Raw genomic sequence first — 72,089 nt, 5'->3', positions numbered from 1 at the left:
CTCCTACTCTGATTGACGTGGATGAAGCCTACTGCATCATCGACATAGCCGGGTGACATCTCACGCCTGTGCAGAAATATCCGGTTCGTGCTTGCGCTCTTCGCTCAGCCCTACTGAGGGCAGAGCCTAAAACATAAGTGCGCATGCACCCTCATATTTTAGGCTACGACCACAGTCTGGCAGAGTGAAGATATCGCGTGGCTAGGTGGATGATGCAGGAGGCGTCATCCATGTCAATCAGATCAGCAATCGGGATGAAGGATTGAGACCGCAGAAAGGACGCATATTGTACCAGACCAGCAAGAGAATTTCAAAAGGTTTTTGGGGGCTATACAAGGGGAGTCAGGGAGTTATGTACCCCTTTATGGAATGCAGCACAGGTGCTTATTACGGTGCTAGCCTTACTTCAGACATAAAAACAATGGTGACAGGTTCCCTTTAACCCATGCTTGTCAGATAATCTTTACTGATGAGCTTCCATGTCTCTAGGAAAATTTGATGGATTTAACAGCCACAGTTGTATTTTGACTTAATTTAGCCTAGAGTTCTATTTCTTCAGATGAGAATATACATTTAAAAAAAGCAAAACAAAAACGGAATTCATGATGCATGGATGCGGCATCTTTACTAACTGATCTACAGTGCCATCTACTGTCCGTGACCATTTACATCACCAAAATTTCAAATTTCCTAATTATTTTCCTATCTTATGTACAATGAATTTTATGCATGTCATTTTTATATTTTTTTTTTTACTAAATTCTGATATATACAGAACTTTTCAAAATTTTTAGGCAGGTGTCTATAGATGAAGTAAGTTTGTTGGCCAAAGGGCTGGAGAGTGGCGCAATACTGAGTGTTTGCAGGCAACAGTGAAGGATGGTCGAGGGTCCTTGGAAGTTTGGGACTCCATTTCAGCAAATGCAGTTGTGGATTTCCTGAGAATAAATGGTGTTTTCAATGCTAGGAAATAAAGGAATATACAAGTTTTACTTATCCATCATGCAATACCATTGGCGTACCATTTGCTCCAAATTTATAAATATATATACACATTTGAAACCAGAAGTTTACATACACTATATAAAGAGACACATATGCATATTTCTCAATATCTGACATGAAATCAGAATAAACCTTTTCCGTTTTAGGTGAATTAGGACTACCATAATTATTAATATTTGCCAGATGCCAGAATACTGAGAGAGAGAGAGAGAGAGAGAGAGAGAGAGAATGTTTTAACCCCTTTACCCCAAAGGGTGGTTTCCACGTTAATGGCCGGGCCAATTTTCACATTTCTGACCACTGTCCCTTTATGAGGTTATAACTCTGGAATGCTTCAACGGATCCCGCTGATTCTGACATTGTTTTCTCGTGACATATTGTACTTTATGATAGTGGTAAAATTTCTTTGATATTGCCTGCATTTATTTGTGAAAAAAAAGGAAATTTGGCGAAAATTTTGAAAATTTTGCAGTTTTCCAAATTTGAATTTTTATGCCCTTAAATCACAGAGATATGTCACACAAAATACTTAATAAGTAACATTTCCCACATGTCTACTTTACATCAGCACAATTTTGGAACCAATTTTTTTTGTTGTTAGGGAGTTATAAGGGTTAAAAGTTGACCAGCAATTTCTCATTTTTACAACACCATTTGTTTTTTAGGGACCACATCACATTTGAAGTCATTTTGAGGGGTCTATATGATAGAAAATAACCAAGTGTGACACCATTCTAAAAACTGAACCCCTGAAGGTGCTCAAAACCACATTCAAGAAGTTTATTAACCCTTCAGGTATTTCACAGGAATTTTTGGAATGTTTAAAAAAAAAATGAACATTTAACTTTTTTCCAAATTTTTTTTACTTCAGCTCCAATTTGTTTATTTTACCAAGGGTAACAGGAGAAATTGGACCTCAAAAGTTGTTTACAATTTGTCCTGAGTACGCCTATACCCCATATGTGGGGTTAAACCACTGTTTGGGCGCATGGCAGAGCTCGGAAGGGAAGGAGCACCATTTGACTTTTTCAATGTAAAATTGACTGGCATTGAGATGGGATGCCATGTTGCGTTTGGAGAGCCCCTGATGTACCTAAACATTGAAACCGCCCACAAGTGACACCATTTTGGAAACTAGACCCCCTAAGGAACTTATCTAGATGTGTGGTGAGCACTTTGACCCACCAAGCGCTTCACAGAAGTTTATACTGCAGAGCCGCAAAAATAAAAAATCATATTTTTTCACAAAAATGATCTTTTCGCCCCCTAATTTTTTATTTTCCCAAGGGTAAGGTAAGAAATTGGAACCCAAAATTTGTTGTGCAATTTGTCCTGAGTACACTGATACCCCATATTTGGGGGTAAACCACTGTTTGGGCGCATGGCAGAGCTCGGAAGGGAAGGAGCACCGTTTGACTTTTCAATGCAAAATTGACTGGAATTGAGATGGGACACCATGTTGCATTTGGAGAGCCCCTGATGTGCCTAAACAGTGGAAACCCCCAATTCTAACTGAAACCCTAACCCAAACACTCCCCTAACCCTAATCCCAACCACACCCCTAACCCCAACACACCCCTAACCCTAATCCCAACCCTAACCACACCCCTAACCCTAATCCCAACCATAACCCTAACAACACCCCTAACCCTGACACACCCCTAACCCTAATCCCATCCTAATCACATAGAACAACTCAGCACAGACGGCGACAACCATGGCACACGCTGCAAACACGTTTCCTGCAGCGGTGCTCCAGGTGCGCCGAACGTCTGTGGAGAAAATATAATCTACCCGAAGATTTCATCCATTATAAGTTCATGCTAAAAACATACAACTCTGCCCTTCACCTCTCCAAACAAACCTATTTCAACACCCTGATCACCTCACTGTCAAATAACCCTAAACGTCTCTTTGACACTTTCCAGTCCCTACTCAACCCAAGAGTGCAGGCCCCAACCACGGATCTCTGCGCTGACGATCTGGCCTATTACTTCAAAGAAAAAATTGACCACATTCGACAGGAAATCATTCCCAATCTCTTCATACCATGCACTGTCCTCCCTCCCCCACTGCATCCAGTTCACTCTCTGACTTTGAACCAGTTACAGAAGAAGACGTAGTCGGGCTCCTTGCATCTTCTCGCCCGACCACTTGCACCAGTGACCCCATTCCGTCACATGTCCTCCAGTCCCTTTCCCTGGCTGTCACCTCTCACCTAACAAAAATATTCAACCTTTCTCTCACTTCCGGTATTTTTCCCTCCTCATTTAAGCATGCCATCATACATCCATTACTTAAAAAACCATCCCTCGACCAAAACTGTGCCGCTAACTATAGACCTGTCTCTAATCTTCCCTTCATCTCTAAACTCCTCGAACGCCTGGTCCACTCCCGACTTACCCGCTATCTCTCAGATAACTCTCTTCTCGACCCTCTTCAGTCTGGCTTCCGCTCTTTACACTCTACTGAAACTGCCCTCACTAAAGTCTCTAATGACCTACTAACAGCTAAATCTAATGGTCACTACTCCATGCTAATTCGCTTGGATCTCTCCGCAGCATTCAACACTGTGGATCATCAGCTCCTCCTCACTATGCTCTGCTCCATCGGTCACAAGGACACCGTTCTCTCCTGGTTCTCCTCCTATCTCTCTGACCGCTCCTTCACTGTATCTTTTGCTGGTTCCTCCTCCTCTCACCTTCCCCTTACTGTTGGGGTTCCTCAAGGATCAGTCCTAGGCCCCCTCCTCTTCTCTTTGTATACTGCCCCTATTGGACAAAAAATCAGTAGATTTGGTTTCCAGTACCATCTCTATGCTGACGACACCCAATTATACACCTCTTCTCCTGTTATCACGCCGACCTTTTTAGAAAACACCAGTGATTGTCTTACCGCTGTCTCTAACATCATGTCCTCCCTCTATCTGAAACTGAACCTGTCAAAAACTGAACTCCTCGTGCTCACTCCCTCTACTAACCTACCTTTGCCTGACATTGCCATCTCCGTGTGCGGTTCCACCATTACTCCAAAGCAACATGCCCGCTGCCTTGGGGTCATCCTTGATTCCGAGCTTTCATTCACCCCCAACATCCGATCACTGGCTCGCTCTTCTTATTTGCACCTCAAAAACATTTCTAGAATTCGCCCTTTTCTTACTTTCGACTCTGCAAAAACTCTTACTGTTTCACTTATTCATTCTCGTCTGGACTATAGTAACTCTCTACTAATCGGCCTCCCTCTTACCAAACTCTCCCCGCTCCAATCTGTGCTGAATGCTGCAGCCAGGATCATATTCCTCACCAACCGTTACACCGATCCCTCTACCTTGTGCCAGTCATTACACTGGTTACCCATCCACTCCAGAATCCAGTACAAAACTACTACCCTCATCCACAAAGCACTCCATGGCTCAGCACCACCCTACATCTCCTCTTTGGTCTCAGTCTACCACCCTACCCATGCCCTCCGCTCCGCTAATGACCTCAGGTTAGCATCCTCAATAATCAGAACCTCCCACTCCCGTCTCCAAGACTTTACACGTGCTGCGCCGATTCTTTGGAATGCACTACCTAGGTTAATATGATTAATCCCCAATCCCCACAGTTTTAAGTTAATTGGTTCATGCAGCTTTACATGAACACCCGAGCCTTACACTATGGCTGGTCCGAATAACTAAAGCAATTGTTACCATCCACCTCTCGTGTCTCCCCTTTTCCTCATAGTTTGTAAGCTGGCGAGCAGGGCCCTCACTCCTCTTGGTATCTATTTTGAGCTGTGATTTCTGTTATGCTGTAATGTCTATTGTCTGTACAAGCCCCTTCTATAATTTGTAAAGCGCTGCAGAATATGTTGGCGCTATATAAATAAAATTATTATTATTATCCCAACCGTAAATGTAATCCAAACCCTAGCTCCAACCCTATCCCTAGCGCCAACCCTAACCCTAACCCTAGCCCTAACCCTAGCTCTAAACCTAACCCTAGCCCTAACCCTAATGGGAAAATGGAAATAAATACATTTTTTTTATTTTTTTTATTTTTCCCTAACTAAGGGGGTGATGAAGGGGGTTTGATTTATTTTTATAGCAGGTTTTCTAGTGGATTTTCATGATTGGCAGCATTCACACACTAAAAGACGCTTTTTATTGCAAAAAATATTTTTTGCGTTACCACATTTCGAGAGTTATAATTTTTCCATATTTTGGTCCACAGAGTCATGTGAGGTCTTGTTTTTTGCAGGATGAGTTGACATTTTTATTTGTAACATTTTCGGTCATGTGACATTTTTTGATCGCTTTTTATTCCGATTTTTGTGAGGCAGAATGACTAAAAACCAGCTATTCATGAATTTCTTTTGGGAGAGGGGGGCTTTTATACCGTTTCGTCTTTGGTAAAATGGATAGAGCAGTTTTATTCTTCGGGTCAGTACGATTACAGCGATACCTCATTTATATTTTTTTATGTTTTGGTGCTTTTATACAATAAAAACAAATTTATAGAAAAAATAATTATTTTTGCATCACTTTATTTGAGGACTATCACTTTTTTATTGTTTTGCTGATGATGCTGTATGGTGGCTCGTTTTTTTGCGGGACAAGATGATGTTTTCAGTGGTACCATGGTTATTTATATCCGTCTTTTTAATCGCGTGTTATTCCACTTTTTGTTCGGTGGTATGATAATAAAGCGTTGTTTTTTGCCTCTTTTTTTTTCTTTTTTTTAACGGTGTTCACTGAAGGGGTTAACTAGTGGGACAGTTTTATAGGCCAGGTCGTTACAGATGCGACGATACTAAATATGTGTACTTTTATTGTTTTGTTTTTTTTCTAGATAAAGAAATGTAGTTATAGTAACAATATATTTTTTTTTCTTTATTTAGGATTTTTTTTTTTTTTTACTTATGTAAATATTTTTTTTTACTTTAGAACATTGGGACATCACAGTATAGTGATAGATCGCTGAGCTGACACTTTGCAGTGCACTGTGTCAGATCAGCAATCTGACAGGCACTACCTGGAGGATTTCCGGCACCTGTTCTAAGCAGGCCACCGCCCTGCAGGACCCGGAAGGCCCCCCGCAGCTATTTTGGATCCAGGGCCTGCAGGAAGGAGGAGGTAGGAGACCCTCGGAGCAACACGTTCACATCGCGTTGCTCCGAGGGTCTCAGGGAAGCACGCTGGGAGTCCCTTCCCTGGGTGATGATTCCCTATGCTGCCGGAACGCTGCGATCATGTTTGATTGCAGTGTTCCGGGGGTTAATGTGCCAGGAGCGGTCCGTGACCACTCCTGGCACATAGTGCCAGATGTCAGCTGCGATAGTCAGCTGACACCCGGCCCCGATCGGCCGCACTCCCCCCGTGAGCGCGGCTGATCGGTGATGACGTACTATCTTGTCGGTGGTCATACGGGCCCATCCCACCTCGACAGGATAGTAAGTCATATGTCAGAAAGGGGTTAATAGCTGTCTACAAATATCTGAAGTGATGTCACAGTGTAGAGAGATCATCCTTATTCTCATTTGCACATGGAAACACGAGAAGCAATGGAACAAAACTGAAATAGAGAAGATACAGATTAGATATCAGAAAAAACATTTTGACAGTGAGTGTGAAAGATGAGTGGAAGAGGCTGCCATGAGAGGAGGTGAGTTCTCCTTCAATGGAAGTCTTCAGAGGCTGGAAAGACAACTGTCTGAAGTGGTTAAGTGAATCCTGCATTGAGCAGGGGGTTGGACACAATGACCCTGGAGGTTCATTCCAACTCTAACATTTTATGATTTTATTATTCCTTCAGGATTACCTTAAGGCAGGCCTCTGGAATCCTGTAGGGTTTCAAATTGATCTAAACATGGGATTCAGTGAGAACCTCATGCTCAATGACCTAAGTGAAACCTGGTAATTCCACATGTTTCCATTCTGTTGCAACAACTCTCATCACTGTTGCATTTGGGAGGGCAACAATGTTTCTGCTACCTTGATATCTTCAACATTGGCTCCGATTTAGCAACCAAACACCGAGTTTCGAGAAGTTCCCTATCCTGCCAGGGTTTGATAAAAATTGACATGATATACTCGGAAGGATTTCCTTTTCTCTGGCTGGTGTACTTTGTAGTTGACCTTTTCCAGCTTTTCTACCACTTCATAGGGCCCCTGCTACTTGCTCTCTACTGTGGGCACTAACACAAGTACCTGATCCACAGGCTTGAACTCTCTCACTCTATCCGACTTACTGTATACCCTAGACTGATTCCTGTGTCTTAAGATGTTCTTTCATAATCGGCATAACTTGGGCGACCCTTTCCTGCATCTGGACCACATGTTCTATCACGCTTTTATATGGTGAGATTTCAGTTTCCCATGTCTCCTTTGCTACATCCAGGAGTCCACAGCAACTCAAACGGGGAGTACCCTGGGTAATCTTGTGGAACTTCTCTGATGGAAAAAAAGAAACAGGGTAGAAGACAATCCCAATTCCGACAGTCCTTTTCTACCACCTTCTTTAACATGACTTTAAGGTTTTGGTAAACCTTTCCACCATCCGTCAGAGCGTTTGTAGATCTTTGCACCATTGCCTTTCACATGAACGGTGTCCCTTGATCTATTATTATCTCCTTAGGAAGGCCCATTCGAGAGAATATACAGACCAGCTCTTGAGCAATAAAGAAAATGCATTTCTCAAAGGAACCGCCTCTGGGTACTTGTGGCATAATCTAACACTATTAAGATGTATTGATGTCTTTTGGCAGACTTTATGAGAGAACCCACTAAATCCATGGCTATCAGTTCCTCTATAATTGGTAATGGTACCAATGTACTGTGGAAGAGACCCCGGGGATGTCAACTGGCATGTGGGACAAGACTGACAATACTTCAATATTTGCATAAATAACCTGACCAATAGAACCTAGTATTTGCTGCTGGGTCTTGTCTACCCCCAGATGACCACCTAGCAATTGAGAATAGGCCAGATCCAAAACCATGCGCCTATAGAGACCAGGCACAAGTAGTTGCTCTATTACCTCGCCCCTCACTTTGTTGACTCTATACAACAGGTCACCAATCATAGCAAAATACAGGAAACGTACACCACTGTTATATTTTCCTGTGCACCTTTCAGAGTTAAATCCCTCAGTTAGTCAGTTCCAAAGTTTTCCCTGGATATCCCCCCAGATCAGGGATATTGGCATCAGTGGAAGCTTCATCATCCTCATTGTTAGCCAGCACGCAAAATGGAAATTTCTCAGTTGGAACCTGGTTTGCAATCGACCTACCCGGCACTAACTCTTTTCCCCACAAGTCCCAGAATAACGGAAAGTCACGTCTGACAATTACAGAGTGTTATGTCTTTGATCACTACTACTTCGTGGGACACAATACTAGTCTGTTCGTATCTCAACCCGAGCCAAGAAATAGGTTGCTGTGTCACCATGGATACGCCTTACCACTTTCCCAGAGATTGGGGCATGTGGAAGTGTGACCTCTATCCTTTGTTCCGGGGGGGGGGGGAGGGGGCAATATCTCCATTTGCCACTTTCTCTAAGACCATCAGGAAAGACTCAATGTCATCCTCCACAGTCATTTTCTGCAGGTACCTCTTGAACTGTTCGCCTAAACCGGCTATCCTCACTTTGGCCTGCAGGTGGTGCTTGGCCCAGTCTCTGCCAAGAAATTCATCTGCTGCTTGAACTGTTGCATCAGCAGTTTACTGATTTTCTGTTGGGCCTGCTGCCATTCCTGCTGCTGAATATTGGCATGGACCAGTTGTTTAACGAGCTCCTTCATGCCTTCACACTGTGTTTGCATTGCTGCAGCTGCCTTCACCCAGGAAATTTAGTTTTTATGCTTCTCTCATCTGTGATTTTTGGGACTTACTGTGCACTTTTCATCCACAAATTGTACTGATTCAAGCTTCCTAGCAGCGATAATGGGTACACATAAGCTCTTGCTTCTGGTGCAAAACAGTCTTTTGTTCATTATAACTTGAAAGAAGCCCTCCCATCAAAGTTTTTATCCTCTTAATATATTGCAGTAATTATATTTTATAGCACTGGGTACTTACAATTGCTCATTTTGCCTTTCTACCCAGCTAATTTGTCTCTTTTCTCTGCTCTATGTAGAAAGAGGAAGTTTCTTGTCCCCACAGAAATCATTCCCCTCTTCATCTCCTGACCCAGCTGCTCCATCCCTCCCCCTGCCAGGGACTTTCGCAGGGAGTAGTGATTCATACAGGGAAAATTGACCTCATGTTTCTACATAGAGCATAGAAGGATTCAGCTGGTCAGTTATTAATCACGTGATGTCATAGACCTAACGAAAACAGAAGAGTCAAGTGGGTAGAAAGGCAAAATGAGCAATTGTAAGTACACAGTGCTATATATGATGACATTGACTGCAATATATTAGGAAAAAAATGTTGATGGGAGAGCTCCTTTAAACACAGAGTTAAAGAAGACTTGCACATCTGAGATTGCTTGGGTGAGCCAGGATTAACAGCAACTTGCAGGCCAAAATGGACACTTAGAGGGAAATTATGATGCCACCATATCTCAGGTGGCCAAGCTCTAGCAAGTTATAATGTCCAACAAGAGGGCAGTGCGGGTCTTGCATACTCATATCGAGGAACTGAATAAAAGGGGCAGGAGATGCAATATTAGGGTACAAGGACTACCTGAATCAAATGACCAGGAGAACCCACAAAGAAACTCTCCAAGCTATCTCAGATTCCATTCTGGGTAAACCACCGTTCTCACCTATCAAATTTGACAGAGCTCATTGGGCCATGAAACCCAAAGGCTCCACAGTGCACTCTCGGGACATCATTTGTTGCTTGCATGGCTATCAGACCAATGAGAGAATAATGATGTAGGAAAGATTTCAGAAGGCTATAAGCTACATTTGTTCTGAACTGCAGCTGTTCCCAACTTGTCTCATGTTACTCCCCAGAAGTGAAGTCACCTTAAACCATTGATGAACATATTACTGGAACAGGGGATTAATTACCAGTGGGGATTTTCATTTGACTTGACTGCACGTTGGGATGGCATATTGTCAACACTACGTACTATGGAAGACCTGCTCTCTTTTTGTGCCATACTGAGACTTTCCAACACTTCCAGAGGCTCCCACTCCCCTGTGGCGTCAAGGAGGAAGGAGAGGAAGAAGCTGTCTCATGGAGCGAGGAGACTCTATGCTTGACACCTTCAGTACCAGAATTACTGTAAACCTGGTTGATGTTCTGGGCCAAATAAAGTTCCTTTGTTTCTTATAAGAGTTGTTTGCACAGTACGGGCCGCTACTTATTTCACTGCTGTTCCTCCTCTGGGTGAAGTATCCACAGTCCATAATTACTGTGTGCTCGGACAGGCTGTAACAACTCTGCTGGCATCACAGCATGGCCTCACATCTCTCACACAATCTTACCCACTGCTCCAGGCCATGATGTGCTTTCTCTTTAATGCCAGCTCCATGTTCTGTGTCTCTGCTCTCTGCATGCCTCATGGCTATGTGTGTAGGGGGCCGGTGCCTGAACTCTCTGGTTCTTATAGGAATCAGGTGCATCTGTCTAATCAGTTTCTGACCAATTACCAAGATGCCTCCTGTATATAGTGCAGCTCCACCCTGTGGTCTGGGCCTGTGCAATGTGTTAGCTCAGTTAGTGTTTAGCTGCTGAGTTTGCCTGGCCTTGCTCTGAGTTACTCCCTCTGAGCTTTTCTCTGTGCTATTGCCTTGATCTTGTAGTCCGCCCTCCAGGAGGCAGAATATCCTGGTCCCTGTGTCTTTGTCCCTGTGTCTTGTTCTATTGCCTTGTCTGTACTTTGTCTTTTCTCGGTCTCCTTGTCTGTGGCTTCCTTCCCTGCTTTCTTTCCTTGTGTTTTCTGTCTGCTTACACTCCGCACTCTTGCGGCTCTGCAGTCAGACCTTGCTTCGCACTCTCTGGCTTTGCTCTGTGGCTCCGCTCTTTGCGGTTCTATCTGGCTCTGCTCTTTGCGGTACTATCTGGCTCCGCCTCCTGTGTTTCTGCACTTGGCTCCGTCTCTGCTCTTGGCTCCGCCTCCAGCGTCTCCGCTCTTGGCTCCGCCTCCAGCGTCTCCTCTCTTGGCTCCGCCTCCAGCGTCTCTGCTCTTGGCTCCGCCTCCAGCATCTCCGCTCTTGGCTCCGCCTCCAGCGTCTCCGCTCTTGGCTCCGCCTCCAGCGTCTCCGCTCTTGGCTCCGCCTCCAGCGTCTCCGCCCTTGGCTCCGCCTCTTGCGGCTCCGCCCTTGGCTCTGCTTTCTCCTTCTCTACTCTTAGTTCCACCTTCTACTTGTTACTTGGTCCTCCTGTCTGAACAGGTTCCAACCTGTTTCTCATACCTGCCTGCAGACCGGTCCCTACCGGTTCTTCCTATGTTCCAGCCGTACCCGCCTGCCTACCAGAGAGCCAGCCGTGTCCGCCTGCCCGCCAGTGTCTCTGTTGTACCCGTCCGCCTGCCTGTGTCCCAGCCGTGCCCGTCTGTCAGCCAGAGTGCCAGCCGTGCGCGCTCCGTTCCTTAGTGGGATCAGCAGCCACAGCCAGACATCACCCTGGAGTGGCACCTGGTAGCTTCCTATTGCACAAGTCTGACCTCACCATCAGAGGCTCCAGCGAACACCTAGGAAGCTACTTAGTTACGCCCCTTCCAGGGAAGTTTGTTCTGTGGTCCAGTGGGGCCACACCCCCGTATGCCCGCGCCAACCAGTCTGGGCGCGTGCGTGACAGTTTGCACAGGCCATGGCCTCCGCTGTATCCCATGTCCTACCGCTCTCTGAGCATGATGAACTTTCTCTCTACCAGTATGAGCAAGCTGAAGAATTTGTTCCGCCCTGTGTCGTTCCAATTGAGGAGACCTCGGGCCCAATCATAATTTCAAACGCTCTCTACAATCAATTTCGGGCCTATGAGGAAGAGCACAACCCAGCAGACCCACCTAGGTTCTATGGGAATCCAGAGGAATGCCAAAGCTTCCTGGAACAGTGCTTGCGCTACATCCTGCAGAATGCAGCTTGTTTTCCCTCTGACCAGATTAAGGTGGGCTATATCATGTCCTACCTAGCAGGAGATGCTTTATTATGGATTCGTCCCCTCTGGGAAGCAGGGGATCCTATCGTCATGAGTCTTGGGGCCTTCCTGGTGGCCTTCCGTAAAGTCTTTGACAAGCCTCGTCCTGCTGCTCCTGTGAAGTCTTCCCCATCTAGATCTGAGAGGCGGTCCAGATGGGCGAAACCCGTGAAGAAATCGTCACATCTGACCAAGTCCGTCCAAGACCCACCTGTTCCTCTACCTGTCCCAGCAGCTACCCAAGCAAAACCCCAGAAGGCTGATAAAAGTGGGCTGGCAAAGCAGCAGCCCAAATCCAGCCACAAGAAGGGAACGCGGTATCGCTGCGGTTGCAAGGAACATCCTGACGGTCTCTGCCCTGTAGATGTAAAACTCCAAAACCCTGGGCCAGCAGAAGAGGCTGCCCTAGGTGAGAGTTCTTCCTCTCCATTAAAATCAAAGACTGTGTCTCTGTTTTCCGGGAGCTTTGGTGTGGTAAAGTCGCCAACCATTCGGAGTCGGTGTGTGGTCTCTGTCATACAGCTCCAGAACCCGGTAAGGGCGTTGTCTGAAGTTGGTCAAGCCCTACTCAAGAGCAGTCTAGTCCTGCAAGGACAACTACAGCTCCAAGTTGGAGCCTTATACATGAAGAAGTTTGTCTACCGTATGCTCTCTGTTATGCCCATGGGTCATTCTGAGCCAAGGACTCTACCACCCGCTCTGGTCAAGAGTTCCAGTAAAGTGCTTCGTTTGAACTTTCCCAGTCTTGAGAAGTGTCTGGTTCCCATGCGTCAAAGACACTCAGCAGTGTCATCTTCTTCAGCTGGTCTGCTAGTCGTCGAGTCAAGGTGTGCTGACGTCACCGAAGATGGGGAAACGGTGACGATGTCTCCACACATCTCCAGCGACTATACCAGAAAACAGTTAGTCGTCGAGTCAAGGTGTGCTGATGTCACTGAAAATGGGGAAGCGGTGACTATCTCTCCACACATCTCCAGCGACTATACCAGTAAACAGTTAGTCGTCGAGTCAAGGTGTGCTAACGTCACTGAAGATGGGGAAGCGGTGACTATCTCTCCACACATCTCCCACGACTATTCCTGTAATCCATTCCTAGGAACATCCCCGCCATTTGGACGATTTCTTCTGGATAACGGGCAGAAGCTGGTTCCTATGTGGATACCTTCAGCGTCCTTGTCACCGGCTGGTGAAGATTTCAAAACAGAAGTTTGTTCACCTCAATTTTTCTCTGACCCGGTGGAGCTGTTGTTCTCCACTCTCATCTCTAATGACTTTTCTTGTGTTCCGTACCTAAGAATATCTCTGCTACCTGTCGGGCAAAAGTTGAATCCTTTGAGAGGGCTTCCAGTTTCCATGTGTCCGGCTGGTGAAGATGTCAAGACAGCAGCATTCAATTCCCTGTTACCTGTCTATCTGAAGGAGGTGGTCCAGCTCATTGTGGAAGCTAACCCTGTTGAGCACCAAGAGACTTTGTTTTATGAGATTCCTGGTGACCCGCCTGCCTTATTCTACCCTGAAGATGTTATGTTGGCCTGGTCTATGTGTGCTCCTATCCTTCTTCTACAAGTTATTCTGGCGGGCTTGAAGAAGAGGGGCCGTAAAGGGTGTGGGGGGGGGGGGGGGTACTGTAACAACTCTGCTGGCATCACAGCATGGCCTCACATCTCTCACACAATCTTACCCACTGCTCCAGGCCATGATGTGCTTTCTCTTTAATGCCAGCTCCATGTTCTGTGTCTCTGCTCTCTGCATGCCTCATGGCTATGTGCATAGGGGGCCGGCGCCTGAACTCTCTGGTTCTTATAGGAATCAGGTGCATCTGTCTAATCAGTTTCTGACCAATTACCAAGAGGCCTCCTGTATATAGTGCAGCTCCACCCTGTGGTCTGGGCCTGTGCAATGTGTTAGCTCAGTTAGTGTTTAGCTGCTGAGTTTGCCTGGCCTTGCTCTGAGTTACTCCCTCTGAGCTTTTCTCTGTGCTATTGCCTTGATCCTGTAGTCCGCCCTCCAGGAGGCAGAATATCCTGGGCCCTGTGTCTTTGTCCCTGTGTCTTGTTCTATTGCCTTGTCTGTACTTTGTCTTTTCTCGGTCTCCTTGTCTGTGGCTTCCTTCCCTGCTTTCTTTCCTTGTGTTTTCTGTCTGCTTACACTCCGCACTCTTGCGGCTCTGCACTCAGACCTTGCTTCGCACTCTCTGGCTTTGCTCTGTGGCTCCGCTCTTTGCGGTTCTATCTGGCTCTGCTCTTTGCGGTACTATCTGGCTCCGCCTCCTGTGTTTCTGCACTTGGCTCCATCTCTGCTCTTGGCTCCGCCTCCAGCGTCTCCACTCTTGGCGTTACCTCCAGCGTCTCCGCTTTTGGTTCCGCCTCCAGCGTTTCCGCTCTTGGCTCCGCCTCCAGCATCTCCGCTCTTGGCTCCGCCTCCAGCGTCTCCGCTCTAGGCTCCGCCTCCAGCGTCTCTGCTCTTGGCTCCGCCTCCAGCGTCTCCGCTCTTGGCTCCGCCTCCAGCGTCTCCGCTCTTGGCTCCGCCTCCAGCATCTCCGCCCTTGGCTCCGCCTCTTGCGGCTCCGCCCTTGGCTCTGCCTTCTCCTTCTCTACTCTTAGTTCCACCTTCTACTTGTTACTTGGTCCTCCTGTCTGAACAGGTTCCAACCTGTTTCTCATACCTGCCTGCAGACCGGTCCCTACCGGTTCTTCCTATGTTCCAGCCGTACCCGCCTGCCTACCAGAGAGCCAGCCGTTGCCTTTTATTTTGGTTTGAAGGTTCTTTTAGAAGCATAGTACTTTCTATACAGTAAGTGGACTCACTTTGTGCCACCCTACTCCAGGGATGATTCTCCCTGGGATCTTTGTCAAACATATATCTGAATATTTTCACTTTTTCTTTATTGTAGTCGTTGTCTTCCATACATAGTAACATAGTAACATAGTTAGTAAGGCCGAAAAAAGACATTTGTCCATCCAGTTCAGCCTATATTCCATCATAATAAATCCCCAGATCTACGTCCTTCTACAGAACCTAATAATTGTATGAGGATACGTCCTCTTGTGTTTCCCTCTCCCCTCTGACAAACCCTCACTGATAAAGAAAATTATGGTTCTTATGAAGGCAGAAATGGTATATATCCCCAAGGGAGTTCTGAGGGACAAAACTAGGTGCCACCTAAAGTGAGTAAGTATATACTTCAACATTGTTCACTATTTTGTAATTCCCAATGATTTGTTTAATTTCTCTTAATATGAAGGGGTTTAACTCTCCCAGGAAAAGAAGAATTGCCATACAGAAATTTAGGGCTTGGAAGGGGGATATAGCCTTTTTACAGGAGATCCACTAAGATCAAACTGGGACATTTATAACTTCATCTCTGCCTTTTATGGCTTTCAACAATACAAAATGAGGCTGTGGTGATTTTAGTTTTGACAACCAGCTCTGGAGTATAATACAGAATGTGACTCAGGATCAGTACAGGATAAGTAAAGAAACCACCGGAGACTAGACGGAGGTGGAAATGACTTGTATTGCGGTGTAGATTTTAAACAAGAGAGTTGTTGCTTTAAGAAGAAGTTTAGATGTTTGTGCCTGGTGTATTACTGTGAGGAGGGTGGGGCTTATATAGGGGAGGCAACTCTGGCTCTCCCTCTTTCTCTCACAGGAACAGGAGGAGGAAACATTACCCGCCCTCCCGCCCTGTTTATAATCTCTGTCCTTAAACTTTTTAATTATTGCTTGTATAATGATAAATGCTTTATTGTATTTTTGAATTTGTCATTGTATATCTTGTACCAGGTTCAATTGTATATTGGCTATAAAGACTTATTATTTGCGGTAACCTTCTAAGCCCAAGGGAAGGGCAATCCTTCAGCCATGGTTCCCTGGAGGTTTCCTCCACAGGGGTTTTTTCCTCTCCTGAGAGCTGTAGGACGACTCTTTGTGAGTCGGGGGTTTGCCAAGTTTAGTCCCATTAATGCTTTTGCAGGGACTTCTAGTTTTTAAGTTTACAAAAATGATTTAATTATTTTAAAAAAAAAAAAGGGTCAAATGAGACTTGGAATTTATAACCCGTCACGGCTTTGTGATTTAGGAGTCAGGTGGAAGTTACAGACAAGTTAAGGTGGACTCATTTTAACTAATAGAGGATGTAAAACCTCATGGAGGTGAGCAGGCTCGGCTTTGGTGGCCAGCCTCAAGGATGTTGTAATGGTAACATCAATCAGGGGCGGGCACAGTGGTTATGCACAGGAGTGAGGATAATAGGGTCATTGGTGCCCTGAAAGTTTACTGGCTCTGCTTGAATGGCAAGCCAGTGCGTGCGCCCCTTTATGGCTGTCTGTCCTGGTGCTGTATGTCAGACAGCTGGGGATATCGCAGTATTTGTGAATCCCAATGTACTAGCACTCCACATGACTCCTACTGTGATTATTTATTCCTGTGATTTGAATAAAAGCTGTGGCCATTTTGACAACCAAAATAATGTGTTTTGTGTATTTATTTCAGTACCTAGGTTTACAGTAGTTATGGTGGTTTTAAGGAGTAGGGCCCATCCTATATTCAAAAGTCATGTAATGTATGCACACAGTGACTGCACGAGCAGAATAATGAGTGCAGCTCTGGAGTATAATACAGGATGTAACTCAGGATCAGTACAGGATAAGTAATGTCATGTATGTACACAGTAACTCCACCAGCAGAATAGTGAGTGCAGTTCTGGAGTATAATACAGGATGTAACTCAGGATCAGTACAGGATAAGTAATGTCATGTATATACACAGTGACTCCACCAGCAGAATAGTGAGTGCAGCTCTGGAGTATAATACAGAATGTGACTCAGGATCAGCGCCGGATAAGTAATGTAATGGATGTACACAGTGACTGCACCAGCAGAATAGTGAGTGCAGCTCTGGAGTATAATACAGGATGTAACTCAGGATCAGTACAGGATAAGCAATGTAATGTATGTACACAGTGACTGCATCAGCAGAATAGTGAGGGCAGCTCTGGTGTATAATACAGGATGTGACTCAGAATCAGTACAGGATAAGTAATGTAATGTATGTACACAGTGACTCCACCAGCAGAATAGTGAGTGCAGCTCTGGAGTATAATACAGGATGTAACTCAGGATCAGTACAGGATAAGTAATGTAATGTTTGTAAACAGTGACTCCACCAGCAGAATAGTGAGCGCAGCACTGGAGTACAATACAGAATGTAACTCAGGATCAGTACAGGATAAGTAATGTAATGTATGTACATAGTGACCAACAGCAGAATAGTGAGTGCAGCTCTGGAGTATAATACAGGATGTAACTCAGGATCACTGCAGGATAAGTAATGTAATGTATGTACACAGTGACTCCACCAGCAGAACAGTGAGTGAAGCTCTGGAGTATAATACAGGATGTAACTCAGGATCAGTACAGGATAAGTAATGTAATGTATACAGGGGCGGATTATAAGAGGGTCAATACGGGCGGTAGCCCAGGGCCCAGTGGTGTGGAGGGGCACTGGGCTACCGCACAGATTGCCCGCCGGCAGTTATGAGCCCCCGGACCCGGTGGGCAGAGAGAGGGGGCCCACATCGGGCCCCTTCTCATCTGCTCACCGGGCCCCTTCCGGCGCTGCGGCGCTTTCCTATTGACGTGCGGGCGCGCGCCCGCACGTCAATAGTTAACAACAGCTGCCAGCCAATTGGAGGCTGGCAGCTGAAGTCGGCCGTAGGCGCAGTGCACATGTCGCCGGCGTCTGACGTCATTGTCAGTCGCCGGCGAATGTGCGCTGCTGGAGGGAGCTCGCCGCTGGAGCACACAGGTCAGGTGCAATGCTCCAGCAATGCTGGAGACACTGGGGCAATGCTGGAGACACTGGGGCAGATTGCTGGACACACTGGGGGCAATGCTGGAGGACACACTGGGGCAGATTATTGCTGGACACACTGGGGCAATGCTGGAGACACTGGGGCAATGCTGGAGACACTGGGGCAATGCAGGAGACACTGGGGCAGATTGCTGGACACACTGGGGCAATGCTGGAGGACACACTGGGGCAGATTGCTGGACACACTGGGGCAGATGATTGCTGGACACACTGGGGCAATGCCGGAGGCACTGGGGCAGATTGCTGGACACACTGACGGCAATGCTGGACATACTGGGGCAAATTGCTGGACACACTGGGGGCAGATGATTGCTTGAGACACTGGGGCAATGCTGGAGACACTGGGGCAGATTGCTGGACACACTGACGGCAATGCTGGACATACTGGGGCAGATTGCTCGACACACTGGGGGCAATGCTGGACACACTGGGGCAATGCTGGACACTGGGGCAGATTGCTGGACACACTGGGGGCAATGCTGGATACTCTGGGGCAATATGCTGGACATACTGGGGCAGATTGTTGAACACACTGTCTGGGGGCAATGCTGGACACAATGGGGCAATGCTGGATACACTGGGGCAATGCTGGATACACTGGGGCAATGCTGGGGACACTGGGGCAGATTGCTGGACACACTGGAGGCAATGCTGGATACTCTGGGGCAATATGCTGGACACACTGGGGCAGATTGTTGAACACACTGTCTGGGGCAATGCTGGACATAATGGGACAATGCTGGACACACTGGGGCAATGCTGGATACACTGGGGCACTGCTGGACACACTGGGGCAGATTGCTGGACTCCCTGTGGGCAATGCTGGACAATTGGACATACTGGGGCAGATTGCTGGACACACTGGGGGCAATGCTGGACATACTGGGGCAGATTGCTGGACACACTGGTGGTAATATGCTTGACACACTGGGGCAGATTGCTGGACACACTGGGGCAATATGCTTTACATACTGGGGAAGATTGCTGGACACACTGTCTGGGGGCAATGCTGGACACTGTCTGGGGCAATGCTGGACATACTGGGGCAATATGCTTGTCATACTGGAGAAGATTGCTGGACACACTGTCTGGGGGCAATGCTGGACACACTGCGGGTAATATGCTGGACACACTGGGGGCAGGAATGGAGGCATGGGCAGAATATAGACATGGGGCATGATTGCAGACATGGGGCAGAATGAAAGACATGGGGCAGGATTGGATCATGGGGCAGGATGGATACGATGGAGACAGATGGGGCAGGATGGGGAAATCATATGGGGTAGAATGGATACTCATGAGTTCAGGATGCGAGAACATATGGCTGGAGTCAGGAATGAGATAAACGGGGCCAGGGTGGGGAATATTATTACCATAGGGTCTAATTAAGGGATATTATTAATGCAGTGATGTATTTATTTTATTTTTTGAGGACACTGTTTTAAATGGGGGGGGGGGCGGTCCTGTTACTGTGCAGAGTGACACTATATCGCCTTTTTTTCTTCATGTGGTGTAATGTAGAAGTTGTGAAAAATTAAGTAATGTGTCCTGCAAGTGGAGCTCGAGATAACTGTTATTTCCTGCAGAAACGAGTCCTGGCTGGAAGAAATGATGGCGGTCTGTGCTGGATGAAAGATCAAGGACTTCACCTAGAGACGTCACTGGTGAGTCAGTGTTACCTATACACTGACACTATACACTGTATACTATATACAGAGGTCCTGTATACAATGTCACCAGTGATCACTGTATTACCTGTACATTATATACAGAGCTCCTGTGTATAATACCACCAGTGATCTCTGTCTTACCTCTACACAGACACTGCATACTAAGTACAGATCTTCTGTGAATACTGGCACTTATGGTGATAGTATTGTGTTTTTTAATTTTTTTATTACTGATCAGTATTGTAGTATTCAGTCACTATGTGGTGGTAATATGTGGTCTGGAAATGGTGCGGTGGTATTTGTTCCTTGTATGTGATATTATTCAATAATTGTGGTTGTAATATGTGGTCTGGTCATGGTGCGGTGGTATTTGTGCCTTGTATGTGATATTATTGGTCAAAATATACCTAAATTGTATTGCAGATTTTAACAAATATTTAATAGGTTAGAGTAGAGTAGGGCCCGGCCATTTTTCTGGAATAATCTGGTTCGGGAATATCATGACCGCCGTCACATGACCCCCGCCACATGACACTGGGGAAGGGGGGGGGGGGGGGAGGTTTGGAAGAGGCCCACAGTGTCTGAACAGCCCAGGGCCCTGGCTACCCTTAATCCATCCCTGAATGTATGTACACAGTGACTGCATCAGCAGAATAGTGAGGGCAGCTCTGGTGTATAATACAGGATGTAACTCAGGATCAGTACAGGATAAGTAATGTATGCACACAGTGACTCCACCAGCAGAATAGTGAGTGCAGCTCTGAGGTAAAATACAGCATGTAACTCAGGATCAGTACAGGATAAGTAATTTACTGTATGTACACAGTGACTCCACCAGCAGAATAGTGAGTGCAGCTCTGGGGTATAATACAGGACGTAACTCAGGATTAGTACAAGATAAGTAATGTGATGTATGTACAGAGTGACTCCACCAGCAGAATAGTAGGTGCAGCTCTGGGGTATAATACAGGATATAACTCAGGATCAGTACAGGATAAGTGATGTAATGTATGTACACCGTGACTCCACCAGCAGAATAGTGAGTGCAGCTCTGGGGTATAATACAGGATGTAACTCAGGATCAGTACAGGTATAGTAATGTAATACATATACACAATTACTGCAACAGCAGAATAGTGAGGGCAGCTCTAGAGTACAATACACAATGTAACTCAGGATCAGTGCAGGTTAAGTAATGTAATGTATGTACATGGTGACTCCACCAGCAGAATAGTGAGTGCAGCTCTGGAGTATAATACAGGATGTAACCCAGGATCAGTAATGTATAGAAAATCTGAAATATCACATGGTCATAAGTATTCAGCCCTTTGCTCAGTATTGGGTAGAAGCACCCTTTTGAGCTAGTACAGCCATGAGTCTACTTGGGAATGATGCAACAGGTTTTTCACACCTGGATTTGGGGATCCTCTCCAGTTCCGTCAGGTTGGATGGTGAACAGCCATTTTAAGGTCTCTCCAGATATGCTCAATTGGGTTTAGGTAAGGGCCCTGGCTGGGCCAGTCAAGAATGGTCACAGAGTTGTTCTGAAGCCACTCCTTTATTTTAGGTGTGTGCTTAGGGTCATTGTCTTGTAGAAAGGTGGACCTTCAGGCAAGTCTGAGGTCCAGAGCACTCTGGAAGAGGTTTTCATCCAGGATATTATTATAGCGCCATTTATTCCATGGCGCCTTACATGTGAGGAGGGGTATACATAATAAAAACAGGGATAATAATCTTGAATAATACAAGTCACAACTGGTACAGGAGGAGAGAGGACCCTGCCCGCGAGGGTGCACAATCTACAAGGGATGGGTGAGGATACAGTAGCTGAGGATAGAGCTGGTCGTGCAGTGGTTTGGTCGATCGGTGGTTACTGCAGGTTGTAGGCTTGCCGGAAGAGGTGGGTCTTCAGGTTCTTTTTGAAGGTTTCGATGGTAGGCGAGAGTCTGATGTGTTGTGGTAGAGAGTTCCAGAGTAGGGAGGATGCGCGAGAGAAATCTTGTATGCGATTGTGGGAAGAGGAGATAAGAGGGGAGTAGAGAAGGAGATCTTGTGAGGATTGGAGGTTGCGTGCAGGAAAGTACCGGGAGACGAGGTCACAGATGTATGGAGGAGACAGGTTGTGAACGGCTTTGTATGTCATGGTTAGGCATTTGTACTGGAGTCTCTGGGTAATGGGGAGCCAGTGAAGGGATTCACAGAGGGGAGAGGCCGGGGAATAGCGGGGGGACAGGTGGATTAGTCGGGCAGCAGAGTTTAGAATAGATTGGAGGGGTGCAAGAGTGTTAGAGGGGAGGCCACAGAGCAGGAGGTTACAGTAGTCGAGGCGGGAGATGATGAGGGCATGGACTAGGGTTTTTTGTAGATTCTTAGTTTAGGAATGTACGGATCCGTGAAATATTTTTGAGTTGAAGGCGGCAGGAAGTGGAAAGGGCTTGGATATGCGGTTTGAAGGAGATCAGTGTCAAGGAATACCCCGAGACAGCGAGCTTGTGGGACTGGGGAGAGTGGGCAGCCATTTACTGTAATGGATAGGTTCGTTGGGGGGTGGGGGTCGTGTGAGATGGGGGAAAGACAATGAATTCTGTTTTGTCCATGTTAAGTTTTAGAAATCTAGCGGAGAAGGATGAAACAGTGGATAGACATTGAGGGATTCTGGTTAGTAGGGAGGTGATATCTGGTCGAGATGTAGATCTGTGTCATCAGCATAGAAATGATACTGAAAACCGTGAGATTCTATGAGCTGTCCCAGGCCAAAAGTGTAAATGGAGAAGAGCAGGGGCCCTCGAACTGAACCTTGCGGGACTCCCAACAGATAGGGGGCGAGGTGAGGAGGTGGTGTGTGAGTGGGAGACGCTGAATGTTCGGTAGGTATGACAAGATCCAGAATAGGGCCAAGTCTGTGATGCCAAGGGATGAGAGGGTCTGTAGTAATAGGGAATGGTCCACTGTGTCAAAGGCAGAGGACAGGTCCAGGAGGAGGAGGACAGAGTGGTGTCGCTTGCTCTTGGCGGTTAATAGGTCATTGGTGACCTTAGTTAGGGCAGTTTCAGTGGAGTGGTGTGACCGGAAGCCTGATATCTCTGTACTTGGCCGCATTCATGTTTCTTTCAATGACAACCAGTAGTCCTGTCCCTGCAGCTGAAAAACACCCCCAAAGCATGATGCTGCCACCACTATGTTTCACTGTTGGGATTGTATTGGGCAGGTGATAAGCAGTGCCTGGTTTTCTAAACACACCAACAAGGTCTATCTTCGTCTCATCAGACCAGAGAATCTTTCTTATTTCTCATAGTCTGGGAGTCCTTGTGTTTTTTTTTTTTAGCAAACTCTATGTGGGCTTTCATATGTCTTGCACTGAGGAAAGGCTCTGCCATAAAGGCCTGGCTGGTGGAGGGCTGCAGCGATAGTTGACTTTGTGGAACTTCTCCCATTTCCCTACTTTATCTCAGAAGCTCAGCCACAGTGGGAGCTCTTCTCCCACAATTGCTCAGTTTGGGTTGGTGGTCCCATACTCCTTCCATTTAAGGATTATGGAGGCCACTGTGCTCTTAGGAACCTTGCGTACTGCAGAAATTCTGTTGTAACCTTGGCCAGATCTGTGCCTTGCCACAATTCTGTCTCTGAGCTTCTTGGCCAGTTCCTTTGACCGCATGATTCTCATTTGGTCTGATATGCGCTGTGAGGTCTTATATAGACAGGATGTAACTCAGGATCACACAGGATAAGTAATGCAATGTATGTACACAGTGACTCCACCAGCAGAATAGTAAGTGCAGCTCTGGAGTATAATACAGGGTGTAACTCAGGATCAGTACAGGATAAGTAATGTATGTACACAGTGACTCCACCAGCAGAATAGTGAGTGCAGCTCTGGAGTATAATACAGGATGTAACTCAGGATCAGTACAGGATAAGTAATGTGACGCAGTTTTGTAGGTCAAGTGCCACCTACTGGTGATAACAGAATCCTGCAGGCCGTTCATTGTTAGGCCTGAGTCACACTACAGCGAGATACAGCCAAGTCTTGCAGGTTAAAAACAAGCTCTGGCACCAGCACTCCGGAGCAGAGCGTGCAGCTCCATGTATTGCTGTGCGGCACCGGAGTGCCGGTGCCAGAGCTTGTTTTTAACCTGCGAGACTCGGCTGTAGTGTAATCCCGGCCTTACAGCGATTAGTTTTCCTTTCTTCTCGGAGGCTGTCTACTCGATGTAATAAAGTAAGAAGCAGCAGGACTCATTACATTATTGAATCTTTATTAGTCTAGACAAGCAGAGCAGAGTGGCCAGTGCATGGGGTTGGCTGCAAAAACGCATGATGAATGGGGGGGGAAAAACATATGCAAGGAAAAAGATGCTCATTGGCTACATTCAGAGTCAAACTGAACCCCTGGACTTATCAAAGAGAGAATGTGGGGAAATGGGGCTCTGTGCATGCAAAACTGGAATCCCAATTGTGGCCTCAAGGATGTGGAGGATGATGGTCAGGAAGGAAAACAAGTGCATGTGACAGACAAAGAGTTAATGATTATTATAAAGAGGAGGTCATTGTGACAGTTGTCTACTGTAGCAAAAAGCAGCAGTTCCCATTCCTGTACATGAGGGCATTGACATACAGGTGCTCTGGATCAAAGAAACATATGCATAAAATGGCAATTCCACATTTCTTATTTTAGGAACCATCATAAGCTATGGGACTACATCTCCCAGCATGTCCTATCAATCCTAACATAGGAGCAGGCAGAGGTATTTGCATCCTTGAAATGTGGAAGCAAGGATCAGCAACCTGTGGTCAGGCAGCTGTTATGGAACTACAACTCCCAGCATTCACCAACATCCACAGACTAAGGGTTTACTGGGAGTTGTAGCTACAGTGCCTTGCGAAAGTATTCGGCCCCCTGGAACTTTTCAACCTTTTCCCACATATCATGCTTCAAACATTAAGATACCAAATGTAAATTTTTGGTGAAGAATCAACAACAAGTGGAACACAATTGTTAAGTTGAATGAAATTTATTGGTTATTTTATGTTTTTGTGGAAATTCAAAAACTGAAAAGTGAGGGGTGCAATATTATTCGGCCCCTTTACTTTCAGTGCAGCAAACTCACTCCAGAAGTTCATTCTGAATCTCTGTTGTCCTAAATGCCTAATGATGATAAATATAATCCACCTGTATGTAATCAAGTCTCCGTATACATGCACCTGCTCTGTGATAGTCTCAGGGTTCTGTTTGATCTCAAACAAAGAGAAGACTGATCAGAGATGCAGCAAAGAGACCCATGATCACTCTGAATAAACTGCAGAGATCTACAGCTGAGGTGGGACAGTCTATCCATAGGACAAAAATCAGTCGTACACTGCACAAATCTGGCCTTTATGGAAGAGTGGCAAGAAGAAAGCCATTTCTCAAAGATATCCATAAAAAGTGTTGTTTAAAGTTTGCAATAAGCCACCTGGGAGACACACCAAACATGTGGAAGAAGGTGCTCTCTGGTCAGATGAAACCAAAATCGAACTTTTTGGCAACAATGCCAAACGATATGTTTGGCATAAAGGCAACAAAGGTCATCACCCTGAACACACCATCCCCACTGTCAAACATGGTGGTAGCAGCATCATGGTTTGGGCCCGCTGTTCTTCAGCAGGGACAGGGAAGACTGTTAAAATTGATAGGAAGATGGATGTAGCCAAATACAGGACCATTCTTGAAGAAAACCTACTGGAGTCTGCAAAAGACCTTAGACTGGGACGGAGATTTGTCTTCCAACAAGACAATGATCCCAAACATAAAGCAAAATCTACAATGCAATGGTTCACAAATAAACGTATCCAGATGTTAGAATGGCCAAGTCAAAGTCCAGATCTCAATCCAATCGAGAATCTGTGGAAAGAGCTGAAAACTGCTGTTCACAAACGATCTCCATCAAACCTCACTGAGCTCGAGCTGTTTGCCAAGGAAGAATGGGCAAGAATTTCAGTCTCTCAATGTACAAAACTGATACATACCCCAAGCGACTTGCAGCTGTAATCGCGGAAAAGGTGGTGCAACAAAGTATTAAGTTAAAGGGGCCAAATGATATTGCACGCCCCACTTTTCAGTTTCTGAATTTCCACAAAAATTTAAAATAAGCAATAAATTTCGTTCAACTTCACAATTGTGTTCCACTTGTTGTTGATTCTTCACCAAAAATTTACATTTGTTATCTTTATGTTTGAAGCATATGTGGGAAAAGGATGAAAAGTTCCAGGGGGCCGAATACTTTCGCAAGGCACGGTAACAGCTGTAGGGTTGCTGATCACTGGTACTCCTTCCCGCTAGGATTCATGGTTTCCCCACCCATCAGTTCAGCAGAGACCCCCCCAATCTCTGGAGATTATAGAATTCGTTACAGCCCATGGTCATTGTAGCAATCTTCTGTGACCTACTCCAGAGGGTGACATCAAATGGCAGCAACAATTTAACATAAAATAATAATTGCACCAATCCTGTGACATAAAAAGCAACAAAAAAGTTTCACAATTTAACCCAACCAACATGTGCCTAAAAGGTGCGTTTACATGGACTGACCAGCGATCGATACACTTTTACCGATCAGCGGTTGTTTAAATGCCCGCATACACAGACAGACCAAAGTAAGGCTAGTTTAACATTTGCGTTTAAAAACTCAGCTTTGAAAACGCATCCGCAGGTGGTGAAAAAAAACGCATGTAAACGCGTACAAACGCTGCGTTTTTTAGACGCATGCGTTTTCGTATGCGGCAAAAAAACGCCGCATTTTTACATGTTTACATGCGCTTTTTCCTGCATTTGCGTTTTTGATACGCACGATGAGAAATTTCACAAGAGAAAAATCAAGATCCAGACACCGCCAATGGGACTACAGAGGGCGTGTGACATGACTGTGGACCAAAATATGGAAAAATTGTAGCTCTCAAAATGTGGTAACGCAAAAAATATTTTTTGGAATAAAAAGCGTCTTTAGTGTGTGACGGCTACCAGTCATAAAAATCAACTAGAAAACCCACTATAAATAGAAATGGCTAGGGTTAGGATCCCTAGGGTTAGGATCCCTAGGGTTAGGGTTAGGATCCCTAGGGTTAGGATCCCTAGGGTTAGGGTTTGGATCCCTTTGTCACCTTGATGGTGGGGGGTGGCTTATCAGTGTGTAGACTTGTTTTTTTTTCTATTGAAACGCATGCATTAAAAAACGCAACCAAACACATGTGCTTAAAAACGCATGCGTTTACATAGCAATATGTTTTTTTGCGGCAAAAAAACGCCTCTAGAAATTACAAGTTGCATTTCCGCAAAAAAACGCAGGCATAGAAACGAAGCATGCGTCGTCAAACGCGGCCAAAAAAACGCATGCGTTTTTAATGTTAAATATAGGGGGGAAAAACGCATGCGTTTAAACGCAAATGTGAAACCAGCCTTAGCGATGCACACCGAGTGATCTCCACCATATAGCTCAGTACGGATAGTCTGCCATGATTCTCGGCAGCACGAGGCCTGTTTACACAGGATGATGCACCACCAAGAACGATGATCTTTTATGCTGCACACAAGATCAATTCACCAGACGATTGAGTGTTTTGCACGTTCATCTACAGCCTGTTTACATGGCAAGATACACGCGAGAGGTTTTAACACCACATTCATTGGTGATCATCTTGCAGTGTGACTCTTCCTCCTACACCGCACATGTTCAGCTCAGGAGACAACATGCACGGTCAATAAGGGGAAACCAGATATTGCCAGAGAATTCTATCCCGAGGGGAAATCAGAAATTGTAATTCAATGTGCCCAATCGGTCATAATTCATGGAAAAGTAGCCTGGTCCCCTGATATTGTGAAGGCCAACCACTGGTACAGCATATGGTGTACACAGGCTGTTATGGAAGACAGGGGGCGTATAACTCGGACAAGGATAGAAACACGTGACAGTATGTATTTCTATACAGCTCGGGAAAGCAGTCAGTCCGAGAATTGCGATATGATCCTCATCCGTCTGACTCTTCCCTTTTGGAAGAGCAAACCTTTCAAAACCAATAGCGAGGAGTGAACGTGGTCGGGTAAGGTGTTATCCAAGCATGCTCAGGTGATAACCGAGTGTCTTCAGTGTGCGCAAATAATATGCTCAAGTCACAGCACCTGCATGTGTTGCGGCTGTTCCACAGCAGCTGCAGGGACTCGGAATATATTTTTCGAGCACGCCGAAGACACTCGGTTAGCACTCGAGCATGCTCAGATAACACCTTATCCGGCCACGTTCGCTTATCACTAAAAACGACGTAATCTGGGCACAGACTGACCTTACAGCCTGCACACGTAAAAGATTGTCTACAAACAAAGAAAGTCACTTCTCAAGGTGAAAATATGGACAAATATTTCAATATACTTACCAGCACCATCAGGGCTGTGTACACCCAGACTCGGTCACGTGATGCTAGCCACCGAAGCCTAAGATATATATAGGCCCAATGGGCACCGGAGCATTGGATGGACTATAAAAACATCTGATTTAACAGCTGCTAACCAGTGCCCCCTAGTGGCGAGAGAGGTGACATCACCAGTGACGCAGCACGACCAGAGCAGGAACTGCGACTTTTCGACACAGACACAAAATGAAAAGGTCGATATAAGTTGTTGGTTTTTTTTTTCTGTTTCCATTGTTTAATCAGGAGCAAGAGAAATGTTTGATTCAGAGCAGGGAATTAGTACAGACCCCCTGGAGGCGAAGAGGAGGGATTTGGTTACGACCATGAAAGAGCACTAACCGTCCTCCCGCCCCCGATCAATAAGAGACACACACGCTGGTCTTTACAGGAAGAACATGCATCATGAGGCTATAATGTAACAGGACAGGCCGATGATAGGAGAACACAGATGAATATGGTGAACAGAAACAGACCAGTTGTCCAAAATAATTCATTGTCAAAAAATATGTGTCGGAGAGCGAGGGTGGGGGGCAAACACATGATCCATCGATTATAACAATGGGGGAAACTGATATGTCTAGCCGAAACTGTAAAATCGAGTGGTGGGCAAGGGCTCCAAGAAGGGGGCATCACCCGCCAGGGTTTGTATGCAAACATCCCATTGTATAGGTTTGGGGGGCTCCTATTTATGCAGTTTCCCAGGACACTGCGACAATGATTGGCCAATAGGATGCAATAGCAGAGACTATCATGATGACCAGTGAGAGGTTGGGCAACTTTACATTAGGATATGGACCCCTCCCCCTGAGGGGTATACATACCCATCATATAGATATGCATTATACCCGTCCTGACCAGGTTGCAATAATATCCTTCCCTTCCACATGCCATGTACATCCATAGCCATACCCTCCCCCTCTTCCCAAGTTCTAGGTGGCAGCCCTATAGCAACTCCCCTCTTAGACTGTGCACAGCAATAAAAACAGCAGCGAGAAGCGTGGCGAAGCGCCCATTCACAGAATTAGATACCAACATGGACAGTCAAGAGGTGGATTTGGTGCAAGATGCGGATACGGAGGAGAAATGCTGGCGCCAAACATAGAGCAGCTCTATGGGGGGGAGGGGGGTAAAGCAGTTTCTGGATTGGCTGCTATGGGCTAGGCAGACATTTTACTTAGCCCTCTTTTCAAATTGATCACCTCCACTTCATGGATTGTCGCACTGATTGAGATGGTGGCGAAAGATGCAGAGGGTTAATTGGCCCTTTAAATGAAAAAAAATGTAAAAAAAAAAAACAATCGTCCATCGTCATACAGGGGCAGTTTGACGCACAATAATCTCTTTCATTATTGTTTCAGGGCAAATACAGAGCGGATATTGGGCCAGAGGGGCCGGGGGTCAGAATACACTTATATAAACTACAGGTATATAATGATACAGGGTTACAGTGGACTGGCCGAAAAAAATAAAAAAAATAAAAACTAAAACAAAAAAAAAAAAAAAATCTGAAATTTAGGAGGAGAGGGTGGAAGTTACGTTGTAGCTCGCGTTAGAAGATACAGATACTGAAAGTCATCTCAGTCCCAAGCCTACAGGTGGCACCACAAAGTCCATTCAGTTTTTTTTTAGCGTGTTTTTCAAAGTTACTTTAGATTTCATTTTTTTGTTGTTTTTTTTTTGTCTTTTTTTTTTTTTTTAAGATCAGTTCTAGTCAAAGTTGAAGTGACGTCCTTACTGTTTGCTTCGGGTCTGACGTTCCTGAAAGATATAAGGAAAGAAACGAGAAAAGCTGTGAACGACTGGGGGGGGCACAGTGCACATCCCATGGTCCGAAACATGCAGCGGACCACAGGATCACATTTCCATCCGTAATTCTAGCATACTTCCATCTTACCGACACAGAGGTCCAAATCTCCAGCAAAAGCAATTACCTGATTAAGTTCTGCCACTAGAGGGAGCACTTTACAGATTGATTTATACAGCATCCAATGATGAATGTAAACAGCTCCCTCTAGTGGTGGGAGCTTGACAAACTTCTCAAAATATGGAATACCGTACGTTGTGATCAGTTGATCGCTGCTGAACATGTAGTAAATCTGCCGGTGTGTGAGCTGCTCTCTAGGATGTCCAAATGCTTAAATATTTTATAGGAAGTACCCCTCATGAGGTTAAAACACTGCGCCCCTCCCTAAGCCATTGTTAGTTGGGATATTTTCTGTATGTGACACCCTGGTGTTTAACACTAGGACTACTGGACTCATGAACCCTGACTAGAACTACTGCAAGTAAGTAGTCAAAATGACTAAACCAGTAGTCCTAGTGTTAAAGGGACAGTATTTTTATCCATTTTAAGTTTTGTGTCGCCGTTTTCTGACATCCAGAACATTTCCTTTTTCTGTCAATGGACCTATGAGAGCTGGTTTTCTGCCCTGGGTGAGCCATAGTTTATATCTCTGAGATACGTAGGATTTTATTTTTTTGCAGATGTAAAAGACCACAAAAAAAAAAAAGCACCAGGCATTTTGATTTTTTGTTACTTTCCTTATATTCTTTGCCATATGGGTTAATTAATTTATCAGAATTTTCTAGCATGGCGATGGCAGATATGCTCTTTTTTTATATTTATTCTTGTATGGGGGAAAGGGGATTTTTTTTTTTTTTTTTAAACTTATCAACTTTCAACGAACTTGTACTATATACTGCATTACTATATTATTGCAATATAGAATAAGAATCTCTCCTATAAAGATGACACCCAGATAGGGATTCATGGGAGTACAAAGATGGGGGCAACAGGGACTTCCAGTAGGATCCCCCCTGCTCTGGTGACCCATCATGTTCAGGCCTTGATGGGCAGGGGGTTTGGGGTTTGGTTGTGCTCCTGAACAAGCTCCGCAGGATAGCAACCATTTAAATGTAATTGGCAGCTGCCCCTAAATGGTTAAACCGAAGGGATCAGAGCTCCGCTGGTGTCACTGTTAGGCCGGCGTCACACACAGCGTAAAACAATACGGTCCGTATATTACGGCCGTATTACGCTGAAAAGTCCCGAAAATAGTGGTCCGTAGCTCCTCCGTAGGCAGGGTGTGTCAGCGGTTTTTGCGCATGGCATCCTCCGTATGTAATCCGTATGGCATCCGTACTGCGTGGTTTTCTCGCAGGCTTGCAAAACCAACATACCGCTATAGAAATGATCCACGTGTCCCAAAAAGAAAAAAAAAATATATATATATACTGTATATATATATATATATATGTCATTAAACACATATATGTATATATATTAATATTTTTTCCAGCGCTATACAGCTTGAAAGCCGGTAATTCAATTACCGGCTTTTTCTTTCTCCTTCCTAAAACCCGACATGATTTGAGACATGGTTTACATACAGTAAACCATGTCTTCTCTCCATTTTTTTTTGCAGATTCCACACTACTAATGTCAGTAGAGTGTATCTGCAAAATTTGGCCGTTCTAGCTCTTAAAATAAAGGGTTAAATGGCGGAAAAAATTGGCGTGGGCTCCCGCGCAATTTTCTCCGCCAGAGTAGTAAAGCCAGTGACTGAGGGCAGATATTAATAGCCTGGAGAGGGTCCATGGTTATTGGCCCCCCCCCCCCTGGCTAAAAATATCTGCCCCCAGCCACCCCAGAAAAGGCACATCTGGAAGATGCGCCTATTCTGGCACTTGGCCACTCTCTTCCCATTCCCGTGTAGCGGTGGGATATGGGGTAATGAAGGGTTAATGCCACCTTGCTATTGTAAGGTGACATTAAGCCTAATTAATAATGGAGATGCGTCAATTATGACACCTATCCATTATTAATCCAATTGTAGTAAAGGGTTAAATAAAACACAAACATTATTTAAAATTATTTTAATGAAATAAAAACAATAGTTGTTGGGAGTATTTTATTGTACGCCCAATCCAGTCACTGAAGACCCTCGTTCTGTGAAAGAAAAAACATAATAAACCAACAATATACTTACCCTCCGCAGATCTGTAACGTCCAACGATGTAAATCCTTCTGAAGGGGTCAAAACATTTTGCAGCAAGGAGCTTTGCTAATGCAGGCTGCTCCTCGCTGCAAAACCCCGGGGAATGAGTCTAAATATAGATCAATGAGCTATATTTAGCTTCATTTGCGGTGAGGCGCCCTCTGCTGGATGTTCATAGATCGTGGGAACTTACCTAGAAAGCTCCCAGGCTCTCCATTATTAATTAGGCTTAATGTCACCTTTCTGGGGTGGCTGGGGGCAGATATTTTTAGCCAGGGGGGGGGGGGCCAATAACCGTGGACCCTCTCCAGGCTATTAATATCTGCCCTCAGTCACTGGCTTTACTACTCTGGCGGAGAAAATTGCGCGGGAGCCCACGCCAATTTTTTCCGCCATTTAACCCTTTATTTTAAGAGCTAGAACGGCCAAATTTTGCAGATACACTCTACTGACATTAGTAGTGTGGAATCTGCAAAAAAAATGGAGAGAAGACATGGTTTACTGTATGTAAACCATGTCTCAAATCATGTCGGGTTTTAGGAAGGAGAAAGAAAAAGCCGGTAATTGAATTACCGGCTTTCAAGCTGTATAGCGCTGGAATAAATATTAATATATATACATATATGTGTCTCACTGACATATATATATACACCTATTCTATGTGTAGACATTTATTCTACCTATTCTAATGTAAGCTGTCAGTGTGATTTTACTGTACACCGCACTGAATTGCCGGCTTTTCTCTCTAACAGCGCTGCGTATTTCTCGCAAGTCACACTGCTTGTCCGTGTGTAATCCGTATTTTTCACGCTTCCATAGACTTTCATTGGCGTATTTATTGCGCAGTACGGTGACAAACGCAGCATGCTGCGATTTTGTACGGCCGTAGAAAGCCGTATAATACTGATCAGTAAAATACGGCAGATAGGAGCAGAGGCATAGAGAATAATTGTGCCGTATTTTTTGCGAGTTTTACGGACGTAGTTTCTGCGCTCTTACGTCCGTAAAACTCGCATGTGTGACGCCGGCCTTAAGAGGCAGGTGCCAGCACAATGGACACAGCTGCCACTTATACCTGCACACGGCACAGGATGTACTGGTAGGGGGAAAGGACTGTCAAATATCAGATAGATAGATATATATATATATATATATATATATATATATATATATATATATATATATATATATATATATATATATATATACATATATACACAGTACAAACTAAAAGTTTGGACACACCCTCTCATTTAAAGATTTTTCTGTATTTTCATGACTATGAAAATTGTACATTCACACTGAAGGCATCAAAACTATGAATTAACACATGTGGAATTATAGACTTAAAGGGAACCTGTCACCCCGAAAATCACGGGTGAGGTAATCCCACCGGCATCAGGGGCTTATCTACAGCATTCTGTAATGCTGTAGATAAGCCCCCGATGTTACCTGAAAGAGGAGAAAAAGACGTTATATCATACTCACCCAGTGGCGGTCCCGCTGCTGGTCAAGTCGGATGGGTGTCTCCGGTCCGCTACAGCGCCTCCTATCTTCTTTCCATGACGTCCTCTTCTGATCTTCAGTCACGGCTCCGGCGCAGGCGTACTTTGCTCTGCCCTGTTGAGGGCAGACAAAGTACTGCAGTGCGCAGGCGCCGGGCCTCTGACCTTTCCGGCGCCTGCGCACTGCAGTACTATCCTCTGCCCTCAAGAGGGCAGAGCAAAGTACGCCTGCGCCGGAGCCGTGGCTGAAGATCAGAAGAGGACGTCATGGAAAGAGGAGGCGCCGCAGCGGACCGGAGACGCCCATCCGACCTGACCAGCAGCGGGACCGCCCCTGGGTGAGTATAATCTAACGTCTTTTTCTCCTTTTTCAGGTAACATCGGGGGCTTATCTACAGCATTACAGAATGCTGCAGATAAGCCCCTGATGCCGTTGGGATTACCTCACCCGCGATTTTCGGGGTGACAGGTTCCCTTTAACAAAAAAGTGTGAAACAACTGAAAATATGTCTTATATTCTAGGTTCTTCAAAGTAGCCACCTTTTTGCTTTGATGACTGCTTTGCACACTCTTGGCATTCTCTTGATGATCTTCAAGAGGTAGTCACCGGGAATGGTCTTCCAACAATCTTGAAGGAGTTCCCAGAGATGCTTAGCACTTGTTGGCCCTTTTGCCTTCACTCTGCGGTCCAGCTCACCCCAAACTATCTCGATTGGGTTCAGGTCTGGTGACTGTGGGGGCCAGGTCATCTGGCGTAGGACCCCATCACTCTCCTTCTTGGTCAAATAGCCCTTACACAGCCTGGAGGTGTGTTTGGGGTCATTGTCCTGTTGAAAAATACATGATGGTCCAACTAACCGCAAACCGGATGGAATAGCATGCCGCTGCAAAATGCTGTGGTAGCCGTGCTGGTTCAGTATGCCTTCAATTTTGAATAAATCCTCAACAGTGTCACCAGCAAAGCACCCCCACACCATCACACCTCCTCCTCCATGCTTCACGGTGGGAACCAGGCAGGTAGAGTCCATCCGTTCACCTTTTCTGCATCGCACAAATACACGGTGGTTGGAACCAAAGATCTCAAATTTGGACTCATCAGACCAAAGCACAGATTTCCACTGGTCTAATGTCCATTCTTTGTGTTCTTTATCCCAAACAAGTCTCTTCTGCTTGTTGCCAGTCCTTATCAGTGGTTTCCTAGTAGCTATTTTACCATGAAGGCCTGCTGCACAAAGTCTCCTCTTAACAGTTGTTGTAGAGATGTGTCTGCTGCTAGAACTCTGTGTGGCATTGACCTGGTCTCTAATCTGAGCTGCTGTTAACCTGCGATTTCTGAGGCTGGTGACTCGGATAAATTTATCCTCAGAAGCAGAGGTGACTCTTGGTCTTCCTTTCCTGGGGAGGACCTCATGTGAGCCAGTTTCTTTGTAGCGCTTGATGGTTTTTGCCACTGCACTTGGGGACACTTTCAAAGTTTTCCCAATTTTTCAGACAGACTGACTGACCTTCATTTCTTAAAGTAATGATGGCCACTCGTTATTCTTTACTTGGAATTTGTATTATGGCAAGAAAAAAGCAGCTAACAGTCTATTCAGTAGGACTATCAGCTGTGTATCAACCAGACTTCTGCACAACACAACTGATGGTCCCAACCCCATTTATAAGGCAAGAAATCCCACTTATTAAACCTAACAGGGCACACCTGTGAAGTGAAAACCATTCCCGTAACTACCTCTTGAAGCTCATCAAGAGAATGCCAAGAGTGTGCAAAGCAGTCATCAAATCAAAAGGTGGCTACTTTGAAGAACCTAGAATATAAGACATATTTTCAGTTGTTTCACACTTTTTTGTTAAGTATATAATTCCACATGTGTTAATTCATAGTTTTGATGCCTTCAGTGTGAACTTACAATTTTCATAGTCATGAAAATACAGAAAAACCTTTAAATGAGAAGGTGTGTCCAAACTTTTGGTCTGTACTGTACATTAATGTGACAAAAAAAAATTGTAATCTGAGGCAAGGCCTTATATAAGGCTCCTTTTACCTGTTCTTCACATGGCCATTAGCAGCAATAGACTGACCCCGTTACATTGAATAGAAGCATCTAATGAGTGTATCACGGGCAAATGGTGTTATCTACTGTGTATAGGGGTGTTACCTATCTGTACAGGAGGAGGTGAGCTGTGACATTACCTATAGTGACTGGTGAATTCTGTGTTATCCACTATATATAGTGTTATAGAACTGCCTGGTGAGCGATGACTGATGGTATAAAATGAGACAAAAAAAAAAGACTCCTATTCGACTGAACAGATAAGAGATCGGAGAAGTAGAAGGTGAGCTGTGAAATCACTTGTAGTGAACGATGAATCCTGTGTTATCTATTGTGTATAGAGGTGTTAATCTGTCTGTATAGGAGGGAGAGGAGGTGAGCTGTGAAATCACTTGTAGTGAAGGATGAATCCTGTGTTATCTATTGTGTATAGAGGTGTTAATTGGTCTGTATAGGAGGGGGAGGAGGTGAGCTGTGATATCACCTGTAGTGAATGATGTTACCCATCATTGTTATCCTGCAAGATCTCTAGAGAACAGAACCTAAAAACCTAACAAACCTCATGATTTCAGGATTTATTTTGGTTTTTTTTTAGATCCCATTAAAGATTTTTAAAAAATAAATAAAATTAAAACTTGATTTTAACAGTAGGTCATTTACTAATGACCCCTTGAGATCAATAGGCATCCTAGGGGCATGGTAAGAATGGGATGATTATGGATCAAATCCTATCACCATGCACTGACTTGCTGCTGAGCTTATGCATAAAAAAAAACTGCATCAAGCAGAGCTGCAGTGTAAAGTAAGGGAAGACAAAATTCCAATAGGTAACGCAGAAAAGCTGGAGGCGGCTGTAGGGGCAATAATCAGCAAAGGACTCCTTTTACTTCACATATGGCAGCAGAGCAGACCATGCCGCCATCACCACACAGCTCTGCCTGGATGAGCAGCTCGGGTCATTTACCTTCTGTACAAGTCTTCTCCCTCTCTTTCGCTAGCAGTTCCTCTCTCTGATGCCACTGCCATTCTATGCAAACCAAGGGGGAGAAGACACAATGAGTCAAGAAGCAGCAGAAAAAAAGCACATATATCCCTGCTTACAGGGGAGAGGACGGTAACAGAGGGCTACTACGCACATGCACAGACCGTATACTGCAACCTTCCAATAATCCACTACCCCAGATCACCGGAGGTGCGTACACCACACACACTATACTTACCTCTTCCATGTGCCAACACTTTTGTTGACTTTGGCAATGATTAAACAGCTCAGCACTGACACGTGCCCAACGGCACATTAACGTTCCACAGGTTGTACCCGCACAAGACGTGTCACCACTGTCTGCACCATATGTGCTGGACTACCAGGAACATGGCTGTTTGTGCAGGATGGATCTATTTCTGTCATATGTTGCATTCTGATATATTTCCCTTATTATCAGATGCTGCGCTTACAGCACTGGTGAGCCTTCTGTTTGGAAACCCGAATTAGGACGTTGCATTTTGAGAAGAGAACTTCTCGTGTATCCCACAAGCAGGTGACCTTACACTAGTACCCCTAAGGTCTAAGGTGCCTGTCCCTGAGGGTCTGCATGGAGAGCACCACAAGTTATAGGATGTGTCCGATGCAGATCCTGCCTCGACTATAGGAGTGAAATGGCGCCAAAAGAAACTGGACCTTATTTACAGACTCCCCAGATCATACTGGGGGTCCATGTACAAGTCAGAATCAGCTTTTTACAATGCAAGTCTATGGAGAGACAGCACGAGGCTTCATTGTAACCAGGGCTGTGGAGTCGGCGTCATGGAAATTGAGGAGTCGGAGGTTTGGCTTACCGACTCCATAGCCCTGATTGGAACAGTGATCCATCAGGTGGGAATAGACATCAGGCAAGTGAGAAGCGCACCAGAGCTTACGCTTTATTAACATTCACATAGAAATCATTGGGAGTGCTTCTGTAGAGCCAGAGGCTGGTCTGGATGTCCATTTTTACCATCAGTGTTTGATCAGTTTTTTTTGCAGATGAAAGAAGAAAAACCAAACCCAGACTCAAACATGTGAACGGCCCCATAGGCTATGATAGGAATCCATGAAAAAGATGCACAGAACTCGCACAAGAAAAAAGTTACATCTGAACGAGCCCCAACCCCTGGCAGCCAAGAGTCAGCCAGACCAGAAAGACATCTGTAGATTGCAGGTTTGGAATACCTGCCCCTTACCAGGACCGAGCAGTGTACTATTGCCTCTAATAGGTGGCACCAGAGGAGCTGTTTTTTTGTTATTTTTGGAGAGCTAATTTGCAGACTTTTTGCTATGGAACCTGCCTATTAACAAGGTTGTGGAGTTGGTGGCTATTTTGGCAGAGGTGGTATAAAATGGACTGACTCCAAAATATATAATGCATTGTGTCCAGTAGTACAATGCACATCCTGTGCTGCGAGTGTTTTCATAAGAATTTGGGAAAGTTATGAAATGTCCTATAAATGTGGTTTCTGTTCTTGATCTAAGGATCTCAGCTTTTAGTTGAGCTGAATCTGTGCTGCACTTTATGTACATGCTCAGTAGTGACCCAGTGCTATGGAGCTGAATCTGTGCTGCACTTTATGTCCATGCTCAGTAGTGACCAGTGCTGTGGAGATGAATCTGTGCTGCACTTTATGTACATGCTCAGTAGTGACCAGTGCTGTGGAGATGGATCTGTGCTGCACTTTATGTACATGCTCAGTAGTGACCAGTGCTGTGGAGATGGATCTGTGCTGCACTTTATGTACATGCTCAGTAGTGACCAGTGCTGTGGAGATGGATCTGTGCTGCACTTTATGTCCATGCTCAGTAGTGACCAGTGCTGTGGAGATGAATCTGTGCTGCACTTTATGTACATGCTCAGTAGTGACCAGTGCTGTGGAGATGGATCTGTGCTGCACTTTATGTCCATGCTCAGTAGTGACCAGTGCTGTGGAGATGAATCTGTGCTGCACTTTATGTACATGCTCAGTAGTGACCAGTGCTGTGGAGATGGATCTGTGCTGCACTTTATGTACATGCTCAGTAGTGACCAGTGCTGTGGAGATGGATCTGTGCTGCACTTTATGTACATGCTCAGTAGTGACCAGTGCTGTGGAGATGGATCTGTGCTGCACTTTATGTACATGCTCAGTAGTGACCAGTGCTGTGGAGATGAATCTGTGCTGCACTTTATGTCCATGCTCAGTAGTGACCAGTGCTGTGGAGATGAATCTGTGCTGCACTTTATGTCCATGCTCAGTAGTGACCAGTGCTGTGGAGATGAATCTGTGCTGCACTTTATGTCCATGCTCAGTAGTGACCAGTGCTGTGGAGATGAATCTGTGCTGCACTTTATGTACATGCTCAGTAATAAAACTCACCCCCTACAGAGCAGAGGAAAGCAGCATTGGGAAGGAAGGTCTGCTGCCCTGCACTCATCTGCACACAACTGCTAGAGTGAACAGGATTAAAGGATGCTATCCCAATAGGTAGAAGGAATAATAACAGGAAATGCCTCCAATTAGAAATGTACTATAGTTTTTCTAATTGTTATGCCTCTTTCCTCTTGTGCAGGCATTGCAGAATCTTAGGTATCCATGGTCACGACCACTGATATAGCTAGTGGTCGTAACCACAGATACGCAAGTTCCTGCAATGCCTGCACAAGAGGAAAGAGACAGGGAAAACCAGAAGAACTATACATTTCTAATTAGAGGTATTTGCTATTAATATTACACCTACTATATATTGGGATAGGATCTCTGAGATGGGAATACCCACTTTAAATCAGATTTGAGGTCATCTGTGAAGGAAGATCTGATGGAGGCGATACCATTTCTAAGAACAAATTCATAGACTAGGAAAAATCAGTTTTCAACAAAAACGTACTGAATAATATTTTAAAGTTGCATTCCAATGTTCTGTTTTCACTAAATAGCTTAATTATTGTATCATAATGGTGATTAAAAGCCTGAGGTTACCAGTTTATTACAGTAAATACATCACAAACATGAGCCATGTATGAGGGAATCAGGAGGAGTAAGGAAATCGGGGAATACGAGCTTTGGCTTACAGACTCCACAGCCCTATTAGTCCGTGCGCTCCAATTGGATCGCCTCAAGGAGACTTTCACACTTAAGACATTAATTACCTGGCTCATCACCATTATAGACAGTACATATAACGGACCAGAACCCAGCACCAGGCAAGTACCTTGAAACCACTACATAGTTGCAAAGTTGATAGGTACACACAGTTGACGTACAGTTTAGCTACCTCCAATGGAGGGCGCTAGAGCAGCAGTTCTTGCCTTCTGGAGGACAGCTCACTTACAGGAGCACATGTAAAATAATTACAGTACAAACATGCCTCTACAGAAGAGAAAACCTTCCTTCTTTACATAGCTGGCAGCAGTGGTCAGAAAACAATGCAAATCAGATTAGGAATAGCGCATTACCTCCCTAACACAATTAGGTTCCCTTTTATTTAGCTGGCTGATGGACATTTATTATAGTCTGCAGCGCTTCACAGACATGGGCATTACAAACACACCATCACGCATCTGGCGCAGCGTATCCGCCTCCGTCGGTTTATACCACAAATGTGTCCCTCTGCAGAATGACGCTGAATCGGCTGGCTAACACTTTCTTTAGTATAAGGTTAATGAGCATTGTGTAATCAGGCATTCACAAAAAAAAAAAAAAAAAAAAAAAAATCACAAAATTTATCACAGCTGTCCATCAGCATGTACTTGCTGATGGTTTCCAGTTGAAAAAAAATAAGGTAAATATACAATGTAAAATGGAAAGATTTCTTGTTTATTTGTACAAAGATGATTTTTATTTGCAGAAGTTTCCACAACAAATCTGCCGGGTGTAAACTTACCTTTATATGGATGCCTCCGTTCACATGGATGAGAAATGCTTGGCTGTGCTTAGTCCAGGAACTGTGCACATTGACAACACAAATTCTGTCCTGAACCCCGGGCTGGAAACGCTTCCCTATATAGTATAACAATGCGAGGCTACTGACAGCGACTCATCAGGATAGGACAATAATCATATAGATGGGGGTCCGACTTCACACCAGCTCAGATGTTTGATGGGACCTCTAATCTTTACACCGCTCAGTATACCTGCACGCTGTTGCACCGCTGTACCATTCACACTAATGAGACAAAACTGCAACACGCTCCCGGATATACAGAGCCATGAAATGATTAGAGACCACAGTACTTTCGCACCTCAGTTCAGCAGGGGCGCGGAGAGGCAAACACCCCCTCCCCCATCTAATATTTATGTCCTATCCTAAAAACACTATCCCATCTGAAGGAGCATTCAGTTTATTCTGCAACTAAAACTTAGATTCTTCTCCATCTTTTACTATACTGTATGTATTGATTTCTCAGTTTAGGTTTTACAAAATCAGAGGCTTAAAGTGATAGATCAGGACTTAGGCTATCAATGTCAGATCAGCGGTGGTCCTACTGAAGTGAGTGGGAGCCGAGCGGCAGTACTGGAGAACGTCCACCACGCTACGTATGGTGCGTAATTCAGGCACTGTATACTGCAGGTCTGGCCGTCAGAGCAGCTGGTAGCAGCAGATTAGTGGGGGTCCGACATCTAACATCCCCTGGCAATCCCATACCAGTAACATATCCCAAGGCTAGGCGAACATCCAAGTTCTGGACAATAGATTTAAAACCTACCCTGACCTAGTCTTGAACGGTTTTCTTGTTTTTCTCCATTGTTTAAAAAGAATGCTTCCTTTCACTGACAGCAGTTAGATGAAACCCAAAATTATAGTACGTTTCAGTTTTCATACAGAAAGCACTTTATTTACATCGAATCTGAACACCAGTGTAATGGCGGCAATAATAGCGCTCCTGACATTTTATTTTTGCCGGTTTTGAGACTCCGATGTAAATTTTGTCGCCATACTTCCCTTATAAGGGTACGTGCACACGTTGCAGATTTCCTGCAGATCTGCAGCTTTTTTCCCCCACGCAGAAACGCTGCAGATGCAATGTGTAACTATGGCAAAAAAATGCTGTGCTGATGGCGCAGAAAACGCAGCAGATTCAAAAATGGACCATGTTACTGCTTTTGTGCAGATCTGCTTAATTTCTGCCCCCATTCCATAATAGAAATCTGCAGGGGTAAAAAAAAAAGGAAGAAATCTGCACAAAAATCTTAAACGTGTGCACATACCAAAATAAGGCACAGATTCTGACCTGCGTTTTCTGCCAAGAAATGCAAAATCTGCACAGAAAATTCCACAGTCAAATCTGCAACGTGTGCACATAGCCTTATAGTCGACTCCATTCTCAACCTTGGAAAAGTCAAACGGAAAATGGATGTGGTTTAGAGGGATGGGGGGTGGAAATGTTACAAGCCAGATAACGGGGCAATCTACAACTGCAATCAGACAGAATAAATTAACCATGTCCATGCTCAGTAGGTAGTGACCAGTGCTGTTGAGATGAATCTGTGCTGCACTTTATGTACATGCTCAGTAGTGACCAGTGCTGTGGAGATGGATCTGTGCTGCACTTTATGTACATGCTCAGTAGTGACCAGTGCTGTGGAGTCAGGGAAATTGAGGAGTGAGAGGTTTGGCATACCGACTCTACAGCCTTGGATTTTATTGTTTTGGGTTTTTTTGCTCCAAGACATCCCAGAGCCCAGGTGGCCGAGCACAAGACCTGGCAAGCAGCCATCAATGCAAAGTGAGAAGCAGATCAACTCACGATGCAGAAGTGAGAGACGCTGGATAACACCTTTTATTTTCCTTCCCCCCATAAATCCATAGCAATAGATTAAGTGGAAAGTATACTCCTCTCCTTCCTGCGGACTGTTTCTTCCACATCCCTGGCTACATGTAAATTCTTAAAACCACAGTTCTATAAAAACCCATGGCTGCTGTAATAAAAGAGGGAGATGCAAATCCACAGAATCAGAAGCTGCATGTTGTGCTATGGGAAGAGCAGGCAAGAGTGAGGCTACTTTCACACTTTCGTCGGTACGGGGCCGTCGCAAACCGTCGGCCCGACAGACGTTGTGCTAAATTTAGCACAACGTGGGCAGCGGATGAAGTTTTACAACACATCCGCTGCCCATTGTGATGAGCGGGGAGGAGGGGGCGGAGTTTCGGCCATGCATGCGCGGTCTAAAATGGCGAGCACGTCGCACAAAAAAAACAAAAAAACTTACATTGAACTTTTTTTTGTGCCAACGGTCCGCCAAAACACGATGCATCCGTCGCACGACGGATGCGACGTGTGGCCATACGTCGCTAATGCAAGTCTGGAGAAAAAAAACGCATCCTGCGGGCAACTTTGCAGGATGCGTTTTTTTCTCCAAAACGACGCATTGCGACGTAGCCCAAACGCCAGAAGTGTGAAAATAGCCCGAGAGACACTGAAGCAAGAGCAAAGCCCACGCCAGGTAGAACTTGCCCGCTGCCATGGGTGATACATTACCAGCCATGAAAAAAGGAGCAGAGACCAGCAGCACCGATATCCAGCTGCCACGCAGGAATCTTCAAGTAATGACATTGGGGATGGGATTCATAAATGTGGAAGGGTTTTGTTTTTTAAACAAACTGCACAGTGTTCAATGTCTGAGGGCAAGATTCCCATCAAATAAATTCAGTGTCCTGGGATAGACAGTAATCATCCTCAAGAGCCACATCCACCATACAAACTCCAGCAATGGCAAAAACTACAATTCTCAATCAGCTTTAAAAGGGACAGTCCACACAGAATGACTGTTCAAACAAAGCACAGGCGCTCTGTGTTTCATGGAGGGGCCAAACATTCACATACCTTCCCACATGCTTGTTGTCCATCTATCTTCATGCCTACTAGTGATAAGCGAGCATGCTGATGTGCCAACAGTGTCTTTGGCACGCCGAAGATGCTATTAGCACTCGCGCACGCTCAGATATCCCCTTATCCAGGCACGCTTGCTCATCACTACTCCTTCCCTAAACAATCAACCTCATATGTGTATGGAAGCTGTTAGTCGGGGTCCGGAGACTCGCCATCCGCCTGGGCATTTCAGGCTAGCATTAAAAGCTGCTCATGGGAGAGGTGCCACTGAAGCAGAAGTCGATGAATAGATCATTTTCCCATTGGATACAAAACAAGCTCCAATCTCCGGATTGATGAGACTTGCAGTCACAACCCATCAAACAGTCATTTTACAAGCCCCAAAAAAGTTTAAGAATACAAGCCAATGAGCGACATCCTACCCCAAAGTGTTCTTACATGGGAGTGAACAATGTTTATTGTAGAATTTACATTACATGCAGAGAAGAGTACACTAGATAATTCAGATCTAAGCTCACTACTAGGCCGCTGAGTGTTGTCTTCCTGGACCATGGCTGCTCCCAATTGTTTGGATTGGTCAGGTCTGATCATTGCGGGGAGTCCTGAATATACCACCCATACAATTGACCCCCATATACGTCAGATGAAAGCAGCCAAACCTGCTAACCATCTGACGTGTATGGGGGTCTCCCAGCAGGTGATTTTGGGGAAAAGAAGGATCAACAGCTGGAATTTCAACGGCCGAACCTTTTGTACTCAAGGTAGATAAGCTACGGCGGGGGTCTGGAGCGTTCACCTGACACGTCTATGGCCTGCTAAGGATCAGACACAACCAATCAATCAGGAAACAAATACTACAGCCACTCCATCTGCAGCAGCCATCACAGCCCCAGAAGTGCTTTTATAAAGGGGATTTGTACCTACAAGCTTAGCAGAGTGTCTCACGTGATATGTAACTTTTCTTCTATAATTGTTACCTTATATTTCATAAGCATTAATAATAATTAAAAAAAAAAACATTTCAGGGAGTCCGAGCCCCTAATATCACTGTACAGTGGTCTAGTCCGCCTGCGACAAGAGAAGCTCTGCTCACTGTGGACTCAGCCACTGCACAAAGATGGGGGAGAAGATCTCCTTTTACACTGAACATTGAGTAGGATTAAGGCCACTATGAAGGACAGGGAACATCCCGATACCCCTGACCCATGAAAAGGGAGCCATGTGTTTGATTACGGAAAAATACATGCACCATTTTAAAGGCAAATACGTACTAATATTCTTTTTTTTTTTTTTTAATAACAATCCACCTTTTTGCTTGCTGTCAGTGAGTGAAAACCTTGATTTCTATCAATGGCTGAAACCTTGTCCCACTTGTTGCCAGACAGTGCTCCGATACACTGTGACAAGCCCTGCAGCTGTGCAAGTTGCACATAATCAGGATAATATTTACGTAGATGCCCATTTTCATTCAATGACAGCTGACAGAGCTCTTGAAAATGGGAACCAAAATTATAACAAATTTCCAGAAAGGACCCCTTCTCTCCTCCCCCAATCCCTTCAGAGTCAACTCACATTCACACGACTACCAGAATCAGACAGCGAGAGGGGTTAACAAGTCGGGTGGATTACCTTGCGCACGACCTCTTCCTCCTCCTGGCGCTTCTCATAATGAGAAAAGTCATCAAAGATGGAGGTCGTGTGCTTGTAAGTGGCAATGATTTTAAGCACTAGTTTTGCTTTTTCTAAGGGCACCTCCTGCGTGTCTCGCGAGTTTGTGACCGGTTTGTTATCGTTGTTCTCCAGACGGATGTGCCTCAGCTGGTTGTTGGGGACGTCCTTGACAAAGAGCCACTTGACGTCAAACTTGCCCTTCCACTTGTCCTGTGACCAGACACCAGCGCTGGTGCCGTAATCGACAGGTGACCGCATCTCGGCCACACCACAGAAATGTCCACTGCCGTTGACGCTGAAGAGCAAGTAGACAGGGCCTTTGCCGTTCATGGAGCGGAAAGCGCTGTCCAGACGCTTATTGCCGTGCTCCGTGCTACACCAGATAGAGTACTTGATGGAGCGGTGAATATCGTCCTCGGAGTAACTCTTGATGATAAACACGCGGCCGTTTTTCAGATTCCAGTCGAAGTCCTTGGGGTTGTAGCTGTGAGAGGCTTTAAGTTTCTCCAACACTGGATGGGAGTCACTACCAGGGACTGTGTGGGGCTGAGGCCCACCCAAAGGATTACCGTCAGGACCCCCACCTTGCCCATAGGCAGCGTTCCTATTACGGGGGGCAACCCAGCGGTTCTGTGGGGCCTGCTGCTGCTGTGGTGGTGCTGGGGGATTTTGGTAAGGGGCTTGGGACAGAGGTGGGGGTTGAGCCGGGATAGGTTGCAGCAGCTGCTGTTGGGGTTGCGGCTGAGGGATGGACTGAGGAGATGGGACCTGCGGAGGCATTGGGGGCTTAGTGACCGGACCCTTATTGTCCCAGGTGCCAATGTCCATGTTATGCTTGATGGGTGGTGGGGGCAGTGCCCCACCAATGATAGTCACGGGTTTAGTTTTCGTCTTAGGCTGTGGTTTGGCAGGTTTGCTGGCTATGGCTGCCCAGGAGGTGGGTTTAGAAGGTGGCATGCTTATACTATTGCCACCGTTGCCAGACAGAGCACTTGGCATTCCTACGCTGTTCACCACAGAACCCACCGTCTTTACTGCTGATGCAGTCACGTTGCTGCCTATCTTAAGTCCTACCATACCCTGTTCTATGCTGTTCATGCCTGGTGCTTTATTAAGAGTCTCATTATGAAACCCGGTCTGTCCGTCCACAATAGTCCCACCCAAGGAGCTGGGAGGATAGCTGTAGCTGCCCCCATAGGCAGAGTTCTGAGTCTGCTGTCCCTGAGAGCCGCTGGTGCCCCAAGCGGAAAATGCAGGGTTTTCAGGGAAGAAGTTGAAGCGATGTTGGTAGATGTTATTCCCAAGACCCCCGGGCTGGCCAAACACTGCATCATGCATGAAGTGATGGTCTCCGTTGCTGAGCTGTCCATATGGGGTAAGATATGGGATGGGAGGATCCCCACCTGTTGACCACGGCGCTTCACTCAGCGAGTACGGGAAGATTGATGGAGGATAATAGCTGGAGAGGTACGGGTCTGTCATGGATGGGTAGCTGTTACTCTGTTAGAAGAAAGTAGAAAATTACAACCTGTTTAATAAAGAGCAAAAAAAGTAAAAAAATAAACCCATATAGGATTAATTCCAAGGAAAACAAATTGATTGCCTATCCTGATCCTCATGTTTAGGATCCTCATCTCTTGCCAGGGTTGACAATATGCGTCTTGTTCTGGAGGACCTGTCCAGCCCGGCATCACACAAAAGGCGCTGATAATTAACAGTGTAAGGCTAGGTTAACATTGCGTTAGGGCAGTCCGTTTAGCGCACAGCGCTACGGACTGCGCTAACGCAATATCCCAAAAGGGATCGCGTTTGCCAATCCCGCTAGCGCAGATGCCCGATCTGCGCTAGCGAGGAACGGACCACGAACGCTGCAAGCGATGCATTCACCATTACAAGCAATGGTGGCGTTAACGGACTACGTTACACCGCGTTATGCTGCGGTGTAACGTAGTCCGTTAAACGTACCGCCATAACGCTATGTGAACGTAGCATTATATTCTCATAGCAGTGGTGGCATAGCGGACAAACTTAACACTTACTGCCAGGTTTTCCCCACAGATCAGAGCTGATCGCAGGGGCCCAGAAGATGATCAGCTTATTGTCAATAGAGATTAACAAGTGGGAATTGTCCAAAAGAGAGAGTGGTCTTAACGAGTAAAGGTAATATAGTTGCTTGCTTTCAGCGAATGGGATTTGTATTGCTAATTGTATACAATGGGATTTAACAAACACAGCTCTTCATCCTGACAGCAAGCATACATCATGAGACCAGTTAGAAATTGATTCAAAGCTGCAGTTTTCATTAAAGGGGAATTTACCTATTGTGTCCCCCCATTTCCGTTGTAGATTGTAAGCTTGCGAGCAGGGACCTCACCCCTAATGTCACTGTTTAAATTGTCTTAACTTATACTGAATTTATTGTCTGTACATGTCCCCGCTTAATTGTAAAGTGCTGCGGAATATGTTGGCGCTATATAAATAAAAACTATTATTAATTTACAAGTAATAATAAAAAAAAAATGTATTAAAGCACTAACAGGGAGGTAATTGCAACTTATCTGCCTGTTGTGCCCAGTGCCGTTCTTCCCCAGCAGAGTGGTCACAGACACGTCTGCCGGGATGCAGAAGTCTCTGCTGACATCACGGCTACAGAGAGGAGGCTTCATTCCTGCTCCATAGACAGGGCGGGACGTCCGAGGTCATTCTGATAGGCAGCGAAGATCTGGCTGTCAAACTAGGGGGTGCCGGCTGTTAGAATGACATCGGAAGTCCTGCCCCGTCAGAGGCAGCTGAACCCCCGGGCAGGAGCATCTGTGACCGCTCTGTGCAAAGGAAGCGCGGCACAGTGCACAACAGGCAGGTAAGCTGCAATTACCTGGCTGTTAGTGCTTAGATACATTTTTTGTAAAGTCTCGGCTACACCCTTTAGGATTTTTTGGGGTTTGTTTTACCACACACAATGTATCCACAATGGCAATGCCGCCCCCACCTTTATTAATTCAGCGCAGAGGAAAGTCCCGGGACTATGAATCTGAACACCAAGGACAAACCACAAGCAAGACACACCCCATACACAGCAGTTCTCCATAGGTAAAATTACCGGGTGGTCCGAAGGCAAAAGTACATTTTATCAGATTCCTTTTCTATTTGTTGCCATAAGCCAACCTATTTTCTATTTAACTTCAGGTTTTTTCTTTTACTTCCCGTCTGATGACTATTCGTTTGAGCGCCCGCAGTGTATCCTCGGATACTCACATGACGCGTCATCAGAGCTGGGGACAGAGGCTACGATCACTATCACCACAGCCTCTACCCCCTCCCTGAAACCAAGTGTCAATAGTCACTAGTTTCAGAGGCTGGTCCCCATGCTGTGCAATATGCACAGTGACAGTGCCCACTCTCGTCGGCTCAAATCAGCAGTAATCTGAGTGGTATTACAACGCTTGGCAGAAACCAGTGATTGTCACCTGCATGGGCGACGCTGATCCCCTGCACACTGGCTCATTACTACAGATCTGAGCTGACAAGAGCGGGCACTGTCACTGTGCACATCGCAGGGACCAGTCCCCATCCTGAATAGAGTGTCACTGAGGGGGGGCGGAGGCTGTGACAGCAACTTCTGCTCCCAGTTCTGATGATGCTTCGTTTGAGTATCCCAGAATGCACTGTGGGCTCTCAAACAAATAGTCATCAGACAAGAAGTAAAAAATAAAAAAATAGACTAAACAGTTAGAATTTCTAAAGCAAGTGTATTAGAAAATAGCCTCTACTATGTTATAAAACAGATAGGGATATAGATCGAACCACCCCTTAAGGTTGCAAGGGAGTTATGAGGACCACACTGACCTGATTGGACTGTCCGGACAGATACTGCTCAAAGTCGTTGTCATGGACGTTGTCCTTCTGGTGCAAGGATCCATTTTGAACTGAAATAAAGATTATTATTTGAGCACCCAAGTAAAAAACTTTAGTAAACAAACTATGAAGACCGCAAAAAGGGCTTACAGAGTCTAAGGAGAAACACAGGGGCCCACACTGCACCAAGCTATGTGAGTGGGTCCAAATTTGGTTTTAAATTAAAAAAAGTATTCCTTTGCTGTTCCTGATAGTCTTTGCAGCTAAAGCTTCTTTCACACTTCAGTTGTTTGGCGTCAGTCTGCTCCGACATAGTGACGGATCGATGGATCCGTCATAATTGTTGAGAAAACGGTTCTAACGGATCCGTTTTTTTGACGGATCCGTTACTTGGGGGTTGTTTGGTAAAAGCATCTACTTTTTGGAGCATGCGCAAATGAAAAAGCGGATTGGGGCGACGGATCCGCCAAATAACGGTCGCGACGGATCCGTCGCGCATAGGCGGCCATTCTATGGAATGGCGGACGTGACGGATCCGTCATGAACCGCCATTTCGGCGCAGACAAAAAAGTTATAATGTCCGTCAATGTCTAGATGACGTCCGCCAAATCTCGACAGATCCGTCACATGGCGGATGGAACGGACGACCATCCGCCACAATCTGACGCTAATCTATGTCTATGGGAAAATAGCGGATGCGCCAAAAAAAAATAAATGGCGGATCCGCTATTTGAGGAAAATGGCGGTTTCAGACTGACGCCAAAAGACTGAAGTGTGAAAGAGGCCTAAACTGGCACATTACTGGGTGTCAGAATATCCATGACTACATGGATGAGAAGCAACAATTTGTTGAACCCAGTTAAAGGAATTGTATAGGCTTCCGAGACTGATGAGTATCTTATGAAGACATCATCAATATCTTATCAGTGGCGGTCCGAGTATCGGCAGACTCACTCATCAGCTTAATCCAGACCTGGCTAAAGGCTCCTTCACATTAAGCGACGCTGCAGCGATACCGACAATGATCCGGATCGCTGCAGCGTCGCTGTTTGGTCGCTGGAGAGCTGTCACACAGACCGCTCTCCAGCGACCAACGATGCCGGTAACCAGGGTAAACATCGGGTAACTAAGCGCAGGGCCGCGCTTAGTAACCCGATGTTTACCCTGGTTACCATGCTAAAAGTAAAAAAAAACAAAGACTACATACTTACCTACAGCAGTCTGTCCTCCAGCGGTGCGCTCTGCTTCTCTGCTCTCCTCCTGTACTGTCTGTGAGCCGGAAAGCAGAGCGGTGACGTCACCGCTCTGCTTTCCGGCTCACAGACAGTACAGGAGGAGAGCAGAGCACAGCGCCGGAGGACAGACAGCGGTAGGTAAGTATCTAGTGTTTGGTTTTTTTTACTTTTAGCATGGTAACCAGGGTAAACATCGGGTTACTAAGCGCGGCCCTGCGCTTAGTTACCCGATGTTTACCCTGGTTACCAGTGAAGACATCGCTGGATCGGTGTCACACACGCCGATCCAGCGATGTCTCCAGGGAGTCCAGCGACGAAATAAAGTTCTGGACTTTGTTCAGCGACCAACAATCTCCCAGCAGGGGCCTGATCGTTGGTCGCTGTCACACAGAACGATTTCATTAACGATATCGTTGCTACGTCACAAATAGCAACGATATCGTTAACAATATCGTTATGTGTGAAGGTACCTTAAGAACAAGTGCAGTGACCAAGTGCAGTGTAGTAGCCAATGTGAAAAACAAAACCCCAGCTCCCATTCACTTTTAAAAGGAGCAGAGATGCAGTACCCAAGAAAGGCCACTACTCCCTGTATGGGGCTCTGGTATCCTGGTTCTGCACATCCGGCTGCAACTAGAGCCGAACATAGCTGATGGGGGTCCAACACCGAACAATCTTACACTGATGACCTAGCAATATCATAAGCCTATGCATCCCATTAACAGCATTTAAGGTGCTACCCCACCATCACTACAAATGGGGGATCCCAGAAACCTACTCCAGGAATCAGCAGCTTATTAGCGATCTTGTGAATAGGTAATAAGCTGTTATTAAGGGTCAACTCGCAAGGCAGAGGAAGCAGGATTATAATTTCTCTATTTAGCCAACTTGTGTGAACGCAGCCTTAAAGGGGTAGTCCCATCTCAATATGTAGTAGGTGTATTATTAATCATATTAGCAAATTTCTTCAATGACAAATTTAGTACAGTTCTTCAGATCCGCTTTGTCGCTTACCTCATGTGCAGGGCATTGCAGCAGCTTAAGTATCCATGGTTACAACCATTCAGCGCTAACTGAGTGGTCGTAATGGAGCTACTGCAATGCCCTGCACATGAGGTAAGCGACAAAGCGGATCTGAAGAACTGTACTAAATTTCTCATTGAAGGAATTTGCTAATATGATTAATAATACACCTACTACATATTGTGACAGGATCTTCGAAATGGGAATACTCTTTTAAACTGCTTTTATGGCATTTACCCACAATTTGGCTTTTTTTCTACGAGTAGATGGGGTGATAAAGAGTAGTAATTACCTTTATTGTCCTGTCCTTTTGGTCTCTGTGGCGTTTTCCAGATGAACAAATTAAGAGGGGAAAAAAAAATAAGGTAAATTAGATCCATGTTTGTTGACCTACTGTAGGACGGCGAGGCGTGTGATGGCATCACTTGTAGGAAAAAGCTAAAAAGACTGGACTAATGAAAGGCAGAGCAGCTGCCCATATTAAAGGGAGTCAGCAGAACTTAACCCCCCCACTATTTATATGCACCTATAGCTCTTTCAAAGACAAGTCCAGTGATGCCTTTACATGGCCAATTTGCTCCTCTGTTACTGAGAAATCAGTTTTTGAATTGATATGTAAATGAGGCTTATGAACTATTGGTAGATCTGAAGCCTTAAGGTACCGTCACACTTAGCGACGCTGCAGCGATACCGTCAACGATCCGGGTCGCTGTTTGGTCGCTGGAGAGCTGTCACACAGACCGCTCTCCAGCGACCAACGATGCCGGTAACCAGGGTAAACATCGGGTAACTAAGCGCAGGGCCGCGCTTAGTAACCCGATGTTTACCCTGGTTACCATCCTAAAAGTAAAAAAAACAAACACTACATACTTACCTACAGCTGTTTGTCCTCCAGCGCTGTGCTCTGCACTCCTCCTGTACTGGCTGTGAGCACAGCGGCCGGAAAGCAGAGCGGTGACGTCACCGCTCTGCTTTCCGGCTGACCGACGCTCACAGCCAGTACAGGAGGAGTGCAGAGCACAGCGCTGGAGGACAGACGGCTGTAGGTAAGTATGTAGCGTTTGTTTTTTTTACTTTTAGGATGGTAACCAGGGTAAACATCGGGTTACTAAGCGCTGACCAAATCCCATTAACCAAGCTAGCTGCCGCTTCCATTTTTTCCATAAAAACTTCTGATAAATGAGACCTGCAATGTGATTGGTTCATATGACATCTTTCTCCTTCCTGTGAAGAGAACCCCTGAATGTTGTATTAGTATATATAGGCAAATCTCTTAGAGGGGCTCTCACTGTGGTGGCCCCAGTGACTTCCATGCCAGCTTCAATTAAAAAAAAAAAAAAGTGTTTAAACTTACAACCCAAAGCCTGTTGCACCAGAGCGATGTCCTTATGACAACACTTCCTGTTCTGATTCATAAGAAGTTCTGTGTCAAGATCATGATGTGGATCTGACTCAGCATCCAAATCCTTTATCGCACCCCACGTGGCTTGAACAATGGGAATGATATCTATGTACAACTGTATGCACTGGATGTCACAGGAAGTATTTTCTTAGGGAACTAGCAGCAAAGCGGGAGTTGTAGTGGTGCACTGATTTAGTACAGTAAAAGACCATTTAGCCATGTCTTCTAAAATCAATAGTCATTCATGTAGCAGAGCCATCCTTTGCAGCGTTTCCTCTGATCAATAGATGTGCCCCCTCCCCACTGCCCCATAGTTCCTATTAGAGGCAGACGCCCCCTTCTGCTTTATTGCTACTCCATGGAGTAGAAGCACAGGAAGGGACGGTATAAAATGAGACCACAGGAATAATCACCAGACACATTGCACAAATGTCCACCCATGTCGGAGATCAGAAGAGATACTAAGGAAATGCAGAATAAAATGCAACATATTAAGAAACGTTTCACATGACAGAAGATTTTCTAAGTGGAGATCCGGGTGCACAGACAGCATTGTGCCCCTTCGACTTGCATTGGCTTGAAGAGTCACAGCTCAGAGATTTTTACTGATGACTGAGGTCTCAGCACCCGGACCCCCATAGATCAAAAACTTCTAACATGTCACTATAAGGCTGCCGTCACACTAGGAGTATTTGATCAGTATTTTACCTCAGTATTTGTAGCCAAAACCAGGAGTGGGTGATAAATACAGAAGTGGTGCATATGTTTCTATTATACTTTTCCTCTAATTGTTCCACTCCTGGTTTGGGCTTACAAATACTGATGTAAAATACTGACCAACTACTGATAGTGTGACAGCAGCCTAAGTCAAAACTTATAGAAAACCCCAGTTACACTTTCGGTATTTCCCATGAATACGATGAGCAATTAGGATTCAAAGGGTCGATTCCATAAATACGCTAATCCCTATGGGCTCCCTCTAGTTGAAACATTAGCATTATTTGCCCTCGGCAGACAATCACTGAGCACAGTGGTGAAGTAGTTAGCTGAGCCAGTGATTGGCTACAGAGGTCACATGTGCTGAGGTCATGACATCATTGATGCAGGCTCAACAAAAGACCTGAGGCAGCGGTGGAAGGGGAATGAATATTTTATTTTAAAGCAAATTTAAGGCTATGAGGATTAAAAGCAGATTGATGGAGAATCCCTTTAAAAGGTTATAGATAGTAAGCAAAGAATATGGTTTGCAGCACTGGGGTCCTGGGTTCAAATCCCACCAAGGGCTACATCTGCAAGGAGTTTGTATGTTCTCCCTGGGTTTGCGTGGGTTTCCTCCCACGCTCCAAAGACATACTGATAGGGAATTTACATTGTCAGCCCCAATGGGGACAGTGAAGTGATGTCTGAAGCGCTGTGGAATTAATGGTGCAAATCACAATAATCTGGAAACTGGAGAATCATAATGATCTGATGAGAAGCATAAAGAGGAAGATGTACACAGACCTCAGAGGAACAGAACCCCAGAAGCAAGCGCTCCGCCATATGGACGGGTGTGCATGTGTGTATCCAGACAGAACTGACATGGGAGAGGTGGAGGAGGGAAAGTATAATAGAGGAGACCCCCCAACTACCAGGCACCCACCACTCCGCATGCCTAGACTGCCACAAGCAGATCAATGCAGACTGGGGGGGGGGTTTAGCAACAGCCACAGGTTAGAGGCCTCTAGAAGGAAACAAAGGAAAATGGAGAGAAAATAGCATATTTGACAGTAACAGATGACAGTATTCAGGGAGGGGGTGATGGAGATGTGAAGGATGATGAATGCACACAGAGCTGCACACAGGGATAAAAGGTTTCCCACTAGTCACTACCTAGGCAGAGCTGGGGCGAAGTGTGAGCGCAGATGGCGAGATACACACATGCCCGAGAGCTCTGCTTGCCTGCAGGAATAGGACCGGGCCCATCAGCTGCCGGCAGGCGGAGGTAGGAGCAGGCGCCGCGCGTTATACACGGGGCGCCGCCGGGCAGAGGGGGCGGGAGAGCAGCCGGCGGGGATGGATGGATGCAGGGAGGCGGCCGCAGCACGGAGCGGGCCCGGGGCGGCGCACATCCGCTCACCTGCGGGTCCACGCTTGTGGCAGACATCATTCATGAAGAGCGGATACGGAGAATCCACACAGTCCGGATGGGGGAGGCGGCTCACTACAGGCCGGGGCCCGGACAGCGGGGATAGGCCGCAGGCGGTCACTCGGTGCAAGCTTCGGTCCGGAGGCGCCGGGCTCGGGGCGTCAGTTCCAGGCCTGGTGGGGAAGGTTCGTGTACGTTTATTAGCCGGGGCCCCGCTCGGTGTCTCGGTTCAGGCCTGGCCCGAGAGTTACACACTCCACACTCACCAATGGCGGAGGGGACTGGGCAGAGTGCGGCTGACGTCAGCAACAGCGCGTTGCATGCCGGAATGAGCCGCCACTGCGCAGGCGCTTCTCAGGCCAGTGGCAGTCAGCGCGGCTTCCCAGCGGAAGTGACGTCAGACGTGCGAGCGGAAGTGAAGGTGTGGGAACGGCCCACCACGTGACGAGCAGCCATTCCACAGGGTTTTCCTATTCTATTCTTCTTATGCTGAACCCGCGACTTTCCGTGGTCACTTCTCCTTCTCCCCCATGTCCACCCCTTCGCCGGACAGAACAACCTACGTCTCCATAGGATACTAACAGCATGTTTAACCCCTTAAGCGGATTGTGCTGGATTTGGGATTGTGTTATAAATCCTGTAAGAAAACATAAAGAACAATAAAAAACAATAATGTAATATTGGAATCTCAATGGCAAAGCAGTGTCCATAGAGCTGTGTGGCCAGGTGACCAAGTCCTGTCACCATGGAAGCTATCTGCGCCATAGCCTAGTGACCAGGAAACCGTCCAATGTGGTGAAGCAGGCCTCACTGTCCTTAAGATCTGTGCTTGCTGTCAGTGAATGTCAGCCATCTGTCCGGCTGCACCGCAGCGCTGTCATCAACACAGAAACTTCTGGTTTAGGACAGCAAACAGCTTTAACCCCTTCACCCCAAAGCCTGTATTCACCTAAGTGACAGGGCCAATTTTTACAATTCTGACCACTGTCACTTTATGAGGTCATAACTCTGAAACGCTTCAACGGATCCTGGTGATTCTGACATTGTTTTCTCGTGACATATTGTACTTCATGATAGTGGTAAAACTTCTTCGATACGACTTGCATTTATTTGTGAAAAAAACAAAAATTTGTCGGAAATTATGAAAATTTAGCAATTTTCAAACTCTTAGTTTTTATGCCCTTAAATTAGAGAGTTATACCACATAATATAGTTAATAAACAACATTTCCCACATGTCTGCTTTACATCAGCACAATTTTGGAAACATAATTTTTTTTTGTTAGGACGTTATAAGGGTTAAAAGTTGACCAGCGATTTCTCATTTTTGCAACAAAATTTACAAAACCATTTTTTTACGGACCACCTCACACTTGAAGTGACTTTGAGGGGTCTATATGACAGAAAATGCCCAAAAGTGACACCATTCTAAAAACTGCACCCCTCAAGGTACTCAAAACCACATTCAAGAAGTTTATTAACCCTTCAGGTGCTTCACAGGAATTTTTTGAATGTTTAAAAAAATTGAACATTTAACTTTTTTTTCACAAAATTTTTACTTCAGGTCCAATTTGTTTCATTTTACCAAGGGTAACAGGAGAAATTGGACCACAAAAGTCGTTGTACAATTTGTCCTGAGTACGCCGATACCCCATATGTGGGGGTAAACCACTGTTTGGGCACATGGCAGAGCTCGGAAGGGAAGGAGCACCATTTGACTTTTCAATGCGAGATTTGCTGGAATTGAGATCGGAGCCCATGTCACGATTGGAGAGCCCCTGATGTGCCTAAACAGTGGAAACCCCCACAAGTGACACCATTTTGGAAAGTAGACCCCCTAAGGAACTAATCTAGATGTGTGGTGAGCACTTTGAACCTCCAAGTGCTTCACAGAAGTTTATAATGTAGAGCCGTAAAAAAAAAATTATATTTAATTTTCACAAAAAATGATCTTTTTGCCCCAAATTTTTTATTTTCCCAAGGGTAAAAGGATAAATTGGACCCCAAAAGTTGTTTTGCAATTTGTCCTGAGTACGTCGATACTTCATATATAGGGATAAACCACTGTTTGAGCGCATGGCAGAGCTCGGAAGGGAAGGAGCGCCATTTGACTTTTCAATGCAAAATTGGCTGGAATTGAGATCGGACGCCATGTCGCATTTGGAGAGCCCCTGACGTGCCTTAACAGTGGAAACCCCCCACAAGTGACCCCATTTTGGAAAGAAGACCCCCTAAGGAACTTATCTAGATGTGTGGTGAGCACTTTTAACCCCCAATTGTTTCACTAAAGTTTAGAATGTAGCATTGTGAAAATTAAAAAATCATTTTTTCTTTCCACAAAATGATGTTTTAGCCTGCAATTTTTTTTTCTCCCAAGGGTAACAGGAGATAGTGGACCACAAATGTTATTGTCCAATTTGTCCTGAGTACGCTGATACCCCACATGTGGGGGGGAACCACCGTTTGAGTGCATGGCAGAGCTCGGAAGGGAAGGAGCACCGTTTGAAATGCAGACTTAGATGGAATGGACTGCAGGTGTCATATTGCATTTGCAGAGCCCCTGATGTACCTAAACAGTAGAAACTACCCACAAGTGACCCCATATTGGAAACTAGACCCCCCAAGGAACTTATCTAGATGTGTTGTGAGAGCTTTGAACCAACAAGTGTTTCACTACAGTTTATAACGCAGAGCCGTGAAAATAAAAAATATATTTTTTTCCACGAAAATGATATTTTATCCCCTATGCTTTCATTTTCCCAAGGGTAACAGGACAAATTGGACCCCAAAAGTTGTTGTCCAACTTGTCCTGAGAACGCTGATACCCCATATGTTGGGGGGAGCCACTGTTTGGGTGCACGGCAGAGCTCGGAAGGGAAGGAGCGCCATATGAAATGCAGACTTAGATGGATTGGTCTGCAGGCGTCATGTTGCATTTGCAGAGCCCCTGATGTACCTAAACAGTAGAAACCCCCCACAAGTGACCCCATATTGGAAACTAGACCCCCCAAGGAACTTATCTAGATGTGTTGTTAGAGCTTTGAACCAACAAGTGTTTCACTACAGTTTATAACGCAGAGCGGTGAAAATAAAAAATTTTTTTTTTCCACGAAAATGATATTTTATCCCCTATGCTTTTATTTTCCCAAGGGTAACAGGACAAATTGGACCCCAAAAGTTGTTGTCCAACTTGTCCTGAGAACGCTGATACCCCATATGTTGGGGGGAACCACTGTTTGGGCACACAGGAAAACTCGGAAGGGAAGGATCCCTGTTTTACTTTTTCAAAGCAGAATTGGCTGGAATTGAGATCGGACGCCATGTCGCGTTTGGAGAGCCCCTGATGTGCCTAAACAGTGGAAACCCCCAATTATAACTGAAACCCTAACCCTAGCCCTAACCCTAGCCCTAACCCTAGCCCTAACCCTAGCCCTAACCCTAGCCCTAACCCTAGCCCTAATGGGAAAATGGAAATAAATACATTTTTTTACATTTTATTATTTTTCCCTAACTAAGGGGGTGATGAAGGGGGGTTTGATTTACTTTTATAGCGTTTTTTTGGCGGATTTTTATGATTGGCAGCTGTCACACTAAAAGACGCTTTTTATTGCAAAAAATAGTTTTTGCATCACCACATTTTGAGAGCTATAATTTATCCATATTTTGGCCCACAGAGTCATATGAGGTCTTGTTTTTTGTGGGACGAGTTGATGTTTTTATTGGTAACATTTTCGGGCAGATGACATTTTTTGATCGCTTTTTATTCCGATTTTTGGGAGGCGGAATGAACAAAAACCAGCAATTCCTGAATTTCTTTTAGGGGGGGCGTTTATACCGTTCCACGTGTGGTAAAATGGATAAAGCAGTTTTATTCTTCGGGTCAGTACGATTACAGCGATACCTCATTTATGTAATTTTTTTATGTTTTGGCGCTTTTACACAATAAAAACTATTTTATATAAAAAAATAATTGTTTTTGCATCGCATTATTCTGAGAGCTATAACTTTTTTATTTTTCTGCTGATGATGCTGTATGGCGGCTTTTTTTTTGCGGGACAAGATGACGTTTTCAGCGGTACCATGGTTATTTATATCCGTCGTTTTGATCGCGTGTTATTCTACTTTTTGTTCGCCTGTATGATAAAGCGTTGTTTTTTGCCTTGTTTTTTTTTTTTTTTTTTTGCGGTGTTCACTGAAGGGGTTAACTAGTGTGATAGTTTTATAGAGCGGGTCGTTACGGACGCGGCGATACCAAATATGTGTACATTTATTGTTTTTTTTTTTTTTTACATAAATAAATGTATTTATTGGGAAATGTTTTTTTTTTTTTAATTTGGGGATTTTTTTAATTTTTTTTTTTACACATTCTATTTTTTTTTTTTTTACTTTCTAACATTGTCCCAGGGTGGGACATCTCTGTATTAGATCAGATCGTTGATCTGACAGTGTGCATAGCACACTGTCAGATCAACGATCTGACAGGCAGCTTAGCTGGCTTTCCAGCGCCTGCTCTTAGCAGGCGCCGGCTAGCCAGGTCACTTCATGACCCGGAAGGAGTCCGGCGGCCATCTTGGATCCGGGGACTCCTTCCGGGTCACCGGAGCAACGCGATCTCATTGCGTTGCTCCGGTGGGAGAGCGCAGGGAGCCCCCGTCCCTGCGCGATCCCCCTCTATGCCGCTGTCACTACTGACAGCGGCATCAGAGGGGTTAAATGCCCGCGATCGGCGATAGCGCCGATCGTGGGCATTGCTGCGGGGTGTCAGCTGTCATATACAGCTGACACCCGCACCCGATCACCGCGGCGCTCAGCGCGAGACCGCGGTGATCGGTGCGCCATACTAGTACTGCTGCTGGCACTTATGCAGTGCCGGCAGCGCAGTACTAGTACGGCGGCTGGCGCGAAGGGGTTAAAGGGAACCTGTCACCCCCAAAATCGTATATGAGCTGCGGCCACCGCCATCAGGGGCTTATCTACAGCACTCTGTAATGTAAATAAGCCCCCGATGTATCCTGAAAGATGAGAAATAAAGGTTAGATTATACTCACCCAGGGGCGGTTCTGTTCTGGTCCGATGGGCATCGCGGTCCGGTCCGGGGCCTCCCATCTTCTTACGATGACGTCCTCTTCTTGTCTTCACGCTGCGGCTCCAGCGTACTTTATCTGCCCTGTATCAAATGAGTAAAAACTGCTCATAGAGAATAAAAATACAACCATGGATGACCATGAAATACCAGGCAAGATTATACTGATAAAAAATATGACTTTATTAATACATATAGCAGTAGAGATATTACATTAAAATGTGCACACAACATAGAAAAACTATTTATTCAACTACTACATTATTCACAATTATAGGAATTTTTTCCCCCTTTTTGTCTTATATATATATATATGTACTTTTATTTCTCATGTACAGCACCATGGAATCAATGGTGCTATATAAATAAATAATAATAATAATTATGGGATCATAATAACTATTAATTAGTTGGTTTTGTGGGAGGTACTTTACAAGTGTCCAGAGTGTCATTTTGGTCTAAATATCTATACACATAATTTTTTCTGGCCCATCCTCTTGATTGATTTTAATAATGTTATTTTCAGAATATATCTAAAATGTACTATGTCGTGTGCACATTTTAGTTTAATATCTCTACTGCTACATGTATTAATAAAGGCATATGTTTTATCAGTATAATCTTGCCTGGTATTTTATGGTCATCCATGGTTGTTGGTATTTTTATTGCTGAGAGACCGCAGATTTATCAGCCACACAGGCTGATCAGAGTGGCACCAGCAACATTCGGCCTGGTGTCACATTGAAATACAGCTCCTGGGACACTGGAGAAATGGCCGTACCAGTGGTTCCACAACCAAATCAATGTCATACCGAGTTGTTTGTGGTGTACAGCTAACATAAAATATCATCACCTCCCCACACTATAACTTAAGGTTTAGGACCGGTGTGACATTCCCTCCTGAAGGCCACCAGATCACAGAGGCCTCCTTCGTAATCCGAACCTCCTACTTCAATCTCTAATACTTCTCTTGTTTTCTGGAATTCACTACACTGAACGATCCAATTAATACCTAGCCCCCACATTTTTAAGCATGCTTTAAAAATACATTTCTTTAGAGAAGCATATCCCATCACTTCACTAATCTAATTTTTCGCTGTACCTTCTTTCCAAATTTTCCTCAGAATCTGAACCCTCCTATTCACCAGTCACTACATCATCCATGCTCCCAATAGCGCTTGGTATCTCTACTTAGACAGATACTGGCTGATGACCAGATCATGCAGCTTTATATATGAAAACCCCTATTTATTCTATTGATGGCTGGACCATACATGACGTGTTCTGGGTCTGTCACTCTCTACCTGCCTTCTGTGTAGTGCAGGGTCTGTCACTCTCTACCTGTTGTCCATGTGTAGTTCAGGGTCTGTCACTCTACCTGTCCTCCATGTGTAGTGCAAAGTCTATCATGGCACTGTACAGGATATTCCGGGCTATGGCTCCTTTCCTATCCCTAAAGCTAGGGGCGCCCTAAGTATCCCTGCTCCCTGGATTACTTGTGATGGTGAAGACGTCGGGGCCACGAGCCTTGCTAAGCTCCTAAATCAGCTATTAGCTATCCCCTCCCTACTCAGAGAAGTGGGGAGTTGTAGTGTATAAGAATACACAAGCTAGAGTAACAAGGGAAGACGTACAGGGATAAATGAAAATACCAATCATACAAATATGCACTCACAAACAACAGAGTGGAACACCGGGAAGTAAAGGAAGGAAAAAGCAAATAGAAGAGGATGAGGATAAGCACACAGACAGATCACCAAGCAACAGTCTTCTGAATAACACTTCAAATGCCTCCTTAAACAACCAACACCTCAAATTCCAGAATCAGGCAGTATGAAACTAACACTGGCAATGCCTGATCGCCAGAGGCGAGTATATATAGCAGAGGGGAATGACCAACACTTAACAGCTGAGCCCATCCAAGCAGGAAAGCTCCAGGAGTTCTCAACTGAACAGATTAACCTCTGCACTGCTAGATGGAACCTGCACTGTTTAATATGATTGTGAAATGCTTCTAACTAGTGCAGGAGTACATGAAATCAGACACCGCGGTCTTCTGGGCTCTTTATGTCATGGTATACCCGTGATACTGTCACTCTCTCTCTGCCTTCCATATATAGTGTGGTGTCTGCAACTCTCTAAATGCGCTCTATGTGTAGTGCGGGGTCTGTCACTGTCTCCCTACCTCCATATGTAGTGCAGGGTCTGTCGCTATCTAAGTGCTCTCCATGTGCAGTGCAGGGTCTGTCACTCTACCTGCCCTCCATGTGTAGTGCAGGGTCTGTCACTCTGTACCTGCCCTCTATATATAGTGCAGGGTCTGTCACTCTCTTCGTGTCCTCCATGTGTAGTACGGAGTCTGTCACTCTACCTGCCTTCCGTATATAGTGTGGGGTCTGTCACTTACTGTCCTGTTATGACCTGGTGGTTAGGAGCACCCGGAATGACCTGATAGTTAAACCTCATACAGGACGAGCTCTGGGATGTGGGAGCTCTGCTGACCGCAAGCCCTAATCCTATCACACACACTAAAAATAGCCTTGGAGCGCTCCTGACGCTCCCTAGGCGCCTCGTCACAGCCTAAGATCTAGCTAGCCCTAGAGATAGAAAATAAAGCCTACCTTGCCTCAGAGAAATTCCCCAAAGGTAAAGGAAGCCCCCCACATATATTGACTGTGAGTAAAGATGGAAGTCACAAACGCAGAGATGAAACAGGGTTCAGCAAAGGGAGGCCAGACTTACTAAATAGACAGAGGATAGGAAAGGTAACTTTGCGATCAGCACAAAAACCTACAAAAGACCACGCAGAGTGTGCAAAAAGACCTCCGCACCGACTCACGGTGCGGAGGGGCCACTCTGCATCCCAGAGCTTCCAGCTAGCAAGGCAAAATCATGATAACCAGCTGGACAAGAAAACAATGAACAAATAATGACTATCAGGAACTTAGCTTCTGCAGGAGAAGGCAGGTCACCAGAGAGATCCAGGAGCGAACTGAACCAATGCAAAAACATTGACAGCTGGCATGGAGTAACGATCTGAGAGGAGTTAAATAGAGCAGCCAACCAAAGGATAACCCACGTCACCTGTGTAAGGAACCTCAGAAGCAGCAGCTTCACTCATAGAGGGAGCCCATAGACAGAACTCGCCGAAGTACCATTCACGACCACAGGAGGGAGTTTGACAACAGAATTCACAACACTACCCCCCCCCCCTTGAGGAGGGGTCACCGAACCCTCACCAGAGCCCCCAGGCCGATCAGGATGAGCCAAATGAAAGGCACGAACAAGATCGGCAGCATGAACATCAGAGGCAAAAACTCAGGAATTATCTTCCTGACCATAACCCTTCCACTTGACCAGGTACTGGAGTTTCCGTCTCGAAACACGGGAATCCAAAATCTTCTCCACCACATACTCCAACTCCCCCTCGACCAACACCGGGGCAGGAGGATCAACGGAGGGAACCATAGGCGCCACGTATCTCCGCAACAACGACCTATGGAACACATTATGGATGGCAAAAGAAGCTGGAAGGTCCAAACGAAATGACACAGGATTAAGAACTTCAGAAATCTTATATGGCCCAATGAAACGAGGCTTAAACTTCGGAGAGGAATCCTTCATAGGAACGTGACGAGATGACAACCAAACCAAATCCCCAACACGAAGTCGGGGACAAACACAACGCCGGCGGTTAGCGAAACGTTGAGCCTTCTCATGGGACAATGTTAAATTGTCCACCACATGAGTCCAAATCTGCTGCAACCTGTCCACCACCGCATCCACACCAGGACAGTCCGAAGGCTCAACCTGCCCTGAAGAGAAACGAGGATAGAAACCAGAATTACAGAAAAAAGGAGAAACTAAAGTAGCCGAGCTGGCCCGATTATTAAGGGCGAACTCAGCCAAAGGCAAGAAGGACACCCAATCATCCTGATCAGCAGAAACAATGCATCTCAGATATGTCTCCAAAGTCTGATTAGTTCGTTCGGTTTGGCCATTAGTCTGAGGATGGAAAGCCGAAGAAAAAGACAAATCAATGCCCATCTTAGCGCAAAAGGACCGCCAAAACCTCGAAACAAACTGGGAACCTCTGTCCGAGACGATGTTCTCTGGAATGCCATGCAAACGAACCACATGCTGGAAAAACAATGGCACCAAATCAGAGGAGGAAGGCAATTTAGATAAGGGTACCAAATGGACCATCTTAGAGAAGCGATCACAAACCACCCAAATGACCGACATCTTTTGAGAAACAGGGAGATCAGAAATAAAATCCATGGAAATATGAGTCCAGGGCCTCTTTGGGATCGGCAAGGGCAAAAGCAACCCACTGGCACAAGAACAGCAGGGCTTAGCCCGAGCACAAGTCCCACAGGACTGCACAAAAGAACGCACATCCCGTGACAAAGAAGGCCACCAAAAGGATCTAGCCACCAAATCTCTGGTACCAAAGATTCCAGGATGACCAGCCAACACCGAACAATGAACCTCAGAGATAACTCTACTAGTCCATCTATCAGGGACAAACAGTTTCTCCGTAGGACAATGGTCAGGTCTATCAGCCTGAAACTTCTGCAGCACCCGCCGCAAATCAGGGGAGATGGCAGACAAAATTACCCCCTCTTTAAGAATACCCGCCGGCTCCGGAACACACGGAGAGTCAGGCACAAAACTCCTTGACAGGGCGTCCGCCTTCACATTCTTAGATCCCGGAAGGTATGAAACCACAAAATCAAAACGGGAGAAAAAGAGCGACCATCGAGCCTGTCTAGGATTCAACCGTTTGGCAGACTCGAGATAAGTCAAATTCTTGTGATCCGTCAAGACCACCACACGATGTTTAGCTCCTTCAAGCCAATGTCGCCACTCCTCGAATGCCCACTTCATGGCCAACAACTCCCGATTGCCCACATCATAATTGCGCTGAGCAGGCGAGAATTTTCTAGAAAAGAAGGCACAGGGTTTCATCACCGAGCCATCAGAACTTCTTTGCGACAAAACAGCCCCTGCTCCAATTTCAGAAGCATCAACCTCAACCTGAAAAGGGAGCAAACCATCTGGCTGGCACAACACAGGGGCAGAAGCAAAACGACGCTTCAATTCCTGAAAAGCCTCTTCAGCCGCAGAGGACCAATTGACCACATCAGCACCTTTCTTGGTCAAATCAGTCAACGGTTTAGCAATACTGGAAAAATTAGCGATGAAGCGACGATAAAAATTAGCAAACCCCAGGAATTTCTGCAAGCTCTTCACAGATGTCGGCTGAGTCCAATCGTGAATGGCCTGAACTTTAACAGGGTCCATCTCGATAGTAGAAGGGGAAAAAATGAAACCCAAAAATGAAACCTTCTGAACTCCAAAGAGACACTTTGACCCCTTCACAAACAAAGAATTCGCACGAAGGACCTGGAACACCATTCTGACCTGCTTCACATGAGACTCCCAATCATCCGAAAAGACCAAAATGTCATCCAAGTATACAATCATGAATCTATCCAGGTACTCTCGTAAGATGTCATGCATAAAGGACTGAATCACAGATGGAGCATTAGAAAGCCCGAATGGCATAACCAGGTACTCAAAATGGCCCTCGGGCGTATTAAATGCCGTTTTCCATTCATCACCCTGTTTAATTCGCACAAGATTATACGCACCATGAAGATCTATCTTGGTGAACCAACTAGCCCCCTTAATCAGAGCAAATAAATCAGACAGCAGCGGCAAAGGATACTGAAATTTGACTGTGATCTTATTAAGAAGGCGGTAATCAATACAAGGTCTCAAAGAACCATCCTTCTTGGCCACAAAAAAGAACCCTGCTCCCAATGGTGACGACGACGGACGAATATGACCCTTCTCCAAGGATTCCTTTATATAACTCTGCATAGCGGCGTGCTCTGGTACAGATAAATTAAACAGACGACCCTTAGGAAACTTACTACCAGGAATCAAATTAATAGCACAGTCGCAATCCCTATGAGGAGGTAGGGCACCAGATTTGGGCTCTTCAAATACATCCCGGTAATCTGATAAAAACTCAGGGACTTCAGAAGGGGTGGAGGGTGAAATTGACAGCAATGGAACATCACCATGTACTCCCTGACAACCCCAGCTGGACACAGACATAGATTTCCAATCCAACACTGGATTATGGACCTGTAGCCATGGCAACCCCAAAACGACCACATCATGCAGATTATGCAACACCAAAAAGCAAATATCCTCCTGATGTGCAGGAGCCATGCACATGGTCAATTGAGTCCAGTACTGAGGTTTATTCTTGGCCAAAGGCGTAGCATCAATTCCTCTCAATGGAATAGGACACTGCAAGGGCTCCAAGAAAAAACCACAGCGCCTGGCAAACTCCAAGTCCATCAAATTCAGGGCAGCGCCTGAATCCACAAATGCCATTACAGAATAAGACGACAGAGAGCAAATCAGAGTAACGGACAAAAGAAATTTAGACTGTACCGTACCAATGGTGGCAGACCTAGCGAACCGCTTAGTGCGCTTAGGGCAGTCGGAGATAGCATGAGTGGATTCACCACAGTAAAAACACAGCCCATTCCGACGTCTGTGTTCTTGCCGTTCAGCTCTGGTCAAAGTCCTATCACACTGCATAGGCTCAGGCCTATGCTCAGAGAATACCGCCAGATGGTGCACAGCTTTGCGCTCACGCATGCACCGATCGATCTGAATGGCCAAAGACATAGACTCATTCAGACCAGCAGGCGTGGGAAATCCCACCATGACATCCTTAAGGGCTTCAGAAAGACCCTTTCTGAAAATTGCCGCCAGGGCACATTCATTCCACTGAGTAAGCACATACCACTTCCTAAACTTCTGACAGTACACCTCCGCTTCATCCTGACCCTGACACAAAGCCAGCAAGATTTTCTCTGCCTGATCCACTGAATTTGGTTCATCATAAAGCAATCCAAGCGCCAGAAAAAACGCATCAACATCACGCAATGCAGGATCTCCTGGCGCAAGGGAAAATGCCCAGTCTTGAGGGTCACCACGCAACAAAGAAATAATGATTTTTACCTGTTGAACGGGGTCCCCAGAGGAGCGGGGTTTCAAAGTTAGAAACAGTTTACAATTATTTTTGAAATTCAAGAACCTAGATCTATCCCCAGAAAATAAGTCAGGAATAGGAATTCTAGGCTCTAACATAGAATTCTGAACCACAAAATCTTGAATGTTTTGCACCCTGTCAGTGAGATGATCCACACAAGAGGACAGACCTTGAATGTCCATATCTACACCGGTGTCCTGAACCACCCAAAGGTCTAGGGGAAAAGAAAGACAAAACACAGTGCAAAGAAAAAAAAATGGTCTCAGAAGTTCTCTTATCCCTCTATTGAGATGCATTAATACTTTGGGCCAGCTGTACTGTTATGACCTGGTGGTTAGGAGCACCCGGAATGACCTGATAGTTAAACCTCATACAGGACGAGCTCTGGGATGTGGGAGCTCTGCTGACCGCAAGCCCTAATCCTATCACACACACTAAAAATAGCCGTGGAGCGCTCCTGACGCTCCCTAGGTGCCTCGTCACAGCCTAAGATCTAGCTAGCCCTAGAGATAGAAAATAAAGCCTACCTTGCCTCAGAGAAATTCCCCAAAGGTAAAGGAAGCCCCCCACATATATTGACTGTGAGTAAAGATGGAAGTCACAAACGCAGAGATGAAACAGGGTTCAGCAAAGGGAGGCCAGACTTACTAAATAGACAGAGGATAGGAAAGGTAACTTTGCGATCAGCACAAAAACCTACAAAAGACCACGCAGAGTGTGCAAAAAGACCTCCGCACCGACTCACGGTGCGGAGGGGCCACTCTGCATCCCAGAGCTTCCAGCTAGCAAGGCAAAATCATGATAACCAGCTGGACAAGAAAACAATGAACAAATAATGACTATCAGGAACTTAGCTTCTGCAGGAGAAGGCAGGTCACCAGAGAGATCCAGGAGCGAACTGAACCAATGCAAAAACATTGACAGCTGGCATGGAGTAACGATCTGAGAGGAGTTAAATAGAGCAGCCAACCAAAGGATAACCCACGTCACCTGTGTAAGGAACCTCAGAAGCAGCAGCTTCACTCATAGCCACCAGAGGGAGCCCATAGACAGAACTCGCCGAAGTACCATTCACGACCACAGGAGGGAGTTTGACAACAGAATTCACAACACTGTCCTCCATGTGTAGTGTGGGGTCTGTAACTCTCCACCTGCCTTCCTTATATAGTGTTGTGTCTGTCACTCTGTACCTGTCCTCCATGTATAGTGTGGGGTCTGTCACTCTCTACCTGTTGTCCATGTGTAGTTCAGGGTCTGTCACTCTCTACCTGTCCTCCATGTATAGTGTGGGGTCTGTCACTCTACCTGTCCTCCATGTGTAGTTCAGGGTCTGTCACTCTCTACCTGTACTCCATGTGTAATGCGGGGTCTGTCACTCTCTACCTGTCCTCCATTTGTAGTGCAGTGTTGTGAATTGCCTTTGCCGGTCCCTGAGAGGCCCTGGACGCATATTTCCATGGATTTTATTTCGGATCTTCCTGTTTCCCAGAAGATGTCTGTTACCTGTGTTGTTTGTGACCGGTTCTCTAAAATGGTCCATCTGGTACCTTTGCCTAAGTTGCCTTCCTCCTCTGATTTGGTTCCATTGTGTTTTCAGCATGTGGTTCGTTTGCATGGCATTCCGGAGAATATTGTGTCTGACAGAGGTTCTCAGTTTGTCTCTAGGTTTTGGCGGGCCTTTTGTGCTAGGATGGGCATTGATTTGTCTTTTTCTTCGGCGTTTCATCCTCAGACTAATGGCCAAACTGAGCGAACTAATCAGACCTTGGAAACCTATTTGAGATGCTTTGTGTCTGCTGATCAGGATGATTGGGTGGCTTTTTTGCCGTTGGCCGAGTTTGCCCTTAATAATAGGGCTAGTTCGGCTACTTTGGTTTCACCTTTCCTTTGTAACTTTGGTTTTCATCCTCGTTTTTCTTCTGGGCAGGTTGAGCCTTCTGATTGTCCTGGTGTGGATTCTGTGGTGGACAGGCTGCAGCAGATTTGGACTCATGTGGTGGACAATTTGACGTTGTCTCAGGAAAAGTCTCAACATTTTGCTGCCGTTGGTGTGTTGGTCCCCGGCTTCGTGTGGGGGATTTGGTTTGGTTGTCTTCTCGTCATGTTCCTATGAAGGTTTCTTCCCCTAAGTTTAAGCCTCGGTTTATTGGTCCTGATAAGATTTCTGAAATTATCAATCCGGTGTCTTTTCATTTGGCTCTTCCAGCCTCTTTTGCCATTCATAATGTTTTCCATAGATCTTTGTTGCGGAGATATGTGGTGCCCGTTGTTCCCTCGGTTGATCCTCCTGCCTCGGTGTTGGTTGAGGGAGAGTTGGAATATGAGGTTGAGAAAATTTTGGATTCTCGTTTTTCGAGGCGGAGGCTTCAGTATCTTGTCAAGTGGAAGGGTTATGGCCAGGAGGATAATTCTTGGGTTGTTGCCTCCGATGTCCATGCCGCCGATTTGGTTCGTGCTTTTCACTTGGCTCGTCCTGATCAGCCTGGGGGCTCTGGTGAGGGTTCGGTGACCCCTCCTCAAGGGGGGGGGTACTGTTGTGAATTCCGCTCTTGGGCTCCCTCCGGTGGTTGTAAGTGGCACTTTTGTGAGTTCTGCTCTTGGGCTCCCTCCGGTGGTTTTAAGTGGAATGGCTGCTCCTTGGATTTAGCAGTCTGCAGCTGCTTCCACTGATTGTCTTTCTGCTCGGCTATTTATGCCTGGCTCTCTCTTCAGCCAGTGCCACTTGTCAATGGTTCCTGGTTGGATTCACATCTTTGCTTGGATTTCCCTGATATCCTGACCAGTTCAGCAAAGATAAGTCCTTGCTTTGCTCTTTTCTGTCCACATGTTGTGGACTTATTCGTTCTGTGCATTCTATGTTTTGTCCAGCTTGTCAGTATGGATTAATTCAGTTAAGCTGGAAGCTCTGGGAAGCAGAGTTACCCTCCACACCTTTAGTCAGGTGTGGAGATTTTTGTAAACTCTGTGTGGATTTTTGTAGTTTTTAATACTGACCGCACAGTATTCTATCCTGTCCTAGCTATCTAGCTAGACTGGCTTCCTGTGCTACATCCTGGTTTCATTCTGTGTATGTCTTTTCCCTCTCCACTCACAGTCATTATTTGTGAGGGGCTATCTATTCTTTGGGGATTTTCTCTGAGGCAAGATAGCTTTCCTGTTTCTATCTTTAGGGGTAGTTAGTTCTCAGGCTGTGACGAGGTGCCTAGGGAGTGACAGGAGCATCCCACGGCTACTTCTAGTGTTGCTATGAGCTTAGGGACTGCGGTCAGTATAGGTACCACCTCCTTCAGAGCTCGTCCCATGTTGCTCCTAAACCACTGTCAAGGTGAAAATATATTTTCTTTATACTCTTTTGTACTTTTATATATTCTTATGCTGTGAAACAATAAGTTTTTCTCTTTGCTTGCCAAATGCATATGTAATTGTAGTTAAGATGGCTGCCAGTATTCACCTTTGCTCCAGATTCACTCTGCTGAAGAAGCAAGCTACACATTCCAGAAGGACAAGTATCATTTCTCTGGAAATGATACTTAAAGCGATGTGGACAAGATGTGGACAAAGGAAGATTCATCAGATGATGTCAGAGCCAACCAGAAGGACTGAATACTAGATACATTGCTTAACCCCTGCCTATCCCCGCCCTCTGCACACCTTCCCCCAATAGATCATATAATGCTGTGTATTAGAAAATATAATCAGTTGCTGAGACGTTACTACACTTTGTAGACAAACGGGCAGGCACTGAGTTTGAACCAGATTTTGTCTGACTCATTCTTCAATTTGGTACCACTGCTCTTATCTTGATTTGGAATGACTGGTGGATGAAGGGTATTGTCGTGACGACCCCGACACCACCAGTTCATAACAGTACAAGTGGCCAAAAATGAATAAAATGTATCTCAAAAGAAGGAAAAAAAAATTCTGAGCCATTTTTTTTCTGTGCTCTGTTTTGTCTTTTTTTTCCTCTTGATCTCTGGGTGGTTCAGGATTTATGCTCTGGCATGGATGTTCAGGGTTTGTTTTCTCGTGTGGATCAACTTGCTGCAAGAGTACAGAGTATCCAAGATTATGTTGTCCAGACTCCGGCTTTGGAGCCTAGAATTCCTACTCCTGATTTGTTTTTTGGGGACAGATCCAAGTTTTTGAACTTTAAAAATAACTGCAAATTGTTTTTTGCTTTGAAACCCCGTTCTTCTGGTGATCCCATTCAGCAAGTTAAAATCATCATATCCTTACTGCGTGGTGACCCTCAGGACTGGGCATTCTCCCTTGAATCAGGGGATCCGGCATTGCTGGATGTAGACGCTTTTTTTCAAGCGCTCGGATTATTGTATGACGAACCTAATTCTGTGGATCATGCAGAAAAAACCCTGTTGGCCTTGTGTCAAGGTCAGGAAGCGGCAGAATTATACTGCCAGAAATTTAGGAAATGGTCTGTGCTCACTAAATGGAATGAGGATGCTCTGGCTGCTATTTTCAGAAAAGGTCTTTCTGAAGCCCTTAAAGATGTTATGGTGGGCTTCCCTACGCCTGCTGGTTTGAGCGAATCTATGTCTCTAGTCATTCAGATTGATCGGCGTCTGCGCGAGCGCAAAGCTGTGCACCATATGGCAGTGTCCTCTGAGCAGAGTCCTGAGCCTATGCAATGTGATAGGATTTTGACTAGAACAGAACGGCAGCAATTAAGACGTCAGAATAGGCTGTGTTTTTACTGTGGTGCTCTGCTCATGTTATTTCTGATTGCCCTAAACGTACTAGGAGGGTCGCTAGGTCTGTTACCATCAGTACTGTACAGCCTAAATTTCTTTTATCTGTGACCCTGATTTGCTCATTGTCATCCTTTTCTGTCATGGCATTTGTGGATTCAGGCGCTGCCCTGAACTTAATGGACTTAGAATTCGCTAGACGCTGTGGTTTTTCCTTGCAGCCTTTGCAGAGCCCTATTCCGTTGAGGGGCATTGATGCTACACCATTGGCCAAGGATAAACCTCAGTACTGGACGCAGATGACCATGTACATGGCTCCAGCACATCAGGAAGATTGCCGTTTTCTGGTGTTGCATAACCTGCATGATGTTGTTGTACTGGGTTTTCCATGGTTACAGGAACATAATTCGATGCTGGATTGGAAAACTATGTCTGTGACTAGTAGGGG

General features: G+C 45.5%; 1 protein-coding gene across 1 annotated transcript; it reads right to left on the bottom strand.

The window, feature by feature from the left end:
- Positions 1 to 28,264: 28,264 nt before the first annotated feature.
- YTHDF1 (YTH N6-methyladenosine RNA binding protein F1) lies at positions 28,265 to 55,115 on the bottom strand. Its single transcript, XM_069751143.1, has 6 exons — positions 54,764 to 55,115; positions 51,535 to 51,559; positions 48,976 to 49,055; positions 45,088 to 46,629; positions 36,585 to 36,647; positions 28,265 to 29,821 (listed from the first exon to the last, which is right to left on the bottom strand). Exons 1-5 carry the CDS (start codon positions 54,791 to 54,793, stop codon positions 36,615 to 36,617), a joined length of 1,710 nt encoding a protein of 569 aa, XP_069607244.1. The 5' UTR covers positions 54,794 to 55,115; the 3' UTR covers positions 28,265 to 29,821; positions 36,585 to 36,614.
- Positions 55,116 to 72,089: the final 16,974 nt, after the last annotated feature.

This window comes from Ranitomeya imitator, chromosome 2 (genome assembly GCF_032444005.1).
Source record: "Ranitomeya imitator isolate aRanImi1 chromosome 2, aRanImi1.pri, whole genome shotgun sequence".
Lineage (NCBI taxonomy): Eukaryota > Metazoa > Chordata > Amphibia > Anura > Dendrobatidae > Ranitomeya > Ranitomeya imitator.
The sequence above is the reverse complement of the archived record's forward strand: the minus strand, read 5'-3'. Positions and strand labels throughout refer to the sequence as shown.

Excerpts from the sequence above, each read along its gene's own strand:
- YTHDF1 (XM_069751143.1), bottom strand. The coding sequence starts at position 54,793 with ATGATGTCTGCCACAAGCGTGGACCCGCAG. Across the intron at positions 49,056-51,534 it reads AAAAGGACAGGACAATAAAG|TTCAAAATGGATCCTTGCAC; the intron begins GTAATTACTACT and ends TCTTTATTTCAG. Across the intron at positions 46,630-48,975 it reads TGTCCGGACAGTCCAATCAG|AGTAACAGCTACCCATCCAT; the intron begins GTCAGTGTGGTC and ends TTCTTCTAACAG.